Below are 70,960 nucleotides of genomic sequence, written 5' to 3'. Positions count from 1 at the left end.
GTTGTGTGTGTCTTTATGCGGCGTGGTGGTAGGCCGTTGTACATGTGTGTGTTTGTGTGTGTGTGTGTTTTTACATTGCAACCCCTCTATGGTTGGTGCACCTTTCTGAGGGGTGACGGGCAGGGGTGAGTCACCCTTATTTAATAGCTGAGGGGGAGGAAACAGTGCGAGGCATTCTGCTTTCATTCTTATTGGCAGGAAGGAAAAGGCTGGGAACACCAGCGGGCCCAGGTCCTTTCACCACGCTCATTGTTTTAACGTGGGAGAGGGTGTCACTGCGGGGCAGTGGTAACACAACATGTTGATATCAGTGCGTGTACACTCATATGTTTGTATTAGGTGTCTGGACAAGGATTCGAAAGGCTCCAGTCTAGAAAGACAAACAGGTTGGGAAAGGTTTGACGGTGTTTTACGTCTTACAGTTAATCACAGGATCGACATTGATGGATGATGGAGGGTAATGAGGGGGGTTAATAGAAGAAATAAGGTCATACTGACAAAATAGAAGATCACAATCACAGTTATACTAATAATTGGTCATTATTAGCTTCACTGAAATGTTGAAATTGAAAAAGGAGAAAGAAATATTGATGTCAGGGGTGTAGACTACATGTCGGCTGATGAATAACAAGAAATTGCAGTGATGAAATGTCAAAAGTATAAGTAAAGAAGTGCTGAAACAGTGTCACAACTTAGTACTTAGTTTGTCCACCAGGGAGCACCGACAAGTTTATTTTTCAATGGCAAGATGTTCCACTCTGTGCATGTCAGATGTCTTGTGGAGCCGTACCAAAGTATTTTGTATATATCGGATTAATCAGAGCAGTTTCCAATACAAAAATGATTTGTGCTTTGTTACAAAATGATGTTGTTGCTTATTATTAGGAATATGTTCAGCCTTCAAATGATGACAATATCAAGATATGAACTGTAATGTCATGTATCACACAAAGAGTTATTGTACATGTAACAGTCCTGTGAAGCAGGAACCCATTTACTTCTTGGCTACTATACAAAAGGGACAATTGGCTATCAATTAGTCATAATTAACTGATGAAGGAGGGGGTAATAGATGTATTGTGTCCATGATGGCCCTGCATCTGTCTTGTGGTTTTTGTCTCTCTGCACTAGTCCAGGTGGTCATGACTGTCCTGCAGTCATCAGTGTCAGCTGTCCAGTGTGACATGATGAGATACGTTTCACAGGAAATATCAAGAGTGTATAAAAAGATTGATGAGCAGCTGAACTCTTTTTTTTTTGCACCACTATTAGAACATGTTTTTTATTTATTTTTGGCACCAATTGTAGTACCACACATTTGTTCCATCCGCCATTTTTGCATTGTATTGTGTAGTGAATACCGTGGTCTTCAGAGGCCTGACCAGTCGCGACCTGTTATTACCTATTATTTTCTGTGTTACTTCCTTATTTGATCCCTGAGGCTCTGAATTAGGGGCTATGATTCAGATTTACAGCGCTGTGTCCTCTAAACTAGATAACAACACTGGTGTGTGTGCATGCCTACATGTGTGAGTCTGAAGGGAAACTAGCACATCAGGTGAAGATGGTGATGATGAGCTAAATTTAGCATCGTGTGGTGGTTTGTTTCCACCGGGTGAGTGAGTGTTGTGGTTGTCAGACTCATCTGTCAGTAGTTGCTTCCTGGAAGACACACATTCTTCTTTCTTTCTCTCTTGCATCATCTGTTTTTTTTCCTCTGTTGTTATTTTTTTCCCCTGAAGCCTCTCTCTCTCTTTCTCTCTTTCTCTCGTTTGATCATCCTTCCTCCTGGCATGCCTGAACCCTGACAACATGCTGCGTACCCATACACATCCAAGTAAAGATGCAGCTACCTCTATGTTACTAAGGTGCCTCAAACAGCAGCAGTTGAGGAACAAGTGCTCTTTACCACAGCCTTTTTTTTTCATTTTTTTTTTCATTTCTTACAAAGCTGACTGATCAAAATTTTCCCCTGACGTCTTAGGTTTTGAGCTGTGATTGTGCAGGAGCATAGTGTGGTTGTATGACGGTGATGGGGTGCTCATTCCAATGAAACCTGCTCACCCAGTACAGTACATACACCCAAAACATTTTTTAAGCTGTCCACATTCTTGATTCACGCCACCTTACAATCCATACGCCGCTCTAAAGTATTTATCTGGTTCTTCCTGACAAACAAGCCTCACTTAGTTTCAACTATTACTAATGCAATGTAATAGAAGAAGAAGAAAAAAAAAAGGTTCCCTGTGGCTTTTAAATTTGACAGTAATCCATTGCTTTGACATAATATTTGAGGAAATGAATGACGTAGGTAACTGAGGTCAACATGGAACCTGTAATCTTGACTGTGTCCACCTGGGGGCTTCATGTCAATAATCCTGTCAGCTGGTTTTTAAGGCAGAAGCCGGTGGCAGTGTCAGGCAGCCAGTCAAAAAATACTAATATTCATTCATCATTTTAGCTTGTCATATAGGGGGAAGAGCACAGAGGTTACTAATGATATTAACAGTGACTCTGTTCTGTTCAAATGTCCCAGTTTGACGTGGATCCAACATAGATAATACCAGGACACTGAGAGAGATTGGAGCAGCTGATTGAAATTCAGCTGTCATAAATGTTGTTATTTACACCTTTTGGGGGTGGGTGGGTAATAATTCAATCAGCGTGTCGATGTAATCTAAGCCTCCCACGTTTGCCTGGCATCAGTCAGAGGCGGGGTATCCAATCTGCTGTGATGTGATTGCCCTGTTAGAGTGTTAAATGATATAAAGGGAAACACAGTCCATCCTGTTAGCCAGGATGTGTGTTTTTTTTTTTGTTTTTTTTTTTCAAACCCTGCAGATGCAGAATAGTAATTCAATCATGCAGAGTAGAGAGGTGGGTACATTCTGCAAGGATTAGAAATCTAAGCACGCGGTATTTTACCTCAACTCTGTCAGAGGTCAGATACACTGAGCGTTTGACCTAGAATCAATAGTAGAGATATCAAATGATCAAAATATTAAAATTATACTGGACTTGAACACTGCATCTTTGCACTGATGCTCCCCTCTCTCGCCCTCATTCACGCACGCGCCACGTACACACATTGTTACTGTTGCTCTCTCAGACATGATCATAATGAAGTACTTATCGCTCTCAGTGATCCCTCTCAACCCTTTGCTGTTAATTCAGGGTGGATTACAGTGGGATTTATAATGTGTGTTTACTGCGAGGAGGAAACCTGAGAAAGATAAGGTGGGCAATGAAAGCATCTAAGCGTCTTCGATGCTGGGATGGTTTTTAAAACACTCCCAGTAAACTAATTGTTTAATCAATTTGGTGTCTAGATAAACGCTATTGTCTGGCCGGCGCATTATCCATCTCACAGAGCTGCTCAGGACTGACACAGTCACATTGATTTTAGCAGGTAGTTGGATTTTTTTTTTGAGGGACCAGATTGACAGCATTTATTGTGTGTGTATCTGTGTGTATACATCTGTGTGTGTGTGTGTGTGTGTGTTTGCCAGGTGGATTTTGGGAATCAATCCAGGATGAGTTGTTGCTGTGTTGCAGGGGCAGATCTCCTCATGACAGATGTGCACTGCTGTGGTTGGAACTGAAAATTTGCTTCTGTACCTTGTTTGTTGAGTCGTGCTGTGTAGCTTTTGTTCTCGTGCGCGTGTGTGTGTGTGCGTATAAACGTGTGTCTGCAGACAATACCCATCATTCATCATTGACCTTCATGATGTGCTAATGCACCGGCTGGAGGAGGGAGTCAATGAAAACAGCAAGGGCTCAAATGCTGTGTATGCCTGCTATGTCTGTGTGTGTGAGTTCTGGCAAACATGCCCGTGTGCATGCATTTTAAGTGATGTGGGTGTAATTAATGATGTGTGTGTCTGTGTGTGTGTGTGTGTGTGTGAGGCCCACAGTTCTAAGGTTATAGAGATGTGGTGGGTAATGGCCTGGAGCCATGCTGCTCTCTCTCCTCCCCTCTGCTCCGCTCCCTGGCCCAAAGAAAGAAGAAAGAGATGGATGGTAGAGAAGAGAGATGGATGACAGTAACAGAGTGGTATAGGTGGATGATATAAAGACAGGGCAGCAGAGATGAGGAGAGAAACACCAGCTGCAGCAGCAATGAGGTAGAAACACAAGTGTGAGGTGGGCATTGTGTGTCTGTCTGTGGTGTGTGGGAGGAAGGAAGTGAGGCATAAGGACAGAAGAAAATATATGCACATATATTATTTTTGTTGCACGCTTCAGAATGGAGTCCAGGAAATAAAAGAGTGTAACATCATCATCACATCTGAGACTGAAAGTAGAGTCTGGATAGTTTTAATCAGATTAAATACATTTCAATTAATGCAGATTCTTTGCATTGAAGGCAGGAATAAGTCCATCCAGGATGACAACCACCACCGTCCTCCTCTTTTGTCTCCACCTTGTTATATTGTCTGTACATAAAAAAATGTTATCCAAAGGAACAGTAGGGTTAAGGAGGTCTCAAACTAGAGGCCATTCTTTGGCTTTTGAGCCATAAAGCTGCTTTTATAACCATTTTTATGTTAACAATGGATCAAATTAATAAACAAGGATGCCTCCTCGGCTTTATGCAGCATTTAAACTAAATATTAAAATTTCATTGCACTCCCTGTGCGACACTAAACACAGGCAAACATCGGGTAGGTGGGGAAAAGGCCACAGCTTCAGAAAGAGTGGGTAGAGTATTTACAATCACATTGTCTTTAGAAGGTAAGAAAAAAGGACAGTGTTTCATTATGGCTTGTTCAATGGGTCCTAAATACAGTACTAGAGCAATAGGTTGAGTCCATGGAAAATAAAGTGGTAATTATACCACACGCTTAGAGAGGAGAAAAGAGACCGGTCTCCTAAATTGAATAATTGCTTTGCATTGAATGTTTTCCCTCAAGCTCAATCCTACAGTGAGACAGAGAGAGAGAGAGAGAGAGAGAGAGAGAGAGAGAGAGAGAGAGAGAGAGAGAGAGAGAGAGAGAGAGAGAGAGAGGCCCTTCACACTGTGTTGAACTGTTCTGTTCTGTTTCATTTAAAGTCCTTCTAATAATTTGCTGAAGGGTGATTTTAAAAATTTGAATTGTTTCAGTAATTCGATAAGGATTACAATGGAAATGCTTATAATAGGATTAGCCCATATCCGGGAAATACCCGCCGCCACTACCCAAAACATTTCTAATTAAAGACCGTAAATTGTCTGAGGATAGATTCTATGCGGATCTGCAAATCTCCTGACATTGTGGATTAAGGATGTGAAACGTGTGTGTGCGTGTGTGCGGGGCAGAATTTCCAACAGTTACCTGATTGTTGAAGAGTTGATTACAAAAGTGGTTCCCCCGTGATTCGTGTTTAGATGTGATAAACATGAAGTTAAATTAGAGACTTAAATGTAATTTCAGTTGCACTGTACTTTCAACAGCTCTGAGCTTCCTTTCTTCTTTGTGAGCAATGTTTTTCCTTGGAGTCAGACTGGCTCAAAGCCTGCTGGGAAAACGATCCTCTCTGCAGCCAGTGCCTCCCCTCCACACTCTCAGAGGTGTGAGATTGTCAGTGCGTTGGGGCATGTTAGTGCTTTAAGGTCACCCAAGTGTGAAAGGGAGAGTTTGATCCTGGCAGAAACAAGGTCTTACATGATGTGTTTCATTACTTTTGAATTTTAAATGGACTCAAAACGCAGAGGTTTTTGTGGCTGTGTGTGTATGTTTGTGTGCGTTTTTGTGTGTTGAGAGACTCAGAGGGGATTCTTGAAGCTACCATCCCCAGTGTGCAACAGCAGACTGATCAGTGGTTGCAGAACAGTGAGGAAGGGCTTATCTACCAGCAGGCAGTGCGTGTATCAAGTGTTTTGTAGTTTTTCTTATTCTGTTGTAGCCCGTGTGTGTGTGTGTATGTGTGTGTGTGCACATTCGCTTCATGCATGAACGCAGCCTAAATGGATTTGCAGGTTGTAATCATGCTCATGTACAGTTATGCCTGCATATATATGCCTGCGTGCTCACCTCATAAAGTGCGTATTGTACAATGAATACCTGAACAGGCCCATTACTCACTGTCTGAAAACCAATACTTCTGTCACAAAGTGTTGCCATGGAAACAATAGGCCAGTCTTCTGATAATAATCGATGCACGTATTGGTTCAGAAGAGGCTTGATGTCCTATCATACCAATTTTTTTTTTAGACGTTCACAACAAACAAGATGCCTGTCGTTCCTCTCTGAGCCATTTCCTGGTGCACGTTTCCTGGAGCTTAGATCTCCACTGGCAATCAGTGGTGAAAATGCCAGATATGATTCTGTAATTTATTTCCTCAGTGGTGACATTTTTGTCATAGCAGCAGCAGCAGCAGCAGCAAATTATTTTCCTAAAGCCAAATGAACATAACCGAGTCGTGTGTCATTGACTCCTTCAGTGCAACAGTTTCACTAATGTTACAAGGTTCCTACAAAATTAGCACCAATTAGGTTCAAAGCTGACGGGGACAGTAGATTAGAGCCGATGTAACACTGAGCTTGTTCCTCTCACATCACTGTTAGGACAGTAACTGCAGAGCTTCATTAGATCCTGAGTCACTGCAGCTTTATTACGGAACTGCATGTGTAGTATAACAGGACTGCAGCAATATAGATCATTTGTTAGTTGATGTTTTGGGCCCATGTGTTAACCACATTAAAGGGATAGTTAAACATTTTTGGCAAATTGGCCCTTTGCCATAATCCCTATAGTCTTAGCAGTAGGTTTGTTACCTTTATTTGTCGGTGCAAGCTAGAACGGCGGAGCAGAGCCGCGAGCTGCTCAGAGCTACGCTACGGAGGCTCATGGGATTTCTTGGTTTCCATCATCAAACTCATCAAATACACAATCCAACAACTCCAAAACACTCTCGTGGACAAGTTGCGACCTGCACATTCACCACGCTATGAGATAATAACAGAACCTTACGAGACGGAGTTGTTTTCGAGGTAAATTCATGCAAAACCGCTGACGCGCGTTCCTGTCAGGGGCGATTTTTCGGCAAGCGGTCTCTGCATTTGTCTCGAAAACAACTCTGTCTCCTGACAAATACAGACACAAACCTACTGCTATGACTATAGGGATTATGGCAATGGGCCAATTTGCCAAAATGTTGAATTATCCCTTTAAGGACATGCACCATAGTATTTTTGATGTCCACTATGACTGAAATGCAATAACACTGTTGGAAATGTGAGTATGTGAGATGTTTCTAGTTGCAGAGGCGCTTTTTGATGCAGAGTGTTTATGCCCTGCTCCCCCAGATACCAAGAGAAAAGCTACAGTGCCACATGTGTTTTTTGTGGTCTATTATACGCTTGGCCTAAATCTGGCTCATATACAGCATGGCCACCACATCTGGACCAATACTGATGCACAAGCAAAAAAAAAACCTAGTTGTACTAGAGCCAGAATCTGCCCAGATGTGGAGGTATGTGGACCAGATTCGGGTATGTGTAACATTACCAGTGATGGACAGTAACATAATACACAAACACTAAGGGATTCATAATCCCCAATTTAGTTCTTTTAGGCAATTTACAGGTCTGTTTGCTGACTTCCCAGCAGTTTAAAACAAGGTTAATATCTATTTAGCTTGAATGCAGAGTGGCTGCTGTTGGGCATGTTATCTCTAATTGCAGCAAATAAGAAATTAGCCCCATAAGTCAAAGTCGTCACTAGACTTTGTGTCGTCTTAGTCACTGCCGAGACTATAAATTCAGTTGGTACGAGATGAGTAATTAGTGAAATGATGAATGTATGAATATGTAATGAGACGTGATTGCATTTTTCAAGTAACTTGCTCAACACTAGTTAATTAAAACACAACAGCAGACGTGCAGCATGCTCACCATGGAGGCAAACTGATTAATTTAGCTTGTAGCACTGTAATACTTTATGTCTCACTCAATCCAGGAAGACATTTGTTTACATTCCTTTACTCTCCTGTTGCTTATTAGTTACAGTTTTTTAACGGTTGAGTACTAAACCTTCGACTTGGAGCACAGACCTCTCACCTCTGTGTGTCTGTCGCTGTATACGGCTGCAGGCCGTGTGACCCGAGAGCAGCAACGCTGACCTGTTGGTGGTAATGACTCTGCAGTGCATGACCAGGAAGAAACAGAGCATGCAGTTATTTCTGTAGCACCCTGATTTCCTGTGGTTTACACGCAACACATAGTGCACATGCATGCAGCACGGCACACATAATGGTGTGGTCTGGATGTAGTTATTGCTCTCTCTGCCTTCCGGTCACTAATTACTGTTTAGGCCTGCACAGACTCAGAGAGTGCATCAAGGCATGTGTGAGATTAAGAGAGTGGCTGTGTGTACAGGAAGGATCTCATTTTAATGAGCATCCATGTGTGGTATACTGGGTCTAAAGAGTTAACAATAATTAGATTACCATATGCATAATTACTGGCCCCACGCTGTATTTCCAGCTGCTGTCAAATATTGAAATGAAATGATGAAGGAGGGAGAAGGAGGTCAGAGAGGACGAGGAGGTTGCAAAAGGAAGGATTAAAGTGTGAGATAAAGAAAGGGGTGGAAGGATGGCTGCAGTGGCAGAGCAGAGAATAGAGGGGAAGTTCGAACTGCGATGGCTGTCAGTCTGAATTAGAAAAGAGAGGAAGCCTGTTGACATGAAGACAGTTTCTTTTCATCCGAGTGCCTGAGGTGTTGGTGCGCGCGTCGCGTTCAACCAACCACAAGCGTGTTCTACACACAAGTTGTGAGAGCAGCGCGTCTCTGTGCCACTTTAACATTTATCGGTGCCTGTAGGTCATTTCCTCAGAGAGGTTTTACACCTTGAGAACAACTGGGCGCTCTTTCTCACCGTGTCAACGCCTCGGCCGGTCCAGCCAACCACAACAGAGATCTCTGCTCTCTGCAGTCAGCTGTACTCTGCTGATGAACTCGGTTGTGACAGTGGACTGTGAGGAAGAAAACGCAAATAGCAGCGCACCTACTGCATTTATTTGTACATCACACACAGTGTATTTTTTGACATAAGACCCTCCTACAAAATGTATTCACATGCATTTCAATTTTGGTATATTTTTAAGAGGTTCACCATTGGACAAAAATCAAGATAGGCTATATATATATTTGTCAGTTCCTGATATGAGGACACTTTAGAGGCTTTCACAAGAGCTGTGCATTCAAGTTTGACCAGGTGAAGTTCATCCAGGCCAACAGATAAGAACGAGGCTGTGTGCATGTGCATCACACTAGTCAGACAAGTTTTCATCCATCCTAAGTGGGTCAGCCAACTGGACGGTCAAACCTGTACCTCAAAGAGATGGAAGATCTAATGCAGGAACCATCAGATCTGCAACACACGGATGTAAGTGTCAGTAAAAAAAGAAATTACGCATGTTTTATTTTGAAACACCAGCGGCTGCAGCTCTTGCTTTAACTGCTACAGATTTCATCATTGGATTTGATAGTTTTGGTTTTAAGACCTGAGATCCGACTTTGACTTGTTTTGATTAATATTGAAATACATCAAAACCTTAAAACATCTCTCTGGACATCTCTGGCTTTCATAGACAGATGTGTTTCACATTTTCTGTTTCAAACAAATCCATTTTTTAGTTCTTTTCTTAATTATTTTTTACAATATCCATGCACCTCCTCTTACTGTAGGGATGTGTATTGGCTGATTTGGTTGTCATGGGAAAAGAGTGGGTGGCCCTTTATTTATTTATTTTCTTTTTTAACCCACTACCTCCAACCCACACTCTGCTACTCAGTGTGAACCCTGGAAGGAGGAAGTTCGGGTCACATCATCACACACCGGCCACCGAGAGACACAGAAGATGACAAATGATAACAACAGATAACCTATAAAGCTCCACTTTCAGGCCTCTGCTCGTGAATAGACAGATCAATTCTTCATCAGTCCTCTGTCCAGATGCCATGCCATGCATTCGGACCACCACCCCCACATCTTTCTCCTCCTGAAGGGGGGTTGGGGTGGGTTCATGTCACACTCAGCAGTCAGCAGCACCTATATCTGCTGTAGCCACCAGCAGCAGCAGCAGCAGCAGCAGCAGCAGGGACAGCAGCAGATGAGTGCGGCCATTGGCTTCTTCCCCTCTCACCGGCCCTCCCCTCATCCAACACAATGGGACTGATTGTCCATGCGACACACATAAGCACACACAGACGCACACTCACTCACACTCACACACACTCACACAGAGGGGGCTTTACTCCGCGGGGCTGAGTGTCGCTCCCCCCCAACACCACCACCACCACCACACCAACCATATGCCCCATCTCCGCTGGAATGTGATTATCTTCACTTGCCGTAAAAAGGGGAAGACAGAGCAATGAGGAAAGGCTCAGAAGAAAAAAAGAAGAAGAGGAAGAGAAAATCATCAGAGAGGGCAAAACGGGAGGTTGAATGAAAGGGCGAGTCGGTCTGTCACTGAGCGTCCCAGTGTGTGTGTGTGTGTGTGTGTGAGAGAGAGCAAGAGCAAGAGAGCGAGAGAGAGGGAAGGAAGGGAGGATGCAACCAATGCAGCGAGGCAGCAGTTTAACACGAGCCTGAACCTGCCAGTGCGAGCGACAGAGCGCAGAGAGAGAGAGAGAGAGAGAGGAGGAGGAGAGGTCTTTTCACTTCAGTCTAGCAGCGTGGATTTTAATTCTTCACTGGACTCACTTCACCGAACTCAGGTTGGTGCCTCTGTCTTTTTTTTTTTTTTCTTTTTTCTTTTTGTAGACTAGACCGGTTTACCAATCAGCACCGGCTTGTTTTCTCCTCTGTGTGCACAATGCAGCCGTGGGGCGTTGGGTTGACAGAGCTGACAGACGAAATGTGGGTGGTTCATGACCACATAGACACTAAAATACTGTTTGCTATTCTACGCGTACACAGAGCAGACGCACACGCAGACACACACACACACACACACACACACACACACACACACACACACACACACACACACACACACACACACACACACACACACACACACAGAGAGACACGTCGCATGCTGAGAGTGATGGTTAACAAAGGGAGGAGTACACATCACAAAAGGCAAACCCTAGATCTCACCACAGGATGTGCTTCTGATGGGTTCTGTAAGTAAGTGTGGTTGTGTTCATGTGTATATGTGTGCGTGTGTGAGAGCTCAGTGGGCTCACCAGGCAGTGGGAGCTGTATTGGCTGGAGGGGACTATTAATTTTCTTTAAGGCGTTGTTGACTGAGCCTCTCAGCTGCAGGCTGTCATAGGATATCACTACATATCGGCAACTCACACACAGACACACACACACAAATGGACACATACTTGTGCACATAGAGGCTGCTGCTGTTGATTTCAGTTAACTCTGTTTGCCATGATTTGCCGTAATCGGCCTCAGCTGTCCACAGTGAGCTGTGGGAAAATATGCAAGTCTGAGTGTGTGTGTGTGTGTGTGTCTGTGTGTGTGGTTGCCTGCATGTGTGTACATACTGTGGTCTGCTATTGGTGAACCTTTGTACAAACAAAACTATAATTTCAAGTCACCTTGTCATTATAGCTGTAATTCAATCTCTTGATGATAGATGTAATTCCCTCTGTGTGTATTTTTGCTGCGCTCCATCCTGATTACTAACATCAACAATGAAAAATGAGTTTGTAAATATTATTTATGACAAATTGTTGCAATAATGACTTTTTTATGACTGGGCACATAAAAGACAAAATGTGTGGTGTGGGGGGGGGGTCAATCTCCCCACTCCATCTCTCTCTGCTCTGCGCACTCTTTCTAATTTATTTGGCCAGGCTATAGCTATCTCTGCAGTTTATCTGCAGCGATATATATTTTCTGTATGGATGCCTACACTCTTAAAGGGCTTCCTATACAGTAGCACTGCATGGTGTTATCTGATCCCCCTGTTTGTGTTGCAATAAATTCAACCATTCACCATGTGCGATCCCGCTGATGGAGTCCCTGCAGGCTCAAGCGGGTCCCTGCAACAAATCCAAGGGCTCAGATGGAAACAACAGGAGGTTATAGGGAGTAATGATTCAGTAGCAGGGTTTAAGATGAGACTGTGGTCGGTGTAGGAGTTGTCATGGAGCACTGATTTGGTGTTGCATTGTTGAGATTGAAGTGTGTGATTGCTCACTAGACTTGAGTAAATGTTACATTAACAGCTTTTCATCAGCTTTCAGGGAATTAATGAACGAGGTGCAAAAATGTTCAGCTCCGACTCCGACGTGCCTGAATCACAGTTTTAATCCGATGGATATTCAAATAAGCAGCCGACACTGGTGGTGGATGTTGTGATGAATCAGTGAGCAAAGGCACATGTAGGTTTGTTAGGTGTCCTCCCTTCCTCATCATCTTTCTCTTTCCTCCCATCTCGCCTGTCATCCCTGTGCACCTTTTGTGTGTGTGATAAATAACTAGAAAACAATAATTAGTCTGAGCATGTGATCTCACCCCTCAACCTGGGATAAAGGCAGCAGGGGCCCAGGTATGTGATGTGACCAAAAAGAGGAGTGAAAATGTGGGAGAGCATGCTGTTTCTAAAGGGAAGCTGAAAGGAGGAAGGAGTGCTAGGAGCCTCATCACAGTGAATACTAATGTGTGTTCAAGGATAGCAGCAACAATGACGCTACTTCTCAGAAGCCCTATTTATTCACATCAAGGCTTGTTCTTGCATTTTGTAACAACTGTGGTTGGTGCCTTTTGTACATGTATCTCTTCTTCTCTTTTTTTCCTTCTAAATGCTATAAGTAAAAAATGCTGTGTCATGGCTCTGCTCTGCACAGTCAGGCACCACTGGCTGACTCTGTGTGTTGTGGCAGCCAATCATCCTGTCATTTTGTCCTCGGCGTGTGTTGTGGTTAATGCTGTTTGACACTATTCCACGAGGACGAGGATTCGGATTAAGAGCTGCTGTGTAGGTTTAGGTTCATGTCTGCGGGCTGTGAATGCAAATTTACAGGAAAGCAAAACTGTGAGTTTGAGAATGTTGCACGCAAATCGGTTTCTGGAGTTTTTTTTTTTTTTGATAAACAGAAACGAGGAACAGAGGAAATAATTTTAGTCAAAGTATGAAGAGTGAAACAGGAAGTTTTGTATCTGGGTAATTCTTTTCCTCTTTCTGCCTCATTAGTGCCCCGGACTCGGCTGCATGGCTCGCTTTTGGATTGCAGGGTTTCTTGTGCATTCCAGCTCCGTTGCTGAGAACATGGTCTCCAGTGCCTTTCAGTCAGAAAGGCTCATTCATACTGAGCACAATGATGCTGTTTGAGACATAAGTCTTTACCCACGCTGTTTGATTGGCATTATATTCAGCTTCTATTTACTTCATCCATAATGCATCGAGGCAAATCTGTTCAGCATTAATGAATCTCCGCTGCTTAGTGTTTCCGAAATGTGCAGGGATCAATAGGAGATCAAGAATGAGGCATGTGAGAGTGAATTGAAGAGACTTCATCAGATGTATTTTAAATCAAACTATGAGCCGCTGAATTAATTGACTGTCCGCTATAAGCTCTTCCCTCTTATTAGTCACTGTTGTCTGTATGTTTTCATTCTTGTACAGAGCACATTTACAAAACCGGCAGTTACCACTTCACATTTCTTCAACAGCCACCATTCGCAACTGTCTCCTGCAGCAAAGCGAAACATGTCCCATATGGAACAGAAAATACCTGCATCCTCCCTATGATCCATGAAGAAGATGAGGAACTAAAGAAACAGCATTGTTTTTTGCAATGTACTGTAGCACTAGGGATAGTTCAACATTTTGGCAAATTGGCCCATTGCCATAATCCCTATAGTTATAGGAGTAGGTTCGTTACCTTCAATTGTCGGTGCAAGCTATTTTTAGAACGGCGGAGCAGAGCTGCTCAGAGCTACGCTACGGAGGCTCATGGGGTTTCTTGGTTTCCCTCATCAAACTCATCAGATACACAATCCAACAACTCCAAAACGCTCTGGTGGACAAGTTGTGACCTGCACATTCACCACGCTATGAGATAATAACGGAACGTTACCAGACAGAGTTGTTTTAGAGGAAAATTCATGCAAAACCGCTGATGCGCGTTCCCGTCAGGGGCAGTTTTTCTGCCAGCAGTATCTGAATTTACCTCTTAAACAACTCCGCCTGGTAACGTTCTGTTATTATCTCATAGCGTGGTGAATGTGCAGGTCACAACTTGTCCACCAGAGCATTTTGGAGTTGTTGGATTGTGTATTTGATGAGTTTGATGAGGGAAAGAAATTCCATGAGCCTCTGTAGCGTAGCTCGCGGCAATGGTCCAATTTGCCAAAATGTCAAACTATCCCTTTAAGTATAGTTAGTTAGTTAGTTAGTTAGTAGTATGACAAGGAATTATGTAGTGTATGAAATATGAGATCTGTAATGTAACCCTGTTTGGATGCATTTGAATAAGCAGCAAAAAGCTTGGATCCTTATTGTGTGAACTTTTAACAGTAACCTCCACTTTTAATGTTGCACAAGGATTTTAAAGTGAGGACTATCAAATCTATGTGTGTGGTGATCGCAGGCTTGGCTTGGGGAATTTTGCATTTCCCTAATCTAATAATAACATAAAAAGATTTAAAATGTTCACATAGAAGGGACATTTCTACATAATGTGATTTTGTCAAGGCATTTTTTTTTTTCCGTAACTGCACAAAGTGTGGTCTGCTCTTTGGTTTGCCCCTAGACCTTAGTAAGTTCATTAGAAAGAGATGCTGATGTTTTTAGATTAGATTACATATATATAGGCTACAAGAGAGTGTTGTTTATGTTATTTCCATCACCCCATGTGTATCTCTTGAGCATGTGCGGGAAGTTTAAACTTTATTTTCAGGGTAAACAGCACAACAGTCACGTCCCTGTTGAACTATTCATAGGCTTTTCATCGCATAACAACCTCTGAAATGTTGTCTATCCAACATGTAGCTATTTCACAAATGTCATGTGCTGCCTGTCACTCCTCCTGTTGACAAGGTCCGTTGTGGCTTTTTTTGCCTAATGTTGCAAGCGCATATTAGCGAGCTCATTCCCTCTGTTTCCATGTGTCAGACAGCGTGCGTTGCAGCCGACATGTAATGAGTAACAACAACTTCCCTGCATCAGTTTGTAAGAGTTTCTCATGGGGGTTATTTTTGGAGCCGGGGATATATTTTTACTCCGTAAAGTCATCAACTTTAGCCAAGATGATGGAAATTTAAAAGGTTATTTTTGTAAACATTTAGTTCACAAATGGGCTGTGAATGGAAACATAGCTACATTGTGGGGGGAAATACCCTCAGGGGGGCATGTGGCCCTGCAGGGTTCAACTTCACTGATTTAACACAGATATGAGAGCGCAGCTGGTTTACTGTAGTTTATTGCTTTTCATAGACGCGTTCTGATTGCTTTTCTGTTTTCCGGAGTAATGGTCTTTTGTGCTGCATGCATATAGGTCACTTTCACATGTCTGCGCTTCATTTGCGAGACATTTCAAATCCATTTGGTTCAGTCTTATCATAAAAGAGCACGCTGTGAATAAGCGCCGTTGTTCATTTATGAACAGACGGCTCTGCTGAGGCCCAGTCAGACGTGCTGATTGAACGGACAGGGTATTGATTGACACATTTGGGAGCTCCTGCCCAGCAGCTGTGATCTGTTTTCCAAGGTATAGCCGGGTCAGGACATGGGGGTCTTTGGGGCTGGGGTGGGGGTTGTAGGAGGAGGAGGAGGAGGAGATGAAGGGAGCCCATGAGAAAGGAGGTGATGGGGAAGCAAAGGAAAACCGCATGGTCAAAAAAGAAAAGGGAAGAGGGTGGGGGCTGAGAGAGATAGGAAGAGGAAGAGAGAGTCTGTTGATGTTATCACATACTCTAACTCTAACAATCGATGCCTTTCTCAGTGACCGCTGATGGTGGAGTCCACTATCGCAGCACTGCTGTTTGGATCTCAATTATGGGGTTCTCACCACTCTTACACCATGCTAGTGGCCTCTTCTAAAAAAGAAATAAACAACCCTTTAGGTTTCATGCCTGCTTAGATAAGATATGAAACTAAACATATGTCTAGACTAGTGGTTTTCAAAGTGGGGGCTGCCAGGGGATAAGGGGTCCTCAGCAAATGTGCGGGAAGATGGGAACAAATGCAAATAACAAAATGAAATACAATTATTGTATTTTTTGCATCATTATAATATCTTATTTATGATAATATAGCATATTGAAACCTTATTTGCCATGCTCATCTTTCTAATTGCCTGGCAGACAAATTATCATTCATGACATCATGACCATTAACTGCTAACTGTTTCAAAACTCTAAGCTAATAACTAAAAGCTAATGCTATTGGAGGGGTCTTGCCATGGAAAAGTTTGGGAACCTCTGGTCTAGACAACAATATTTCATTAGATCATTGTTCTTTGGGGGGATCATTATCCCTGCAGTGATTTCTTTTTTTCTTCGGTTCCCCCTCGGTCTTTCTCTCTCTGTTTCTTCTTTGAAGTAGTAACAGGAAGTGTTTAAGGAGGAGGGGTGGGGGGGGGGGGTCGGGGTGTTCAGGTTCATGTTCGTAGTGAGCCCCACTCAGGGTGCCCTCATTAGACATGGGCCACAGAGCATGTTCAGATCATGCTAAAAGCTTATCTTCACATGCTGGGGCTCTGTAGGGAGGACGCTGGGGGAACCAATGAGGAGATGGACAGCGTCGGCACAAGATGTACACATTTTATGAGGCACATGTTTATGTTAACTGACAAGTGAGCGTGCAAAAGGTAGAGGGAGAAAAGCTTAAGATGAAAAGAAAGGTTTTCTGGAGAAGCTTGGCTGCTTTTACAAAGGAGGGCCCAGAGTCCACCACTGAAAATAAAACAGCACATGATATTTCACAAGAGAACTCTGAAAGGTAAAGCTGCACTAATCAATTATCACCCGACTCTGCACTTTCTCAACTCTTTAGAGCGTTTTTGCATCTTTCAGCTCATTGTTTTGATTTGCGCAGCCTAAACTCCACTGTTTTAGTTCATGCAGCTGCAGAAAAGGCCCATGTTTAGAGCTAAATGTTCTTCCCAGGACCAAATGGCAGATAAGCAAAGTTAGCAACTAGCTGGGAAACATAGTGGAGATCAAAACAAAGCCAAAAAGGAGTGAATATTGGACCAAACACTGCACTGGCTCACTATGAATGTGCTCTGAGTGGCCTTGTACAAGAATTCATCCCGGAATTGAGTTATTAGACGGAGAGTCAATAACATGATGCGTCCATGTTTGCTGCATGAGACGGAGACAAGGGTCTCATCTGGTTTCCTTGACCACACAAAGGGCTTTACAGGGCCTTTTAATTTTCACTCTATTATGTTTGAGGCAGAAAACCATAACTCTCTGGTAATTGTCCATTATGGAAGGACATGGAGAGAGAGAGAGAGGGAGCGGGGACAGACGCAGCTGGTCTCATTCAGTAGCCAATCTCTTCTGTGTCAAGCATGAAAACCTCAGACATGTGCTCACACACACACACACACACACTCTCAGACAGACACACACATTATCACCAGCGTGAACCCCACTATGATTAAAGGGGTGTGACTTGGCATATTAATACATTCTCCTCCTCTCCATTATTTATGAGTAACATTTGAATGGTAGTTATCTCAATCTAGGGCAGCCATGCAAATGAGGTTACTTTGCATTCTTGTGTCCTTATGGGCAGAAACCATCCCCTTTTTAAAAAAAATATATTTAATGGCATCTATTTCTCATCATTATGGGATGATAAGGGCAGATTCCCGTCTGTGATTTGGGCTTTTTAAATTTCAGATTCTCTGTGTAATATTCGTTTCCTGTCGCAGTATATCAGGATCCAGATTGGTTTTAAAATTGGGCTTTTGGGGGGGGGGGGGGGTTGTGCAGTCAGATCTGCATAACACAGTTACCATGTGAGGAAATACAGTTAGGGTGCAAAAGCCCTGGTAGGAAATGTGTTTAATAATGGGGCTGTAGATTATATGGCGGATCTGCAGGTGGTTAAATATTAACTGTTACAGCTGGTTAATTTCCATCTTTCTCACTTCTCCTTTTCACTCTCCTCTCCTCTCTAACTCTGTCCTTCACCTTTCCTCAGCAGCAATATACAGTGTTTTCCCGCCCCCTCCTTCAGTTTCAGTTCTCTCCTTTACTACTCTTTTTCGTCTTCTTCTTCTCTCTCCTCTCGCCCTGGGGTGGCTTTGTCCTTGAGTGCTACTAGGTATTATTATGGAAATGTTTAAAAGTGACCGTGAAACAACATCCTGAAGGACAACTGCTCCCTCCTCCCTCCCTGCTATTCCCGCCCTCACCTGGTTTCCAAGGAACCGGTTTGTGCAGTGACAGACAGAGCAGGTACACTCCTGAGAGTTTTATTGCCTAATCCAGACATGAAGTGTACACACAACAGGGAAGGTTGGTCCTGAGGAGAGCAGCTCAGCTTATGCTCTTATATATATACTCTTATATGCTGTTAATTAAATCTGAGTTGAAGAGCAGATCTGAGATGGATACGTATCGTGTGATCAACAGAATGGGAAGAAACCAGCAGCACTGGAGAGGAGGGCTCAAAGGTACTGTAGAAATGACTTTATTTTTTGGTTAAACATCCTGGCAGCTGAAGAACAGCCAGAAAATTCACTTTGTTTTGGTTTCACTGAAGATTTTTTAGAGGTGAGCAGCACCGTCGGTGAACCACGGGAGGAAGCCCTGGTTTTATCACAGAAACCCACACACACACAAACATACATACACACAGGTGCTGCTAGCCAAGCGTGTCCATCAGTGTGGGTGCAGTCACCTTAAAAACATTCAAAACATGCAGTAAGTCTGTTGCAGGGTAACCATGTAGATAATTACTCATGACACAATAAAAGGTAAGGCGTTTTTTTTTTCGCCTTGTGGAATCCAGAAAATGAAAATAACACTATTGGTTACGTCTTTGGCCTCTCTGACATGATTATGTACCTACAGTATGTGGTTGTAAAGAGGACTGCAACTTGAAGAAAATCAACTTTTAGGTGAAATCGACAAGGATTTGTTCTCTCTGATTAAAAAAATATATAGAAATATTTTAATACTTTGAGTCAAGCTTAACTAAAGTTTCTGTCTAGGCATTGTAGTTGTTGTATCTCTGCATTTTGTATGGCATTTTAATTTGATACATGTTATCATACTTGATCTTTAGTTAATTTAACAGGCATTGCCCACTGGTTCCTCTTACAGATGTAAATGTTGACCTATATGTCTGGTAATAATTGCAAATGGCATCATAAATCATTGGTTTTATGTAAGATGTACTGGATAGCCTATGCATGATTTAGATTTTCTTAGTTTGTTTTTGACTGATGTGGTCTTGGTGCATCTGTTATCCTGTATATCACAGTACCACGTTTTAGCAGCAAGCAGCTTGAGGTGTTGACTGATAGATAAAACCTGAGCGGTAACAGTGGAGAGTCTACTCTGTTCACTTCAGGTGTTGACTCAGGGTCAGACTCAGGTCATAACTCATTCGGAGTCTCTGACTCTACCACTGCCATCTGCTGTGTGAGTGAGTGTCAGACTCCTCCCGCAGAGTTAAAAGAGCAGGTAAAAGTGAACAGTAACAGCTTGGAGATTGAGCTGCGTGATAAATGGTTTGTTTGCAACGGTGATTGCAAACACTTTCACACACACATGCAGTTGATAGGATCTGATAAATGTCACAGCTAAGCTAACTGACTGTTCAGCATAAGCAGATCGCCACCAGCTTTATATACTGTAAATAAAACGGTGGAGGTGCCTCTTTGTCCTACATGAAAGGTTTTATTCTGCGACTGATTGCAATGTAACTGCTAAAGTAGATTTTTATTTTCCTTGACTGCCATCATTTGAGCGTTTGCTGCAGTTTGCCACCTGCGTTAACGAGTGTGTAATGCAATTCGAGATGCACTGAAAGGAGAACAGGAGGTGGATTCAGTTTTTGGTTGTTTTTTGCAGGCAGTAGGTTGTGTTCAATACAAATCTGACATAACACGACATGACATGAGATGTATCCATCAATACTCTGCAGTTTGTCTTTACTGTAATTGACAGTAAACTGCAAGCAACACAGACAGAAATCGACTCAGCTCTCTCAGTTCCTCAATTTCTCTCACATTATCTGTCTTCTCACTTGTTGTGCGTGTTTAGATCCACTGCATTTGTCGTCTCATCACCTGTTCCCACACAGACTCTGACAGGTGGGGATGTGGCTCTGTTGGGTTTCACTTTCATGATTCTAATCTTTTTTCTTCTTACTTCTTCTTACTTCCCAAAAAAACTGGACCAATGACCAGCGTCCAGGACAGTGCACGTGATTTCTCTGCAATCTCTCTGTTGGCTGTGGTCAGAGAGTCTTCTCTTCTTCTTATGCCTCGAGTTGAGAGACCGGCAGATTAATCCGTATGAATATGAAAAACAGGAAGTTCCCCAACAGGAAGAGGAAGTTGGAGAGGGGGGGGGTCAGTAGACTTTACCCATCATACATCACTGTAGCAGGTTTCCCCATCTGAGAAACCCACTTAGCTTTACATGTTCTTTCTCTTGAGTGGCTGTATCTGCGTGTGTGCTCAGTTGCTGACACAGAAACACATCCCCCACTTCAGGAAACAATAGTTGTATGATGACTGAGAGTCTGCTGGAGTGGGCGGCGGGGGTTGGGGTTGGGGTGGGGGAGTCCCTCTAAAGAGAAGTGACTGATATGCAGATAATACTTCTGATAAGCTGCTTATAATTTATACTCTGAAAAGGCAACTTATATAACAGACTCTGTGTCTAACTTACACTGTAAAGTAAGTTTATGTGTGTGTGCGTTTGTGTGTGTGAACAGCAGGCAGGCCTGTCATGAGAGGTCCAGATGGTGGGTGGAGAAAGCCCTCCTTTAATCCCTGAGCCAGGATATTAGACCCCCCCCCCCCTACCCCTCCTCTTCACACACACATGCACACACACACACACACCTCCCCAGGACTGTTTGCTCAACCCCACGCTGAGTCCGTCCACTTTTCTTTTACGTGGCATTATCCACACTCCATTATGTCGCTCTCTGTTCGGCGCTCCTCTCTTTACTGACGATGCTGAATACTCACTAGTTTGGTGTGTTATGAGTGATAATGTGAAGTGTTGACAGTCTAATTAAAGGTTAACTCAATGAATAAACATGTATTGACTTGTATTATTGATGCCCTGACATCCTCTCCCATCCTGACTATGTGGATCATTTCCTCATATTGTTCAGCACGACTGATTCATGAGTATTGTGAAAAATCCACACAAATAAACACATTCTGTCATAAAAGGCAAATACATTGTACAGTTGAAAGATAAACAGGATGTTTACCATCTTACTGTGTTACTGTAGCTAACATTTGCTTATCCCAACACCAAACACAAGGCAACGCTGAGGCTGATGGGGAACGGCATTAGTTTTGCAGCTATCTGGTCAAAAACACTGTAAAATACTGAATACATTAGATATTTGGTGCTAGATTAATTGGAGTTCCTCCAACAGTTGCTTTATTGTTTGACTCTGAAGTGCAAATGTCCATAAACCTCATTGTTGTATTACATTTCATGTCAGACTTCCTAATTAATTTGAAATTTCACTGTGAACCAATAGCAGCACATTTTCAACAGTAATTGTAATTGACATCTAAATATGTATTACTCTAATGTGCAGCTGTGATTATCCAATGATAATTAGCTGGTTAGACTATGCCTCATAAATCGTTTTGAAATCTCATCAATCTGAATATTTCCTCCCCAAAACTATGAAATAAGCTGCTGTGATTGGCCCGTGTTGTTGTCACTTCATTGTCACATATTGTCAGAGAGAAAAGATTGTTGAATTCAGTTGGGTCAACTCTAATTTGCTCAACTTCCTTTTGTGCTGCTGCACAGCTGTGATACTGCAGCGTGTAGCCGCCGCGTGGGCTTTGATGCTTCAAATTAGACCAGACTGAGAGAGCACACGTTTGCATGTATGTGTGCACACCAGTCGTTTTAACTGTGTCTGAGGTATATAAATATATATAGTGTGTGTGTGTGTGTGTGTGTGTGTGTGTGTGTGTGCGCGCATGAAAGCCCGTCTGTGCTGTTAATGACCGTTGATATTTTCCCTTTAATCTTTTATGTGCATATTAAACGTCCGTGTTGAAAGAGTGTGAGCTCTCCCTACAGACCGTGCCCTACAAATTACAGACAGTCTAATTAGGGGGATCTATCTCCAGGGGAGGGTATATTCCTTTTCATTCCTCAAAACAAACACAACCATTCCCCTGATCTTGATAAATGCAGCCGCCGCCGCCGCCACCACCACCACAGCTCCGGCAGCTTTTGCATATCATCAGCTTCATGTGCGTCCGTCACATTGTGCAGCTCTTATTGGGATTGGGAAATGCAGATTCTTGCTCCTGCCTCCATCTCTCTCCGTCTATCCGTCCGTCTTAGTTTCTACGTACAGTACGAGTCTTTGCCCCTCTTAAATTAAACATGAGGTTGGTTGACTGCAACTGCTTGAAGTTGCTGCCTCACATGTGGGTCGGGTATTAAAATATCTCTCTGCTCTCTACTCTACTCTACTCTACAACAAGTTGTGTCGGCTTCTCCTCACAGTGAATGTTGTGTTTTGTTGTTGCTGTTGCAGAGAGGAAAACCAAAGCCGACTGTTTCCAGTCCAAGAACGGCGATGAAGAGGCCTGCGTGGCCGTGAAGATCGAACACTCCACAGGTAACAACACTTTTCACCCCCACCACTCACCTTTAGCAGCCATCTGCCCCCCCTCTTTCATCACCCACCCCCACCCTTTCTCTCACATGCAGCTTTTTTTAAAACCGTCTATATCTACATCAAAAAAGCTCACCTGCTTCTCAATAAAGAGACGCGTGGCTTCATACAGATCACATAGTGTATGTAGATGTGCAGACTTTGTTTAAGGGGTCTGTGGTGTGGTTTCCTGCATGTGTGCACGTGCTGCTGTTTGACGCAGTTCGTCTTGTCCACTCTTCATCTTGTGATGTGTGATGTGAGAAGAAGTGAACACAGGCCTCTGTGAAGATGGCAGAAGATCTGTCACTCGTCGTCTGTCTGTCACCACCTCTGATTCACAGCGGCTCGTCGTCTGTGCATATTTGCATTTCGAATCTATATCACAACAAAGAGTTTGAATCTTTGGTAAACTTTCCTAAAATCTATAGCGCAAGTCAGTCAGTCTGCTTCCTCTCTCTAAGGTCCGTATGATGAACACGCCTCCCTGCAGCTCACCGCTATGCAGGGGTGTGAAGAAGAAGAAGAAGAAGAAGAAGAGGAAGGCTGCTGCTCTCTGCTCTATTTTTATATCAAACTTGTGTGTGCAGCATAAGGTGATGAATGGGTACTTTCCTCCGGCCCCCGTTGTCGGGCTATTTTTCACTTTTTCTAATTTTCTCTCCTCTTTGCTTCCGCCATCGCACACACTCTCTTTTTCGTTTTGTTTTGTCTCTTTTCATCGAGGCTTCAAGTTTTCTTCCTTTCTCGCTCTTTTATCCTTGCTTTTTTTGCACTTTTTGCCTTTTATCTTATTATGTCTGTCCTTTGAAATAAATTGTGCCCAGTTTTCTCTTCCTTTCCCCTCTCTCTTCCGCCTCCCATCTCTTCACCTCCGACCCTCTTGCCCCCCTCCCACCCCTCCCATTATCCTCGTGCCTCCTGGTGGAGAGCAGACTGGGGTTCTAATCTCACTCTGGCCCTTGGATTAGGGAATGAGGCAGGGTTAATCTGAAGAAAGTCTGGGTCGTTGAACACAAGCAGCTAATCCTCCATGCGTGGCGATGATGGTTATCTGTCACCCTGTCTGTTACACACACACACAGACACACACGCTTTCAGTGTGTGTGTGTGCCAACATGACGGACACAATGAAGGCCTCGTGTAGCGGTCTAAAACCAGACATGCACTGTAACTACTCTCTCTAATCTCACTGAGTGATGTAGGGCACCAGAAACAGTCAGTTGTGTGACAGTCGTATGTGTTACTCATGTGTAATATGTGAGGGAGCCATCAGCATCTAAACGTATTTTCTCTCACTCTGACTGTGCCAACAGGGCAATTGAGTCTCTTACAGAAAATGTATTTTCTTAGAAATGATTAGACTCCACCGTGGAAGCATAAAGTAGATGTAAATAGAAAGAGGGAACATTCAGTGTGTTTGCATGCACTTCAATAACCCGAGGTCAGTCCTGTCATCAAACAGAGAACGGTTTTAAATGAAGCGTTCATGCAGCTAAAAAGATAAGGAGAGAAATTTGAATTTAACCGCATGGATGGTTTTCAAAACTCACCGTCAAAAAAAAAAAAGAAAAAAACTGAGAGCAGAAACCTAAAAATCAGATTATTGGCCGAGATGTCTGCAAACACACTTCCTGCATGAAACACCGAGTGTAAAGAGGTTTTCCACTTTACTGAGGTCAAATGTCCCCGGCTGCATTCTGGAGGGTCGATCCAGTCTGAATCCAAACAGACGCTGCTCGTGTGAAAGCTGCAGGCATGTGGAGACATCAGTCTAGTCACAGCAACATGGTTTTATCACCGACACTGGAGCATGAGAGTGCAGCTTTTTGTTGTCGTTGTTGTTGTTTTTGCACGATTGCACAATCATGTAGTAGACTAGAGTTTGTTTTTTTCACTAAGGTAAGATTAATGTTTCACCCTGATAAAAAAAAAGATGATTGTCTTAATTATCTGGAAAGATATGAAGCAAATTATTAGTCCGACCTGTCAAGAAGGGAAAGTGAGAGGCGATGGGATTTCTATTGGTCAAAGAAGTTTATTAAAAGAGCTAAAAATGACTGCTCTTGCAAGTGAGGATGTAGGTGTTTGTGTGGCTGCACCGTGTGCACACACACCCTTGACATATTCACAGATAGCAGGTTAAGAGAGCCTTTTGTCTTAAATAACAGCAGTTAGCTATTGCCTAAATTAAGGCTTCCTGCTGTGGTGGCGGCTTTTGTTTTTTTTTGTAACCACGTGGTTCAAAGTTGTTATAAAGCACTTGGAGGTCGGCAAATACACATAAGAGCAAACACCTCTGAGCTCTGCAGACACCATGGATGAGAACACAGAAAGTGTCGAGTCGCAGTCCACTGAGCCGACTTCTGCAAAAGGTACATCCATGTTCCTGAGATCTTTGTTTCATTTTCATGTACTGTATGTCATTTCAGCAGCACAGATCTAAACTCACCAGATGCAGGTTATTTTTAACTCGTCCGCTGGTTTTTCTCAGTCGTCTTATTTGTAGGACTTGAATAATTTGCACAAGCAAAGAGTCTGAGGAGGAGATGTTGGTTTAAAATAATAGATCATAGGCTGCTCTGGGCTTCATTTGAGATTCTATCAGGGAGATGAGAGAACTGGTGTGTGGTGCTGTGGGCCGCTTTAGTGTGGTTTGTGTTAATCATTGATCAAACCAACTGATGCCAGCGGCAGACAGACGGAGAAGTGCAGTGGCTGTCAGACACTCTGCCCTCCATTCGCTCCCATTCTCCTGTTTTCACTCCAACCAACGCTCTGCCGCGTGTGTTTCAATCTTGTGTGTGATCCCATTACAGCAAATGAGTTAGAGGAAGCTGAAGAGGTCGTAACTCATGTTGTAAGATACCTGCGAGGGCTGTGCATGTAATTAACGTGCCAAATGTAATGTTGCCTGATTGATTTACTGCTGTTCATTCTGCCAAGAGAGAAATGGTCAAATATTAGTTGTGGAGGAATGAGGAGCTGGGTTCTCACCAGTTATGGGCTGTTGTTGTGTGTGTAGCTTGTAAATTCTCCATCTGCAGACCCTGTCAGTTCAAAGCTGCAGAGTTGTGTGTGAAACTGTGTGTGTGCGGATGTATGTGTGTGTGTGTGTGTGTGTGTGTGTGTGTGTGCCAGTTTGGATCTGTACTATTTAAAAGCCACTTAAATCAGAGGGGTGTGTGAGCGAAAGTGAGGGAGGAGCCTTGTGCCTCACGGAGCTGAGTCACTCAGTGGTGGTTCTGCCTGGGAAGATCGCAGGGAGCCTAAACTCAGAGCTCTTCTGGGACACACACACACACACACTCCCTCTCTCTCTCACACACACACACACACACACACTCACATATACTGTGGTCGCTCACTGAGGATACGATACGCTGCACAGCTGCTTTCCTGTCTGTCTCCAGCTCTGGGTGAGTTCATCCACTGGGATTTTTTAAAACTTCACAGAAGACTTTCTTTATCTCTTCCCTACTTTCTCATCTCTCTGTGTGACGCTTCACTTTAATAGATTCATTAACACGATTGTCAATGATATTCTTGTTTTAATCTTTAGAGATCAAGCAGCAATAGAAGAGCGCATGGTCATGGTTTGGTTCTGGATAAAACAAGCGTGCACGCTCTGATGTTGACCCACTCTTTTATCTGTTGATTTATGACAATGTGTCAACGTCGCAATGTTTACACTCTCACACTGGCTGAGCCTTTAATATAATAAATAGCCAGTATATGTAAACGGGCTCAGGCAGGTCACTGCGCTCCATAATTTCTGCCCTTTTGTACTTCAGACATGGTGTAACAGTTGCAAGCTGATTTATGGCCTGTTAAAGAGGGAAGCATGAAGGGCTCTTTGATAAGAAATTCATCGCCTTTTTCTCATGCCCCCCCCCCAACGTTTTGCTGTGCAGCTGTGCAAAAGCCACCGAGATGATCATTAATATGCCGGCCCGGTTATTATGAAGAAGCAGAATTGGTTAAAGGAAAGTTCTCTCAGACATTCCTTGTGATCCGTGTGTCGTGCCTGTGGGAGCCCGAGAGGCGAGAGGACAAAGCCTGTGTATTGAATCTGTGTGAGAGACACTCCTCTCTCTCTGCCATGGTGGCTCCATAGCTGGTAGGGCGGGGATACACTGCACCGGCGCACACAGACAGGTGTGTCTTTTGTGTGTTTTTGTTTTTTCGGCTCCCACGCTGAAGTATCGACTCACTCTCTGCCAGAGGGAGTTTGTGCCGAAAGACGGGACGAGCGTGTGACGTGAGACGCTGTCAAGATACAGGTTAGACGGTCTTATACAGTCAGCTGACGACGCTTCAGGGAGACTGGGATGTCACAAGACTGAGGTAGAGAAATGTCCTGCTGAACGTGTACTTTGTTTGGCTGAGTGGAGATTAATAGAAGTGTGCACCTGCCCACCTGCAAAGCCACAAGGACTGCTTTCTGCTTGCTTTTGAATATTTATTGTTAAATAGCTCACATTAAAGCCTGGTTTTGGCTGCACGGCTCAAGGGTGGTGATTTCAGTGTTGGCAACCTGTCCGCCACTTTGGACAGGATTGAGATGATTGCCATGCAATTTTTTTGCCACTGATACTTCAAGTGGGCTCCCAGAAGATGATGGATGGTTTAGAGATGAGCTTTATTATCATACACTGAGCTGAAGTGGGCTTGATTGTACCAAATTTCAATGGCTGTTTTGGTGTTTTTGCTTGGGTTCAGAGTTCAACCAACAGACCTTGCTTTTCCCCGAAGCAAAGGAAACTATTTTCGGCACTAGTTGTTGGAATGATTAACTATTTTCAGACACAGTTTGTTTTTTTGTTGCAAGGAGAGTTATTTGTGCCAGAGTGGTACATTCCTTCAGTCCAGTCCTTTGCCGGGTTGAGCTGCATGGGGGGAGGGTATCTGGGGTGGCGTGAGTGTGATGTGTTTAATGCTGTAGTGCCACAAACACTTACTGTATGCAATGTAACCTGATGAGCCCAGGTGAACAACAGGAGGTGGATCCTGCTTTGTGATTGTCTTTGAGAAGGAGAATACGCTTTTAGGGACACAACTCTGTGTTACTGACACTCACACACTCAGGGGAGATGGTGTTCATGGTGATAGATATGAACAGGGGGTAATAATGAAAGCAGAAGTGGCTGGGTGTCTCAGCAAACCAGAATCCTGCAGCGGTCCGTCTTATCTACAGTGTGAATGACGCCTGACCTTTTACCAGAGCATTTTCTTCTCATTTGCTGCCATGCAGTGTTTTTTTTGGGATTTATCGAGATGGAGGCATGATGCCTTTAGGCGCAGTTCGCTCACTGGAGGAATAAATTTAGCATCTTCCGAAGGTAACAACGGGGGTAGCGGTTGCCATGACAGCACGTCTCGTCATCCCTCGCAACAAGGACAGAGGCAAAAAGGTCGAGTCTCGGTTAGACTCATCACCAGCTCCTCGTTTCCTGGATCGGCGTAGCGAGCAGCGTTTCGGTTTCTGTGCAGTAGCCGACAAACCTGTGTGTGTGTGTGTACAGTAAACAGACTTGTCATAACGTCACTCAGGATGTACAACTAATGGTATGACATCGTATTTGACACGAGTCACGCTCATCATCCGTGCTAATCCTCGACCATCAGAAGCTCCCGTTGTGTTTACATCAACAAGTTTGAGCTCCTTTTCCTCCCCGTCACGGATGGAGGAGGAGAGTCAAAGTGTTTCAGCAGGGTGGTGGCTGATGGCTGCTTTTAATTTACTGTACACGGCGGTCTGTCACTTGTGCCAAGCCAGTTTTTAATGACAAGATGCCAGGAGGAATGTGTTACCAGGAGCTTTAAGTTCCTGCCAGAGGGGAGGAAGTGGAGCTCATGCTGTTTTTACTGTAACAGAACAGTTTGCTGCTTTAAAGAGCACCAACTCAAAATCTTTTTTTCTGCACAATTGACTGGTGGATGGACGGGTACATGCAGGTCCAAGCCAAATATACTTCCACATATCTATACTTGTATCTCTGCTAGCATATCTTATCTAACACTAACACTTAAAATACCTGCAGAACTCGCTCTGGTTTGAGTGAAAGTGCAGCACAAAATCTTTCCAAGAATATTTGTCTTATGTATAATTTCTAGTCAAAATTAATCTCTTTCCACTTAAAATAAGACTCATCAACTAAAAATTAACTTGTTTTTAGACCATTTTCACTTTTTTCAAACAAATTTTCACTTGAAATAAGTAGAAAAACCTGCCAGTGAAAGCATGTGCTTGTAATAAGAAAGAAAAATTTGCTCCACTATCAGATTTTTCTACTTATTTCAAGTGAAAATATGCTTGAAAGAAGTAAAAAGTGTCTAAAAACAAGCTACTTTTTAATGTGACGAGTATAATTTAATTTGTTTTGACTAGAAGTGACATTTTGACTTGAAATAAGACAAATATTCTTGGTAAGATTTTGAGTTTTTGCAGTGCAGAGATGAGAGGTTTACAGCTGAGGGACTGGTGGTGTTTGACACAGTTAATAACAACCCACGGTGGAGACAGAGCCAGGCTGCGGAGGGTTGGCCGCCCCCCTGCAATCTTCCAGGAAAAGTGCCATACATGGAGTGCAGACCATATGCAGGGAACCTCACTCTGAGCCATATATGTACTGTACGATATGGTCTCTTAACTCCTCGGTGGATGTTTCCTCGTAATCTCTTAATGTGGCTGTGAGGGAAAAAGCCAAGTAGGTAATCAAGTGAAATTCCTGAGGTGCCGTCGTACAGAATTGATCGGTAATTTCGGGGTGCGTGTTTTAGAAAAAGTCTTGCCCTCCCAAGCAACAGCGTGTGACCGTTTCCAGTCAGACAGTTGCTCATGCTGATGCCTTTAATTACGGTCAGATAGTCAAAAAATAGAAACAGCAAGTACATGATTCTGTGGTAAGTTTTTTTTCTCTTTCTGTTTCGGGATTGGTAAGATAAAGATCATTCTAGAGAAAAACAGGGGTCCAGTTATTGTAAAGTGGCATTCCTACGTGATGGGAAAGATGATGCTTTTAGTGAGAATAATATAGTACTGTTGGGAAAGGGCTAATTGCTGAAGAGTCACTTGTTGAACAGGATAAAGAAAAGCTAAAAAGTTAGTGAATAACTATCTTACACTTCCACAATTTAGCCCACTCAATGATGGTGCTTTCAAGTGCTGATGCTCTCAGCTATTTTTGGATAAAAAGTGACAGGCTATCAAGAAATGAAGAAGACCTCTTCTCAATGATTCATGCTGGACAAGATGGAAAGTTTCTCCTTCCCTATTAGCATCAGCGAGGGCCAGAAAGAGGACAGGACTCTTCTGTCTGTAAAAAAAAAAAAAAAGTGACATCGCTGCTGCATGTCCTTTATGATTGGAGAGACAGAACAGACTCTGTATGTTAAGTCTGTATGTTTCACAACTTCAGGAATAGGTTGGGTCGCACTACACACAGTGTTTGTCCATACAAGTTAGTCAAGCGCAAAGCTACATTGATTTCTGCATCCCCACCTATACATCAGTGCCACTTGTTAAATCACACACACCACCCTAAATGGAAACTAATGGACTAATGGCTTGTAAACTAATGAGAGTCCAGGTCCATATATGGGTATTTGCCTAACTGGGCTTGCATATGTGTGGAGTGAGGTCAGATAAAAGGTAGATTTCTAAAGGCTATTCTGTAAACACTGCCATTTTGTGTCTGTCGCTCCATTGGATCTTGGATCAGTCTGTCTGCTCTATCTAAACACTGATGCTGTACCATCTGTGGCCAGCTGGTTGGGAGAGGAGAGAGCCTCCCTGGTGTTGATCATCAACCGGATCGTTGGCTGGATAATCAACTCAACTGTCTGACAGTCTCTAACAGTTAAACCGCAGCTGTTAAGCATAAGCAAATCTCCAGCAATTAATACACTATAGTATAAATATCCTGTGGTTTTCAGTGAGAGCAGTTACTTAAAGAACCGTGTCTCTCCCTGCATGTGATGTGACACTTTTTGCAAAGAGGGCCAGATTTGGTGAGGTGAAAATGTGTGGGGGTTGACCATTCAGCCTGACATCCTTTGAGCCATTAACATTAAATGCAGATTAACTATTTAATACTTTTTTTTTTATTGCAAATGGCATTCTTTTCATTTCTTCACATAGAATTTAAATAAATCTTAACAAGTTTTTACCAAAATTACTCTGCTTTTCATATTTGAAGACCACATAAAATGAAGAAAAAGTCTGTCTGGAAACATTTGAAACATTGCATATAATATTTTATATTATATTATATTATATTTTAGAAATGGGCTGGAAAGGGTCAAGGGTCTCGCAGCTAGAGTGCGTCCACAGGTCTGCTGCCGTCTTCTGGTGAAATATACAATAACTTTTTATTGTACGTGTTTTGTTTTGTTTTTGTACGTGCTGGTGGGCTGCATATTATTGATTGACTGCGAGCCGGTGGGAATTTGAACACAGGCCGCAATTGGCCCCCAGGCCGGACTTTGGACATGCCTGCTCTTGGGGGGTTGGAAATGTCTGGTTTGTTGTGAATTTGAGTAATGCAAAACAAAGTTGTAAAGATTTTTATTTTAAATTCACATGTAACCTTAAGTAGTAAGTAGTAAAAGTAAGATTAATAATTAATTGGGAATATGAATAAATAAATACCGGGCAGCATGGCCATATGCCTGCCATATGCTGAATTTAGCAGACATTTACAACTGAAAATGCTAAATAACTCTTAACAATGAAACAAATATCAAACCTTTTCTAAGCAGATACAGGGATACCATCGGCTCGTGCGTTATCATTTAAATACCAGTCATAAAAAAAAAAACACAGAGGCAGTATCAATGAGATCCCAATATGAACTGTTGTGGTACTTTGTATGGGAAGTTGTAACAATGGACCTGCCAGAGAGTTTTTGTTAATTGTTGAATGAATGGATTGGTTGCCTGTCAGTCATTTTCTGTCATTTCTATACTGCTGTATTATTGACTGTGAAATTGATCTCTGTTGTAACGGGGATATTTATTCTTTTCCTGTGTCCCTCAGCTCTCGGCAGCAGCCCGGTGAGCAAGCCCCGCGACCCTCCCAGCGTGCAGGCGTGTCTGAATCGGGCCAACCGTGCGACGACCGACAGGAGCAAGGGAGGAGGCGTCAATGGAAGAAGCCCTGGCTGTAGGCCTTGGCTGCAGTCTAAACCACAAGGTACATTACAGCATGGAGAGTCATCATCAACCAAACACTGTGTAGTGGGAGTGGTCAGAAAACACACAGTGTGATTGATAGTGTATCGGTCTGAGTCACACAGGAAAGCAGTGACATGTAGGGACTTAGTGTTCAGTCACCTTACTCTGTTGCTCTGTTGTTGTGTTACATTATATAATCAATAATCTAAGTCGTGCCTGTGGACATACAGTTTACTATACGGCTGTGCACATGCTCAGGAAGCAGTGAAAACAGGAGAGGAGTTATTATTATGTAAGTGAGGCCGGGATGAGTGAACCCTGAGCCCGGTTCCTCTTTTATTTGAGCTGAGTTAATCATTCTTCACAGATTGGACACCACAGACTAAGACAAGAAGGAATGTGATTATTATTACATACACATGATTTGAGAGAAAAGTGAAACTGGTTTCACTCTGCCTGCCAAAGCTGGACAGCTTGTTAATTTTCAAGTTGCGGTCGTTTTAATGGAAAACTCTGTTATTCTGTTAATTAATGATCTGTTGGAATGGCTTATACTGCCCCCTTTAGGTTTTACTTTGAATTACAGTTCAATATCCCTGTCTTCTCTCCTCTCTCCAGTGCCTCCAAAGCCACTGCATCTTCACAGCCCGGTGACGGAGTCCTTATCCCCGTTGGGTCGCGGCCAGAGAATACCCTTTAGACCAGCCATGGAAGAAGAGGGAGGAGGAGGAGGAGGAGGAGGAAGAGGAGCTATGAACCGGGAGAGAGCCAGGGACAAACACTCTAAAGTCTCAGACCTCATCAGCCGCTTTGAGGAGAACAGGTAGATAGCACTTTGCTCTTTAAAAGTGCAAAAGCTCAAAATCTTTCCAAGATATTTGTCGTATTTCTTGTCAAAATGTCTAATTTCTAGTCAAAATGAATCTCTCCACTTAAAATAAGACTCATCACCTAAAAATGTACTTGTTTTTAGATCATTTTCACTTGTTTCCAACTAATTTTCACTTGAAATAAGTAGAAAAATCTGCAATAAGACAGAAAAACTTGCTCCACTATCAGATTTTTCTACTTATTTTAAGTGAAAATATGCTTGAAAGAAGTAAAAGGTGTCTAAAAACAAGCTACTTTTTATGTGATGAGTCTTATTTTAAGTATAATGAGATTTGTTTTGACTAGAAATGACATTTTGACTAGAAATAACACAAATATTCTTGGTAAAGTATCTTAGTTTTTGCAGTGTGGCTTATGCTTTTTATGCTGACTCTTTGCATTATCACTCCCTCTCCCTATATGACTGCCTTTGCAGTTTTTCTTGCAGCAGTGTATTTGGTTCTGGTTGAACAACTCCTCACCTACGTCACTTAATAGCTTTTGTAATGAAGTGACCCCACTCTAGCTGTTGTAATCACAGCCACGGAAAAACTGTTCTCTTTCCTCATGTTTCCTACACCGGGGCTATTTCAAGGAGGGGGGGAAAAAAGCAGAAGTCCCTCGATTAAACTCTTCAGCCTTGACTCATTGATAGTAGCTCAGACAAGAGCTGTAGACGGGACGAGCAGAGATTAGCCCCGTGCTTCACAAGCCAAGCGTTAGTGAAGGGAGGGAGAGGAGGAGGAGGAGGAGGGGAGGAGGGGGATGAAAGGAGATTTGTACCGGCGAGGGGGAACACAGCCACTCATTCAGTTGTGGGACGCGACTCAGTGTTGCGAGATGAAGCCCAGGAGAGCAAGGTAGGATCTCTAGCTAACTGAAATGTCCACACTTTGATGTTGTTGTTGCCTCGTGGTTAAGATGGAGATTTAAATCCTCTGTAGGCCTTTACTTTTACACACACTCTTTAATGTTGAGTCGTCTAATTCCAACATAAGGGAGATTTCTGCAGGACTCACTGATGTATTCCCCTCTTGTTTTTGTTTTTTTTAAGCTGTTTTATTGCAAGTTATGTAAGTTTTGATTGTAGCTGCAGCCTCAGATATGTGAGAAGAGGCCTGTTGATGGTGGCTAGAGGCACAACAATGGTGCCCTTGTCCCCGACTGCTCATACAGTAAAGAGCCCAAAAATATTCAGCACTGCAGCACTGCCACTACAGCTTCACGTACTCTAAATACCAAATCTCTGGTTTGGATCTCTGAAAAGAGAGAATTACAAAATCCCCGGGCTTTTACTCCACACCTTTCATCACATTTTTTTTCTCTAAATGGGGTAAATCAGAGTGATGTGGTGTAACTTTGCCATTCAAGACTGTTGGGGATTAGCCCTCTAGTGGCCCTGCAGCAGAAAGGAGGAGAAAGGAAAGGCCCTGTGCAGCTTCTGAGAACAGAATTAGCCTACTAATATACTAATCTGGTTCACATGGCACTTGGCTGCCTTAAAGGTGCCGAGACTCACTGCCACATGGCACAAGACGAGGCTGTTCTTAAACCTTATAGTCTAGTTCCGCCTGTTTTGAAACAGTCATGTACTGGAACACTTTACATGCAAAGAGGAACTGCCGGATGCACCTTCACACCACAAAGTGAAGTTGTGTGTGTGTGTGCGTGGGGTGTATGTTAGTGTACGTGTGTGTGTGTGTTTTTTTTATCCTATGAGAAAAATCCCCCACTCAGTTTAATCGTGGTGTCATTCAGTCTTTCTGTGAGAGGTGATGAGACCATCTTTTGTTCAGAGTTAAGCCCCTCAGGTGGCCGACAGCCCAGAAGTGATTCATCTGTGGAGTGTTTCACCAGCCTGTTGTTGTTCCTCTATTTATACCTACTTCCTGTTTCAACCGGACAGTGACATTCAATGCAACAGCGACTGTTGCCGAAGCTAAAAAATCACCCGCTCGTTTACAGGTTTTTTTTGTTTTATCTTTTTGTGCAAGGATAGAATCGGATTACAGACAAATTGGATTTCTTTTTTTTTTTCTTTCTTTCTTTTTTGTTGTTGCTAGAACTGATGCATGATGATTCTCAGTGCAGGAAGTTTTGCTTAGATACCGATACAGAAGATACAGGAGCTGTTGCTGCAGCACTGGAAGTCTGGAGGGTCGTTTACAGGGAAACAGCTGGACTGACTGCTGGTAGAGGATGTAGAGCAGCTGAATGGTGACATTGTACGTGCATGTGTGTGTGTTGCAATGTACAGTATGTGTGTGTTTGTTTTAATGTGTGTGTGTGTGTGTGTGTGTGTGTGTGTGTGTGTGTGTGTGTGTGTGTGTGTGTGTGTGTGTGTGTGTGTGTGTGTGTGTGTGTGTGTGTGTGTGTGTGTGTGTGTGTGTGTGTGTGTGTGTGTGTGTGTGTGTGTGTGTGTGTGAGTTAATTTGGTTTCCATCCCTCTGCCGTATTTCAAAACGTCTTGTGCAGAGCGACTGCTTTTACCATTTCAATTTCAATCATGTTCAAGCAGAGAATGAAAGTGATGTTACAGCACGATTTATAAAACAGGCTCTGCGTGTGTGTGTGTGTGTGTTTGAGTGTGTGTGTGTGTGTGTTTGAGGTTGTGTGTGTGTGTGCTGTAGGAAGTAGGACAGCGTGGATCTCCTGGGAGTGGAGTTGTACCTCTCCTCCTCCTCCTCCTCCTGTCCTCCTCATTACTTTACCTCCATTCCTCCTCTGCATTACAGCAGCTCTCTGCAAGACAGAGGGAAGTTTGTGCAGTTTGTGCATCTCCACAGCTTTATTTTTAACTCTCACACTCGCATGCAAAAGCTCTCACCACTGCCCCACACTCCACTGATCAACGCCTCAGCTAGAGAAGCAGCGACTAAACCAGCCTCCTCTCTCTTTTTTTGTTGTTCTTACTCTCCTTTCCTCTCCTCTGGGGAAGGTTTGCCATCCACTTACCTCTTTCTGTGCTGACCGACTTCCCTTTTTTTCCCCTCCTCTGTTCCTGCAGCAGCACAGAGAACAAGAGAGACAGCTCACCGCTCAAACCTCAAATCAGCAAGTCGAACAACTGCAGCCCGGCCCACCGCCCCTACCAGAGGCAGACGGAGAGCGGCAGGAATCAGGAGAACCACCACGCTTCTTCCACGCCACCGGCCACCTCGCCGCACAGGGATGATGAGCACAAACCGGAGGCGAATGGGGTGCTAACGCAGATGGAGCAGGACAAGGAGAAGGAGAAGGAGAAGGAGGAGGACAAAGAGGAGTCGGAGAGTGAGAGTGCGAGGATAGAGGAGACCGCGGCGGGGCTGCTGGTAAATGGAGATATGGGGGACGGGAGCGCAGAACAGGATGAGGATCATTCGTCTTCTCCACAGACGGACAGGACTGATACAGAAAGCCACAATGAGAACGAGGACAGCGAGACTACAACAGAGACTAGCGAGCACAGGAACGAAGAAGGCAGCGCAGACCAGAAGGTACAGTATACGGACTGCGGGTGGATTATTATTATTTTTTCACACGTTCTGTTTTTGTTAGTGATGTATTGACAGAGGCGTCAGGTTGCTCTGCCTCTGCAGTCTCTGATAAACAAAGCGTCAGCACTTATTTAAGCCCTGAGGTGTCAGCACAATTAAATCATGTGAACCGCCTCAGCTCTGGGTCAATCTAATATTGTGAGGATTGAGTTACAAGGGAAGAAGCGTGTTGCTGTTCCTCAGTGCTGGTGTTATTTCCAGTGAGGGACGAACATATGTCAAACGTTTGAGCAGCTGAGTTCATGTTTTAAACCCCCTCCCCCTCCTCCTCCTCCCCTCCCGTCTCCTGTTGGAAGCCCATGGGCCCTGCTGTTGTCTGCAGATTATAAATATCCCAGGTTCTGATCAATCTCTGTCTTCTCAGTGCTGAAAGCAGCCACGCAGTCACAGTGGTGGTATGAGAGAGAGGAAGAGCCACAGTCAGTCACCTGTAAAATGTTTAGTCAAAACAACATATGTTTTTTTAATTAGTGTCGTTGACCTTACCTTAACTTTGGTGATGAAATTTTTTTCTTTTTTGTTTTGGACTCTGAGTCACTGCCTGTTCTCAACATGACGAACCCAGCTGTCAACCAGGAGGACACATGATCAATTAGTCTGGATTAGGTTTGAGTGGCTCTGTCCTCAAATCTCATTTGAACGGCGTCTGTTTGTGTTACTTACTTACCAAACAACATCTTTAACCTTTCAACTCGGCCAGGTCAGAGGGTTTTATACATGTGTGGGAGTGTAGAAGAAAATGAAAGCACGTATACAGTAGGCTAACACCACATGGAAATGCTCCTGGATGCAAATCATGAGGAAAGTGATGATTTCTATCACAATATGTCAAAGTGTATAAAACAGAGTTAAAGGTTTCGCTCATAGTAATGAAACTACAGAGGATATGTCTCTTGAGTCTGCAGCTTCTCTCAGCTGTGCAGTACATTGTGGGATGTTTCAGGTCCCTTTTTCTTATTGAGGTCAAGAAGTTCCTTTACTAATAAATTACTTGTAATATCAACATCAAAACTGAAAATATCTAAGCATTGTATTCACAACTTGTCTCTGCGCAGAAAATATCAAATGGACAATAATATTATTATATTAGAATCTCTCAGTGCATCAGTGCATGGCTTAAGCAGATTTTTTTGGTTTCAGCTTTTCAAGGTTGAGCTTGTTTGAACAAGTTTTTCTATTCAGTTGGGTGGAGTATCCAGGTTCCTGACCTAAGGGTGGTGCTCCTTTAGTGGGTGGCTCGATAAATGTCAGGGATCATGCTGAAAGAATTACAAAAAGAAGGTTAAAACAAAAATGTGCTGCACAAACGTATATTTGAGGTCACCTGGGCATATTTCCATCTGGACTGAAGTGGGGTAGTGAAAGTGAAGTGGCACTTCACAGTAAATGTACTTGACTGATGTTGTACTTGCCACCACGCCGCTGCCCTGTGGTTCTACTTATATAAAAACCATGGGATGTAATTCTCCGCTGACCTGTGTCCATCTGAAAAATACGATGAAGTGCATTTTTCTTCATCTCAAACATGTCACGCCTCATCACTCAGACACACACCAGAGAGCCCTGGATGTATTGAGGAATGGATTATGTGGAGATTTGTGAGGCCAGTTGCTCTCAGGCCGCTCACGCCAACATTTGATGCTGCTTTTTTTTTATTCTCGGCTGCTTTCGTGGTTTTGAATTGTATAAAAAATGTTTCCATTGTTACGGTAAAAGCCTTCTGACACGCAACAAACATGCCACTTTGTCATGTCTGTGTGCTTGTGGGAGGATTATGAGACTTTACTGATTGTCTGTCACACTACTTGACCCCCACACAGAGTTCTGTTAGACGCAGTGTCTTTGTTTAATTTGGTGTCATTTCCCTTCTTCCATGTTTTCATTTCCTGTTCTGAGGGCCCCTTGCTTCACCACAGGCCGGCCCACTATCAGCCTTGTGTTAGTGACACACGCATGCAGACGCACACACACCAGTGTTACATGCTGCGTTATCACTCTGCTGCCCTCACACAGTGGACAAGTCGCTGAGGTGCTGAACCTGAGTCAAAACAAAACTTGCACGATTTGCAACATGCAACGTGTCTAATAATGACTTAAAATGACACCTGAACCAATCAGGAACTTGCAAGGGGAGAGGGACGGGAAGCCACGATCTGCAACGACAGTGATACAGGAATAAAAACTGAGTTGAATCGAAATCATGAGCTTGTTCCACACTTCTGCATTACTTTCAGCTCCATTTTCTGGTTAGAAAAAAAACAAAAAAACATGTGGGCCCCATTCTTCTTCAAGCTTTAGCTGACAATAGTAATTCCTCATCATTAGAGAAGTATTAGACTGAAACGGTCATTATGCTGCCTGCTAACTGTATGACCGCGCTGCTGTAAGAATGAGATCACATTCACACCTCACTAATCCATTAATGATCACAAGTTATTTGAGATTCCTCTGTGCTCCCGTATAAAAAAAAATCCACTAATGTGAGCTCTTTTTCTTTTCTCCCCAGGAGACCAATGAACAGAAGCTGTTTAAGATCGCCAGCGAGCTCTTGCAGACGGAGAAGGCCTATGTAGCAAGACTCAACCTGCTGGACCAGGTGAGGAACTCAGTGCTTCACTTCTCTGTTCGGACCATGTAACATAAGTAAAGGGATTATATCCCACAGTATTGAAACAATGATGTGAAACCCTCAAGCCACGTTATGTGTATGAATGTATTTTTTATTGCAAAATGCTACTTTCCACACTCCCATTCGTCTCCTTACCTTACCGGTGCCATGTTGTGTTGTGCCTCGTCAGGTGTTCTGTGCAAAGCTAATGGAGGAGGCCAACAAGGGAACGTTCCCTGTGGATGTGGTGAAGAACATCTTCTCCAACATCTGCTCCATCCACGCCTTTCACAGCCAGTTTCTGCTTCCAGATCTGGAGAAACGCATGGGAGAATGGTGAGCCTCAGCCCAGAGATGGGTGATAATTGTAGGGTAATGTGTCTAAAAAAAACTGCTGTTGCTGATGATGATAGCATCAATTATGTTCATTCTGAGTTTTTTTCAGACCTACACTGCAAAAACTCAAAATCTTTCCAAGAATATTTGTCTCATTTCTTGTCAAAATTAATCTCTCTCCACTTAAAATCAGACCCATCACCTAAAAATTAACTTGTTTTTAGATCATTTTCACTTAAATAAGTAGAAAAATCTGCCAGTGAAAGCAGGTTTTTTGTCCTTGCAATAACAAAGAAAAACTTGCTCTATTATCAGATTTTTCTACTTATATCAAGTGAAAATATGCTTGAAAGAAGTAAAAAGTGTCTAAAAACAAGCTATTTTTTATGTGATGAGTCTTATTTTAAGTATAATGAGATTTGTTTTGACTAGAAATGACATTTTGACTAGAAAGAAGACAAATATTCTTGGTAAGATATTTGAGTTTTTGCAGTGTATAAACAAACTTGCCTCCTCTCTCCCTCCTTGCAGGTCGTCCACCCCTCGCATCGGAGACATCCTGCAGAAACTCACACCCTTCCTCAAGATGTACGCAGAGTATGTGAAGAATTTCGACAAAGCCATGGAGCTGCTCAAACAGTGGACTGACCGTTCGCCCCAGTTCAAGGCCATCATCCAGGAGATACAGGTACTGTACTGTACTCTATGTACCAGAATCCATTTCCAGAAAAAACAGCTTACAGTAGGTGTTGTACTTAAGTTAAAAAGCACCGTTCTACTCAGTATTGGAAAGTTTTGTGGTTGAGTTTAAAAATATGTTGCAAAACCTTTAAAAAAAAGAAAGATTTTAATTATTTTTGGTTGTTTTGCGACAGAGTCAAGAGGCCTGTGGCTTCCTGACGCTTCAGCATCACATGTTGGAGCCTGTGCAGAGAGTCCCTCGATATGAGATGTTGCTGAAAGACTATCTGAAGAAGCTGCCTCAGGACGACCCCGATCGACGAGATGCAGAAAGTACGTCAGTCCCTGAACGTCTCCCTGAAAACCGTCAGTTTAATTTCACTCAGGCTATACTTAGGTAACTCATCTTTCTTTTTTTCAGAATCATTAGAAATCATTGGCACAGCGGCGACTCACTCCAACAGCGCCATTCGGAAATCCGTGAGTAGATGTTTTACACTATTTTCCTTAGACTTTACCATCTCCACCAACACATCGACACTTGACTTGACTAAAATAAATGTCCCCCGTCCTCGTTTAGGAGAATCTGAAGAAACTGCTGGAGATCTACGAGATGCTGGGAGAGGAGGAGGACATCGTTCACCCCTCTAACGAGTTCATCAAAGAGGGACACATCCTGAAGCTGGCAGCCAGGAACACCTCGGCCATGGAGAGATACCTCTTCCTGGTGAGAGAAACAGCAAATCATAAAAAAAAAATACATTTCCTCCTCTGACAAAGGGCACTGCAGGGAAATATACCGAGAGCACAAAGCTCCACCTGCATCAGTCAATTGAAACAAGTGAATCATTTCATACCAGGACCACCTCTGTGTAAGCGTACACCGAGGGCACATGAGCACATCTCTCAATTACTGGGATTACCAGATGATGTGATTATATTTTGGCTGTTTCTTATTAGCTTCAGGCTGAATCTCTCCCACCGGTGTGATTCAGGTCACCTGCAGAGCTCAGGACTGCCCACGGTGGAGGAAAGTAGCGCTAAACTAAACTACAGCAGCAGCAGCCGATCCGTGCTCTAACATGCACTCTCTATCTATGTTCTTCTTTTGTCCTACCAGTTCAACAACATGCTGCTGTACTGCGTGCCCAAATTTAGCCTGGGAGGGACCAAGTACACGGTGAGGACGCGGATCGGCCTCGACGGCATGAAGGTCCTGGAGACGTCCAACGAGGACTACCCTCATACCTTCCAGGTGTCGGGGAAGGAGAGGACACTAGAGCTACAGGCCAGGTAGATACAGTACACACAGAGGAATTTAAAATTTTAAAATATAAAAACAACCTACAGTTTTATTGCAAAACCCTGTAAAAAGGTGCAAAAAGACGCCGCCCCCTCCCACACTGAGGAATGTAATTGTATGTAATTTGGACCCTGCACAGTATAATTTCACTTATATTTGGAAGACCACCTAACTTAGCACACCCAAGGTTCATTTTTCAATCTTGTAAACCTCTACATAAACTCTGACCAGTTAATTGCCACGTTGGTGTAACTCTGGGTTATAAGAGGAACAGGAAAACAATTTTTAATGTTTATTCCGACTGTGTTTTGTTTTTTTTCCCTCTCAGCTCAGAGCAAGACAAAGCCGACTGGATTAAGGTACGTACACTACAATCACAATGATTTTCAGATCATCTTACTGTGCAATTATACGAGACTGAATGTCACTTAGGATGAGTTCCACATGAGTCTGATGTCGTTTTTTGTGTGTTTTATTTCCCTGCAGGCTTTCCAGAATACCATTGAGATCTTCCAGCAAAAGAACGAGTCATTCAAGAACGCGCTGAAAGACGCGGAGGAAGTATCGGTCAGTGTCAAAACCATCAGCGTCGTGCAACATGACACATAAACCTGTCACCACTCCTTTCCTGTGCTGTCATACTGAGCATGTTTTTATTTTTAACATAGAAAGCAGAGCTGGGGAAGCGTGCGCCACGTTGGATACGCGACAATGAAGTGACAATGTGCATGAAGTGTAAAGAGCCTTTCAATGCTCTGACACGGCGGAGACACCACTGCAGAGCCTGCGGCTATGTAAGTAATCTTGACGTTGTCGTGCCATGCATAATGCATATAGAGTAGGTGGATGAGAGAGGGAGAGCGGCGCAGTGGGGGAAAAACCTCACGAGCGTAACTGGAAACAAACCAAGTGTTTTTTTGTTTTTTTTGTTACACATTCACAAAGTCTGAGTGTGTCTGTCTTCGTCACACATGTTGCGATGATACCTGTAGCGCTGACGGAGATTTCCTCTTCCCGTTTCTCCTCTCAGGTGGTGTGCTGGAAATGTTCAGACAACAAGGTGGCGCTAGAATACGACAGCAACAAGACCAACAAAGTCTGCAAAGACTGCTACTCCATCCTGACCGGAGAGGCGGTGACCGAGGGCAAGAAGAAGGGCATCCTGGAGGTAAAAAGACTTTGATGCACAGACGATGTTAGGATTCTTTAAATGAGGGGGTAAATGAGGATATACAGTGTTGGGCACGTTACTTTTAAAATGCAATTAGTTATACTTACTAGTTTAAAAAAGCAGAAGACTAGGAGTGCTGCCTGGAACTATGGGATTCTTCTGTTAAGATGGTCCTCTTTGGTGAAGACCTGGGTCAGTAGAAAAAGAGAGAAAATACCAAGGCACTCATCCTGAATAAAAATATTAAAATGCCTTTTATTGCATTAAGGGCCAAACATAGTAAAAAAGACGCTTTGATGCGTTCCTGACGAATGCGTCGAAGCATCTTTTTTTTTACTATGCTTGGCCCTTAATGCAATAAAGGCATTTTAATATTTTTATTCAAGATGAGTGCCTTGGTATTTTCTCTTTTTTTCATAGTTACTTTCCACAAAAAACTAACCAAGTTACTACATTATAAAAGTAACTAATGACCAGGAAAAGTAAGTATTGCGTTTCTTTTTAAATAAAATGCTCAAATATGTTAATTTACTTGGACTCCCTTAACGCCCTAACAGACAGGCAGACTGAGTGAGTTGGTTAGTTGCATGATATAATCCAGATAAGCTGCCTTTTTCCAACTAGTTGATGAACTGAAAAAAAGTGTATATACTGTACACTTTAACGGGTGTATTACTTAGTGATGGGACCTCTTGAATCAAGTAACGGCAAGTAACGGTAACAGCATTATAACAGGGGAAACAGTAATTTATTTGATTACTCGTTACTGAAAAAAGAAGCAGCGTTATTTTATGACGCTGTTATTCCCATCACTGCTGATACATAAGTATTGGTTTGTATTAACTTGTGGTCTCTCTCCTGGTGCAGATCGAGGCAGCTCAGTTCTCAGGCAGCAGCATCATGTGTGGCTTCCTGCAGTACTGTGAGAAGAACAAACCCTGGCAGAAGGTGTGGTGCGTCATCCCAGAGAAGGAGTGTCTGGTGCTCTACCTCTACGGAGCTCCGCAGGTAAAATGGCAACAAAAAAAAAATACAAACCAAAGATTTGATCATGCATACAAACTATCCACATCCATATAATGTAATAATAACTCTTCATCCCACTCCCTCCCTCCCTCCCTCCCCAGGATGTGAAGGCCCAGTGTACGATCCCCCTGCTGGGTTACACTGTGGACGACAGCACCCGGCCCACGGACGCTCCGGCCAGCTTCCGTCTCTCCCAGTCCAAGTCTGTCCACAACTTTGCTGCTGAGACCGAGGAGCTGAAGCAGCGCTGGCTCAAAGTCATCCGAGTGGCGGTGACAGGAGAGGTGCCAAAATGCCCGCAGACCAACGGCAACAACACAAACATGATGGACAACAACAACACACAAGAGGCGGGGGCTGATAGCTCATAAGGCCCTGCGCCATGTCTCTGTGTGTGTGTGTGTGTGTGTGTTTTTTTTAAAACAAGCAAACAGCGGACAGACTTTTTTACAAGCAAAAAATGCTGTTGGGTTGTTCAAGAAGGACAGGACGTGCAGGTGTGTTGGACTGCACAAACAGAATACAAATGCACACTCACTCATTGACGTCTGAATCAAGCTAAAGTGGAAAAAAATCAGTGCTGGATAAGCTGCCCTTTTCTTCATCGCTCTCCTGGTTTCTCTCATAAACGCAGCTTTGGATTCACTGCTACAGTAGAGCTGTGCTGGATTACTAAAGGACATCTCTGGTACAATCAACACTAGAGCAGAGGGGCCTCAGGACTAATCAATCCCTCACACAGGCACTATTAATAAGGACAGCTCCAACTCAGCCTCCCTGGACCTCCGTCAACTGCTCTCGAGCCGGTGGACTACAGTACCTACCACAGACTTTGCACCGGGCTCTGCACAGGATGTGAATCAAAAGTTTGCTGGTGCTGTTATCTCAGCTCTGTGAACATGTACAATAGCCTACAAATGTTTTTTTTTCTTTCTTTTTCTTTTAAAAAAAGGAACTGTTGTGTTTTTAATGTACAGAATATCAGTCCCAAACTTTGTTTCTATAACAGAAAATCATCTAAGAATGATATAAAGTATTTACAGTATTTTCCCCGCCCTCTTGTTGTTTGCTTGAGAAGATGATCTAGTGGTTGTGGTTGGACTAATAATGAAGGTCTCATCTCGCTCTCTCATCCCTCGGTGAAAATAAAACTACTTGTCTAATCAAACTTTGAATCCTATAGCGTTGGGCAATAAGGATTAAGTCATTCTCTTAGTCATATAGTGCTGAGGCATAATGTTTTGTACAGACGTTGTGATGTGATCAAATTTGCAGAACTGCAACTGAGAAAACCACTTATAGATAGTTAAAATAACTAGATACGAATGTCTGTTTTAGGCTCAAGTAGTTCATTAAAAACCTGACCAATCAGCTCACTTCACCACATTGATGCAGCATTGATTCTATGTAAATCCAGTACTGCAATAAGAGAGTCCTACTTATTGACAGGGGATTGGGTGATAAAGATGGGGAACCTGTAGGAGGTTGAACTGCATCAGAAGTTGAACCCTTTAACAGTTAAGCTTGGAAAAGGATATATCCTACAATTCCCATAATGCAACTCATTAGCATCTTGCATTAAACTGTTAAATCCCATCGTTTTTGACATTACTGTCAAAAGATATTAGAGAAATCTGTAGAAGTACAGATGCTTTTGTAGGAAGTGAAGCTGACAATTGCCTCTGGTTTTATTGTATTATTTTGTCGCCCAACCCTATGGCCTTCACAGTGCAATGTCACATAACAATCATCTATTCTAATCCGCTTTAGTAAGTGATGGATGAAAGTCCTTCATGTGAAAAACTGAGGATGAACTATACCCAGCAGTCTTGGGATGTAGAGAGAGAGAGAGATGAGCAGGGACCCTCATTATCTTTGTGTGGCGGACGGTTTTTACTACTTAAGACGCAAATGCAGCACAATCACAGATAATAGCAAGCTGGCTCCAGACATGTAAATGTGTTTTTAAATGCTGTAATTATTATTTAAAAGTAATTTATAGAAGATGACGAGCATGATCTGTTAAAAGTAGCACAAATTCGTTCCCCCGACTGTCCACTAAGAATAAGTGCAGTAGGTAGATCGTATTTTTCTGAGAGATGTTTTTTTTTTCGTTTCGTTTTCTTTCCACTAACCTATCAAACACCTCGGTTCTTCAGTGCGACAGTGTGTGTCACGGCGCTGGATGGACTGTGATGGAGCGTGGAGGGAGGGAGGGAAACGTGCCTATGTTCTCCACAGTGAGCGTCTGCGTCTTTTCACATGGTCCCAGCATTTGCAGAGCTCCCACCTTCTCTACTCCATCGCTGGTGCTCACCACTCTGAACCCCCTCCTCCTCCTCCTCCTCCTCCTCCTCCTCAGTATTCAAGTAAAATAACTCAGAGCACAAACCTTCCCTGTCTGTAAGATCTGAATGTATATCCAGATTTTTAATGTGTCCTTGCATCCCCTCCCCCAAAGGTTTGAGAATCTACGCACTTTACAGTCCTATAAAGTGTACATTCAAAGAAATAAAACAATATTACATTATGATGATTTATGTGCGTCTAGTTTGTTTGGAACATGAATTTTTAAAGCTTGACTACTGTCATTGTGATGTTACTTTCACAAAGAAACATCTTGTTTTGGTTCCTTGTTTTGCTTCTCCTGATGAGTAGATAATTCAGCATGAGTCACTGCAGACAGACGAGACTAAAAATAGGTCAGTAGTCGCAGTTTGTCAGAAGCGGCTGACGCTCCGAAGACGACGTAAGTGACGAAGTGAGACCCTAAAGAGTTTTCTAATCATGCAATCTGCAGACTCATCCAACTGCGTCATCAGACAATGTCCCCTCTTAATCATTACCGACGTGACTTTCTGTGATCTTTATGAACTAGACAAGTGTTTAACAGATATAGAAAATGTTTATTTTCACAAAAGGAAAAAAAAAATTAGACAAAAAAAGAAAAGAATATCAAATTCTTCAACAAGTAAAATTTTCATAAGTGTCTCCTCGCACGTCATTTGTCAAACTTAATTAGGATTGGTCACACACACTCACACACATTGTATCACATGTTGTGATGGCGCTAACATCGTACGATGCTAAAGAGGAAACCGATCAGTAAAAATGGGTAATGTCGCCTGAAATACGCAAATTGACAGAAAGTCTTGAGTTCATGGTAGGTTCCTGGTTGTTGCTCATCTTTAGTGGTAGGCAGAGGGTTTCAATTGAGCAAGAAAAGGGAAATTTGTGTCTTGGCCAGTGTCTGTGTTAGTGTGTCTCCCTCTCCCTCTCAGCTTTTGGGCTGTCGGAGCAGACCGCGGATCCTCCGGACCAGGGCCTGGATGAAGGTGTATCGGGAGCGGACTTGGCTGTACAAGCCCTCGACATCCAGCAGCTTCCTCTGCAGAGCTTCTCCAAAGCCTGCAGCCATGTCGCTCTTCAGCTGCACGCACACAACCAGGACACAAACACAGAGGGAATTATTAATAATAATGAAGGTGAAGCGATACTGTATACATAAGTCAAGAGTTACAACAGTTACTGACACAATATATTTGAGAGAGCACGCCTACAAATATTAATGAGTGTGTAACATGTACACAGTCTTACCAGGTCTAGGTCTTGCTGGGTGACGCGGGACAAACTGAGTCCACGGCCGATACTTGCCTGCAACCCTCCAAATGAGTCTGTGGAAGATTAATAAGAGATTTTAAAAAAAAATTTAAAGAAAGAGAGGAAGCAAAATATCCTCTATTTTACAGCCATGGATGGAAACAATAGATTATCAGGTGCAATTCGCAGTAGATCTGAACACTGCTGTCTTTGTTAAATCTAGCATGTAATAACATTTTTCATTATATTCTCATTATTTTAGTTTTTCAAATGCTTCCTGCAACTGTGTTTAAGTGAAATGAACCGTCCACAGCTCATATGAGCGTGTTCAGTCTCTGTGAAATATTTTTCTTACCATCTGCGAGGCGTGATCTAAACAGCCCGGCCCCCGGCATCAGGGAGTCCTTGGGGTCAGTGGGTGTACAGTGCAACAGGTAGTACTCCAGATGGCGCCACAACACAAACAAACATGTCTCGATAACATCTGAGAGAGACGCAGGTCAAGGCATTTTAACAGTAGGAGGGAAACATACAATAACTTATTCATGACCCATGTTAGTGGATTTTTAATTCTAGTGGTGGCTTGACACTAAGAGTAGGAGCATTTATTCAGCCAGACTGTGTTGGTCCTGTCACTGCAACTGTGCCTGCGAGGGGCCAAAGGATACAGGAGCAGAGGGCCAGCAGCTTGGCTCGGTTGTTGATGAGCTGGACCAGTCGTCTCTTTGCCAACAAGCTCCTCTGGACCGATGAGATTTTCTCCACCATTCCCGGGCCGGACACCAGCCCCTGGCACAACTACAGAGGAGGAAGTCTGTGCTTAGAACTCGGGACGGACAAAGCGCGTTGAAGCCGATAACATGCATAAACTGTCTAAACTGCCTGTGAGACAGATTGAATTTGTGTAGAAGAGCCGTCATTACCTCCTTGAGCTCCTCGGGAGGCAGCTGATCCAGACTCTGCAGCTTGCCGAGGCTCTGTCTGTGACTCTGGTGGAACCTGAAGAAATCTGCAGCGCTGTTTTTCAACAGGTACAGGACCAGACCCAGGCTGGGCGCTCGGGAGTAAGACACCGATGGCACAGTGGATGAAAGATCTGTAAAAAGAAAATATATAGAGAGTCACAGTTTAGTCTTTTACTTAATGAACTAAAAAGCAAACACTGATTTATCAGATGCACAGCGACCATCAGGCTAATCAACAAATAAGACGACCTTAACTGATGACTGATTTTATTTGTTGTGTCTCCTATGATATTTAATGAGAAGGTACTATCAGCACTATTGATGATTGAAGATGTTAACTTTGAAGTTGGGCTGTCAATCTTTCCCACAAATCAGATTCAAATTTCTAATGCTTCTTATATTAAATATACAAAATTATATTAAAATTTTTTGTGTGTGTTTTTTGTTTTTTTTCTTAGCTCATTATATACACCTATACCAGCTTATTATTACGTCCCGCGTCCACTAAAGGGCATTCCATATACCAAAACTATAAAATGTGCAACACATTTAAGTTTTACCAACTCAATATAAAACTTCAAGAAGGGAAATCGAAATATTATAAGTAGTGGTCCGTGGATCGATCGATAAAAAGAAAAAAAGAAAAAAAGAATGTGTGCACATCGCCCCAGCCGAATAAACAGGCAATTTTAAAAAAAATCTAATCGTAAATTTGAAGCTGCAGCTCTACATCGTGTACAACTAAATTTTTTGTTTTATCAACATGTTAATTACCCCGAACGTCGCGATACACTGCGATAATTTGCGTTGTTGTGGAAGGCACACATTCGAACATCAGTTTTCATCTTCGTGTGTGTTCTGTTCTCATTTTGAAAATAATTCAAATTCTGTTCGAATAGCAAAGTTTGATCTGACAGCCCTACTTTGAAGCCATTTAAAAAAATCTGGAAACCACGAAAGCACAAACCACCACCACAATCAGCAACACCTTTGAGAAAGGGAAACAAACATTTCCCCACCACAGTGTTAAAGAGAAAGTGATGGAGTTCATCGCATTAGACGACCAACCTTTCTCTGTCGGGGAGGACAGAGGGTGTTAATGTGGGCAGACCATCACTGACCTGCTCGTGCTCCGTCCCTGCCAGCTGGCTCGCTGCCCGACGGGCTGAAGAGGCAGATGCTGAACTGAGCCTGGGCCGAGCTCTGCAGCAGCAGCGTCTGGCAGTACTCCATGATGTTAGCACACACCTGGGCACAGAGGACAAAACCCTCTCAGGTTACTGACAGGCCAGAACCGATGAATAATCATGACTATGGATATGACTCTGCACACACACACACACACACACACACACATTCACTTCGGTGCCAGATTATACTGTTTGACAAGCTGGAATATATAATGCGCAACTGACCTCCTTGTATAAGCAAGTCAGTTCTTTGAGAAAACACCTCACACACTCGATGTATAAAGCACTTTTTTGTCAAACCTGTTGCATGGCCACCTCCATCTCCTCTCGTCGCTCTGCTGAGTCTCCGGGAGCAGCGATCTCAGCCTGCTTTAGCAACCTCTCCCGCTCGCTCCCCACCAGACAGCCCAGCAGGGACAGACACTGACGCTACAAAAAGATCAAAAAAATATTTAAACTGTGCAATAAATACACAAAAAATCTGGTGCATAAGCATTATAGGATACATAAGGTTGCAGTGGCATGAACAAGATAAAAGTATTAAAGTCACACTATCTAACCTGGAATCTGTTGATGTGACCCTGGAACTCCATCAGAGCAGCGCTGTGCACCTCCCCACCCATCTCAAGGGCACCTGGGAGACCAGGAAATACATGAACATCACCACTTGCTGTGTGCATATGTGGTTTACAGAGTATAAAAGCAGAAAGGATGGAAGTTGTTGTGCAAGTGCTTATCTTCATACCTGGCAGAGCCGTCTTACTGATGATGCCAGTGAGCAAAGACAGCTCCTGCAAAGCTCCCATGCTGAGCTCCTGACAGCGCAGCAGGGACTGAATGGTGTCAGCGTGGACTATTAGCCACTGGAGAACCTACACAAACACATACACACATTTTTTCATTTTTTGGAAGGGCAAATTAAAAAAAAAAAAAAAAAACAGCGAGAGAGAGAGAAAACAAGTCTTCAAGAAGCAGCAGCCTCGTGTGCTGTGCTGACCTGCGCTGCTCCCTGCTGGTGGTTCATGGTGGTAGAGGTCAGGATCACTTGGAAGAGCCTCAAGGTCGGTAAGAGGATCTGCCTGTACCGGTCCATAGGACTGGGGATGAAGCCAGACGGGTCCCTCATCACCCTGTAGAGCACAAGAGAACAAAGACAAATCTTTTAGTTTTTAGTATGTTTTTATTTGAACTAGTATAAGTATTTTAAACTATTTATTGCATTCTCTGCACTTTCTTTCTTTCTCTTTTCTTGGATATGTTTGCCTTCGTTACTGTTGTAGTGTATGTATTTATTGCATGTACAAAGCAGCTGTTATGACGCCACTTGCCCAAGACAAATTTCCCTTGCGGGACAAATAAAGTTCATTTGATTTGATTTGATCTGAGCTACTCAAAAAAAAAAAAGGGTTGAAATCTTTGAGGGAAGGCTGCAGAGCCACTACATCAAAACTGCACGACTTTTCTGTCAGCTGGTGATAATTTGTGGCGCTTCCAACACTGTCTGGACACCTACCTGTGTGCATCGCTGTCAGGCACCATGTCAAACACCTGACACTCCATCAGCTGTGCCACCAGTCCGCAGCGCAGCAGCTCCACAGCTCCCTGGCCCGTCTTAGCGACACGGGTCAGCAGAGCCTGAAAACACACAGACAAGTTAAGTTCCATCATGTTGCACATACAGAGGGTTTTTCTAGACACACACATGGCTCATCTCTCTTTTATATTTCCTCACCATCTTGCTCTCATAGATGTAGAGCGGTTTGAGGAGCGGCGGCTGAGGCGTGAGCAGACTCTGCAGGGCGGCGTCGTCCTGCCTCAGGCTCTCCACCAGCGAGCGCAGGTAGCCGCTGTTGCAGATATAAACCAGCCACTGATTCTGACGGTCTATTGACAGGATTCGGTCCAGCACGGCCAGGGCCAGCATCTGACAATACCAAGAGATAATAATTAAACATTTATAATAAAAATAGACATTTAAGGTGTTTGTTTTCAGTGTGATTGATAGATCTGCATAAACAGTGTCACAGCTCTTGTCAATCAGATTTATTCGTCTTTTTAATATTGGTTTTAAAATTATTTGTACTTTTTATAGTATTATTTCTAGTAATCTGTGTCTTTTTGTTTTGTATTGTACTTTCCTTCTAATGGACCATGAGTCTGCAATAAATATATGAATGAATAAAGAGAAATTAGTCATAAATCACATAAAACACATCTTTTCTCTATTGTTTATAATTCTTAAAATTGTCTTAATTGTTTTTATTTCATTGTATTTTTTTTATTGTAACGGTCTTTATATTTTTGTGATTGCTTGTGCTTTTTTGCTGTTCTCAACCTCTGTAAAGCACTTTGATGGAAAGTTATTATTATTATTATTATTATTATTATTATATAAAAGTGTATGGTTTGGCTCTTACCCTGCTAATTTCATGGCCGTCACAGGCGTCTCTACACACAACCTCCATCAGAGATTTGCCATAACTCTCAATAATAGCGAGGTTCTCTCTCTGTAGTTTGGAGAAACCATCTTCAGGGGCTGTGAGTCGCTCCCACATTGCCTTCCCAGCTGGAGGAGAAATGGAGAGAGAGAGAGATAGAGAGAGAGAGAGACATCTTAGATAAATGGTACAGAGAGGCTTACCTGTGAAACTCTACTCCTTTAATATTCATACACAACATAGGATTGTGATTTAAAAGCGTACCCGTCTGCAGAGTGTCTGGTTCTTCAGGTTTCTGGGCGATTTGCAGGTAGTACAGCAGAGAGCCGTACAGGTGAGCACGCAGACGCTGGTATCCACCACCTGAGAGTGGAAAAAGACAACATTATAAAATCTATTCTAACCAAGATTTATCTTATCGACATTGAGAGTTTATGAGCGACAGATTTCATCACTAACCAGTGCAAAGAATGAAATCCAGCAGCTTGCGGAGGATCAGATGCAGGGCGGAGTTGGCGATGGAGGCGAAGCCGGAGGATGCTTCTAATCCCAACCCCTGCTGCTGCTCAGACAGCACGGATTGGCTGAGGTGGGCTGTCAGAGTGAAGACTGCTCCAGCAACGATGGGCATCAGTTCTCCTGCAGCATCCTCAGATAAAACCTGGACAACAAAGAACGACATTTTAGTTCAGCTGATATAACAATCCTTGGATATGAGGTATGCGAGTCAAACACTTTTTGATTTATTCACTATAAAATCTAATAAGCCACAACACCCTTGAACAACTGTTACTATCAAGGGATTTCCACTGTGCCTTGTCAACTCTTTTAATGAACTGCTACCAAACAGTTTCGGTGTCTGACCTTATCGTGCAGATCTAGCAGCAGGTCTCTGATGATGAGCTGTCTGTCATCGGCTGGTATGAGATCAGCGGGACAGGCGGTCAGCAGCGTCTCCACCAGGCTCCTCCAGGACTGCAGCGCGTGTCGCTTGGCGCTCAGACTTCGACGGACACGGTTACGCTCCACCACCTGCTGCAGGATGGAGTTCACCTCCTGGAAGAAAACAGCCAGAGATGACAATCAAACATTTCTGCCCCCAAAATGTTTAACTCTTAAAGAATTCACAGCATTACAGATGGGCATGGTGGCTCCCATGATGTTGTTAAAGGGATAGTTCAACATTTTGGCAAATTGGACCATTGCCATAATCCCTATAGTCATAGCAGTAGGTTTGTTACCCTTATTTGTCGGTGCAAGCTATTTTTAGAACGGCGGAGCAGAGCCGCGAGCTGCTCAGAGCTACGCTACGGAGGCTAATTGGATTTATTGGTTTCCCTCATCAAACTCATCAATACACAATCCAACAACTCCAAAACGCTCTCAAGGGACAAGTTGTGACCTGCACATTCACCACGCTATGAGATAATAACAGAACGTTACCAGACAGAGTTGTTTTAGAGGCAAATACAGAGACTGCGTGCCGAAAAACTGCCCCCGACGGAAACGCGCATCAGCGGTTTTGCATGAATTTACCTCCAAAACAACTCTGTCTTGTGACCTGTCATTATCTCATAGCGTGGTGAATGTGCAGGTCACAACTTGTCCACAAGAACATTTTGGACAAAATGTTGAACTATCCCTTTAATGTTAAAACACATTAAGTCCTGGCAGTTCAAATGAACTCACCTCCATTAACAGGGGCCTCTGTCCAATGGCTGCCATTCCTTGCAGTGCATTCACCTCAGCAACCAGCACTCTGTGAAGCAACTGTAAAGAAAATGTACAATATGTGGATATTATGTCTATTTATTAAATAAAAAATGTTAGAAAACAACACGAATTAGAAAGAGAAGAAAAGACGCTCAGCCTAGAAACCCACCTTCACATTGCACACAGTGTGTCCTTGCTCGTTGACGTGCTCACAGTTGGAGATGACCTGCTCTATTTGGGTGCGCTCGAAGAAGTCCAGCTGCAGCAGCTCAGGCATGTCCTGACTGAAATCGATGGCGTCCAGCACACTCAGCAACTTCCTCCGCACTGATGGCAACAAACAAGGTCACAGTAAAAAAAAAAAACTACCTGGAATCATCCTTAGGTAGAAGAGCTTTAAATTAAAGCTGATAGAAACAACTTATTAATATTTGATTTATACACTAAAGCGCCACTAACCTTTAGAAACTGTGTCAAAATGCAGAAAACCACTGACAGATCTGGTTTCTTCCTCCATGCCCGACTCCCCATCAGCTGAAAGTAGTAGTTTTAAGTTTTACAGTTCATTCATTGAAGTTTAGAGAGATACTCAATCAAATAGTGTATGGAAATTATTTCTGTACATGCATGAGTATGCATACAAGTATCCAAAGGCCTACTCTTATCCCATACCTGTATGCTGAGTGTGTGGCTGGTCGTCCAGCAGGAGGCTGACGAGGCGCTGTGTGTGTGAACGCTGGCGGTTCAGTGAGGTCACTCTGAGCTCGATAGCAGCTGTTTTCATGAGCCAAGACATCTGGGAGAGGGCGGCGATCTGGTTTGCTGAGGGGTGGGTGAAGAAGAGTTAAAGCAATTAAAACAGGCCGCAATTACTGTCAGTGCATTTTAATGTATGTTAATATGGGGCTATCGTTGCTGCTGTTGTTTCCTTCCTTTGTTTTTGTTTCTATATTTGTATCTCTGGGATGCAATTTTTCCATTCATGGTTTCCTCTCTGCAGGAACACAATGCAACCTATAATTTCATTTAATTGTTTCTACATTTCCTCTTCTCCTACTTCCTGTGTCCTCTCCTGTGTTTCACGTTTTTCCTTCATCACGTTTTGGATGCTTTTGTCATTAAATATTTTATCACCAAGGTCCTGTACTCACTGGACAGGATGAAAGGCAGGTGCTGCAGGTGAGAGAAAAGGAAGTCCTGGCTGGTCCTCAGATAGCGCATGGTGGGTCCAGATGTGTCTGGGCAGGCGCACAGCTGGTAGATCACCTGTGAGAGGGAGACGATGATAGAAACACAGGGAAAAATCGAATTATCAAACAAAAAAAGATTGAAACTACACATATATTCAACCTCTGAACTGTTTATTTTCATGTCACGGTGAGTTTTGTGAGGCGTACCTGGTAGCAGAGTTCGGCCAGGTGAGGCGCCTGTTGTGTGAGTACAGGTCCTGATCTCTTCTCAGTGCCTCTCTGCAGCAGACTCAGGATGGCGTGCAGGCAGCTCCGAGGACATCCCAACACACCTGCAGCACAGAAAGTCCAAAAAGAACAAACAGGAAACACGTAAGTCATCCGTCCCACACCCAAACATACACTACTCAGTTTAGTTAGGGATATTTGGCAAGAATATCCCTATAAAAAGTTCATGCTACAGAAATATTCTATCATGAAAGCCTTTTAAGTGGAAGGATGCAATGGTAATTTCTTTATCTCAAACAAAAGCTAACAACAGTGGTGGCTATAGCACAACAAAAATCTCAATGTCTCAATAACTTGATCAATTTGATCAAATTGTTGTCTTGGTCTCATGACGTCAACATTTGAACATCATGGAGAGGAGAGGGACAGAGAAGAGGACTGTATACAAATTGTCATTGAACCAGAACATGTAGTGGTGATGTTTGTGGTTAATCACCTTGTTAGAGAACAGCATGTTACTCAATAAGTACTGAAACATTGAACAATTGGACATGTGCATTCAAAAGTTTAGAGAAGGTCCCCTGTAAAGGTTATAGTGCATTTTAGGTGCATTCTGAAATTTAATCCAAAAGCCAAACATCCCTAACTTTTTGTGAGTAGTGTATATTGCAAAATCACCACAGCGATGAAAATCAAACCCCTCAGTGGCAGAGGGTGAGGTCTGACCTGGGTCCTGGAGGTTGGTGGACGACACTGGCTTCTTCACTTCGTAGCCCAGGAGGTACAGAGCCAGATTTGGCGTCTTCAGATCCAAGGAGGTGATGAGCAGGTTCAGAATATGGATCTGGGTTTCATGTCGGATTCTCGCCACCTTCTTTTGTTGCTCCGAGTCTACAAACAGATTCAAGGCAAATGGGGAGGCTGAGTTTGAGTGACATCATTTTCACAGCTTAAGCTTTTAGAATATCAAAAAGGGGAGAAATTAAATGAAATCCAGAGAACGGTACAATTTTAAGGCTCATCAAAAGGTTTTCACACAACAATGAACAGATAAGGAATGTCTCTCTCACCATCTTCTTTCTCTGTCCCTTCCTCTGCCTCTTCATTGTCTAGACACTCCACAAAGCCTGCCATCAGTTTGTCACTCACTGCCTGAGGGACAAAGACAGAGATTGTGCTTGAGTTCACACCACAGCACAGCACATCACATCACTGCACTGCTGTGAATGTGGCTATATTTATAACATACCTGGTCGTGTGTGAAGTCTCCCACCAGCCTCATCTGGATGTTGGGGTAGTTGGCGATACGACGCAGTATCTTGGCACTTTGGAAAGCGGCCTCTGGGTTGGAGCTGCTGTGGTACAGATACCTGCAGGGGACAAACATGTTCCTCACTTGAGTTACACACATTCTCAGACTGACTATTCATTAGGGCTGTAAAATCTTCCCTCCAAACCAGATTTTAATTTCTAATGCTTCTTATGTTAAATGTAGGAATGCACATTTTGAATTTTTTTTCTGACCGATAACCGACGCTCGTTAACCGATTATTAACCGTTAACCGATAAGATTAGGACAGCTGATCAGTGCGCTCTGTCTTAGCTGATCGCGCTCTGGAGGTCCAATGTAGAACTGTTTTTATACAAAGTGCAGCCAAACACCAGGCTGAAGGAACAGCAGAGCTCCTCTGACAGCTCCTCTGTGGAGCTGCAGGAGAGCTGCAGGTGAACAGGCTGGAGAGCAGCGACGTCCTCGTCCTCCTTTTTTTTTTTTTTTCCAGCGCCGTTGTTACAGGTGATTCACATCTATGTCCGTGTAGGCTACATTTATTGTCTGACCTTCCTTCATGGGGACTGCTGCACACTGTCAGTCCTCCTGTGTAACTTTTTGCTGCGAAATATGACTGAAGGCACGTGAATTCTGCACGTGTCGACACGCCCCCATGAGTTGACGACATAATAAAATAAATAAATAACCGATAGTATTAATCGGTCAAAGTTCTTGTTATCGGTTAAACGGTTAATTATGTGCATCCCTAGTTAAATGTTCAATTTTTTTTTAGCTCATTATCCTACCAGCCATCCCACATTCTAACCAAATCTGTTATGTACCATTTGCAACACACTTAAGTTTTACCAACTCCATATAAAACTTCAAGAAGGGAAATCAAATATTATAAGTAATGGTGCGACGGATAGATTAATTAAAAAAAAGAAAAAAAGAAGGTGTGCGTGTAGTGGAAACATGTAGGCGCACCGCCCCAGCCGAATAAACGGGCAATTAAAAAAACTCAGATCGTAAATTTGAAGCTGCAGCTCTACGTCGCACACAACAATAACAAAATTGTTTGTTTTATCAACATGTTTGTAACCCCGAAATCGCGACACACAACATTAATTTGCGTCATTGCGGTCGGCACACGTCCGAACGTCAGTTTCCACCCTCGAATGTTCTCATTTTTAAAATAATTTGAATTCTGTTCAATAGCGAAGTTCGTTCTGACAGCCCTACTATCCATCCCTCTAGGAGTAGAACAACCAACGCCAAAGCAATAAACTAGGAGAGTCGACAGATGTGGGGAAGACAGACATAATGAACAAGAACTGACTCGACCATAATAACAACCACAGTTTGCACTCGTCATCAGGATTTGTTTACCTCGCAATGCTGACTATGTGATCGGCCCTTCTGGTTTGTGGACTGACACCTTGGAGGAGCTGCTCCAGGGGGGAAACCAGCAGGGAGGCCTGACTCTCCCGGAGGAGATCCATGAACACCACCTCCTTCTGCAGGGCCAGGTCCAGCAGGCACAGGCAGTGCAGTACTGCTGACTCCAAGTGCTTCTTACCTGTAGGGCGGTAGTAATAGAGCATGTCAACAGAAACAAACACACACATACACACACACACAGGCTATCTCTGTTTCCTCTAACAACAGCAGCGTATGTCCTCTCACCAGGGAAGGGTGCATAAGTGTCCAGCTGGCGAACGCCCTCCTCCAGCAGGCTGAGGCAGAGCGCCAGCATGGGCGAGTCGTTGAGCAGATGGAACATGATGCTGTGGCCGGGAGGTTTGTGGGCCGGGAGCTGCTCGCCCTGCAACTCCACCATCTCCTGGACAAAGTCTGAGGGCAGGGGCTCGTAGTCCCGCAGCAGCTTGTGGAACACCTCCAGGACCGAGTCGGCCACCTCCCACTGAAGAGACGGCAAAGGGGGAAACGAGGCTTAACGCAAATGAATATATTATGCATGTGCGGCGAAAAGAAAACACAGTTATATGCCTGCAGCTTGTAAAGAGACGGGAGAAGCACTTTACCTTCTCAGCTGGGTGCCGATATGCTCTGGTGGGGAAGGGGAGGAACACCGAGTCGCGCAAGAAGTTCAGGTAGGGCTGGAAGCCCGGCACACGGAGGCCGGCCCCCAGATTAATGGGCATGCTGCTCTCGACCAGCGTGCTGATTAGATGGCAGAAGCCGCGCGTCAGAGGGTACTCCTCACAGCTCGACTCGATCTCGTTCAGCTCCACCTGCCAGGCCAGAAAGCAAATCAGAAACCTTGTCGCCATGAATGTAAATCTCTTTACAGGTTTTTCCACAGATTTTCCCTCAGAGAAAACACACACTGATTATTTTTTGCCGCAACATAAAACCCTTGAGACAAGTAAGTTCTGCATTATTTTGTTTCACAACAGGATGCAAGTCTCTCCCTCTGGCCATAAGTTAATTGTTGTCTTGTTGCACACAAATTAAAAACAATCTTGGCACCCCTGGGTGGTCTAATTTGTCTCTTTTACCAACTAATGATGAAGCTTCTTCTTTTCCTGTCTTGCAACTGATAGGAAGAGACTGACAGTTACAAACTGGGTTGTGTAAGGAAGAATCCAGTTTCACATGCTCACACACACGCACCTCGATTCCAGCTGCCTGCCTCTGTCCTGGGGCTCGAACAGTCTGGAGGATCTGTGGCAGAAAAACAAGTTACAAAGCTTTACAAAAACAAAACAGCAACAGAAGCTGCAAAACTCAAAACCATGTAAAAACAGTGATTTAGACAAGAGCAAGAAAAGGGATCACACACTTCTAACATTTATAGAAGTTGAAAAGTACTCAACAAGACTGTCACAAGAACAATATGAATCTGTTTTTAAAGGCTAACCTGTGTGTACTCCAGCGACTGCCAGAGCGAAGCAGCGATCTCTGGCGACTTCCCGAAGGCAGCCAGGCAGAGCAGGACCTCGGCCTTGAGGACTGGAGGAACGCTGCACTGTAGCAAACCCAGCATCACCACGACTGGGGTCCACTGGGGATGCTCGCACAACGCCAACCGAGCATTTTCACTCTAGGGACAAAGACAACAAAAAATCATCACACACAAAAAATACAGGTAAGATACACAATTTACTGAATTTTCCTAAACACAAAGTGGTCACATATTAATCTCAATCTTAAAAGGGATTGTTCAACATTTTGGCAAATTGGCATATTCCCACAATCCCTATAGTTTTAGGAGTAGGTTTGTTACCTTTAATTGTCAGTGGCTATTGGGATTTCTTGGTTTCAAATACACAATCCAACAACTCCAAAACGCTCTCGTGGACAAGTTGTGACCTGCACATTCACCACGCTATTGAAATAATAACGGAACATTACGAGGCGGAGTTGTTTTCAAGGTAAATGCAGAGACTGCTTGCTGAAGAACTGCCACTGACGGGAACGCGCATCAGTGGTTTTGCATGAATTCACCTCTAAAACAACTCCGTCTCGTAACGTTCTGTTATTATCTCATAGCGTGGTGAATGTGCAGGTCACAACTTGTCCACCAGAGCGTTTTGGAGTCGTTGGATCGTGTATTTGATGAGTTTGATGAGGGAAACCAAGAAATCCCATTCAAAATGTTGAACTATCCCTTTAATATTGTTTAATTATCCTACGGTATATAATAAGAGCACATAAAGTATGTCCATCCTTGAGGGGATAGTTGTTCCATACCCATGTGATGATGGTGGTAAGTAGCTGCAGGAATGAGGTGAGTCCTTCCAGCTCCCTCTGGGTGATGCCCCTCAGTGGCGGGTGGCGGTAGTGTGCGGCGTCTGGATTTGGGAGGTCTCGTCTCAGGTTCTCATGGTAGAGCATGAGGGAGTGGAAGAAATGTTCCCAAGACACCGGGCTGCCAGAGACTCCCTGAATGTTGTCACCTGCAACATGTGCATCACGTTAGCTGGTGTTCATCTGAATATTAACAAACTAAAACTACAGGCTTTTCCTAAATGTGAAGATAAAGTAATTAGCATTTTTAAGTTCCTGCCATCATTAGTACTTCCCCAAGGCACTTCAAATGATTAGTGTTTTTAATTTCTGTCATCAGTCTGGACAAAAACATATTCATAATTTCTCGTGGTGTAGCAACAATCTGCGCTTACTGTGTGTGGCTCCGTTGGTTTTCAGCAGGCTGAAGCAGTAGTGAGCACACTGAGGACCGTTGGCGAGGCCTTTCAGCATACGCAGATAGGACATATAAAGGGTGGAGGGCAGGAGGTCTCCCATCTGACGCACAAACTTGGACAGAACCACCTGCGCAATTTTGAAAAAACAACTTTCAAAATCTTTTTTTTTTTATTCCTTTCACAACAACAAATCCTGGCATTTTGAGAATCAGATGTTTTGTGCAACCACCAATCAGAATATATGGTCCTTGCCTGTTTATGTGGAGGCCTTTGCAGCGCCATCCCCAGGTAGGATCCCTGCAGGGACGTGTGTTGAAGAGACTCTGTGGGACACCAGAACTCCAGACCCAGCTCCAGCCCAAAATGGTCCTTACTGTAAAACTCCCCTATCTGAAAAAAAAAAAACCAAAGTCATATCAGTTAAAACCTTGTAATGGTGACATAAGCTGAAATGTGTCTGCGTGTGTAGAGAAATGAAGACTGACGAGGATCATGAGGTGGTCTAAGTCCTTGCGCAAAGATGATGGAAGCTCACTGTCCATCTGTAAGGACATGTGCACCAGGCGGGCGTCTTCGTCAGCGCGGTTACGAAGCTGTTTCACCTGCAATGACAGCATAATTCATTCATTTAATCAGGATGCAAAATACATTCAAAAAACACATCCTGCCAAAGTCTTTGTCTTGGGGGGGGGTGGATGAGTCTCTGTTTGGATTAAATAAACACAAATAGGCTACAAACACACACATTGGCCTCTAGTATTTGTTAATCGCGGTGTTTTATTTTGAAAAGGGTCTGAAAATTGAGCGGAGGCCTGTACTGCGAAGGAGGCTCGACATGGCCAGGCTTTGTGTTCATGATGCAGCTGAACAAAACCTCAAGTCCCGGCCAAATATGCAAGAGAGGAGGCTGTTAATTTCTGACAGCTTGCGCTACTTTTAAATATGAAGCTTTATTCATTTAAATTAAGTAAACTAGAGCAACAAGTTATTTTAAATTGTATTTTATATTGTTTCATATATTTCACTGATCTAAATTATAGAATACGAGTGTGTGTTTTATTGTGTGCGTATGAAAATAGTGGGTTTTTTATGTGCTGTGGCTACAAGCAAATCTCATATTGTCTCTGTACAAAGACAACAAAGACTTAATCAAGATTTGTGTTTGGGCAACACTGTAATATAACAGGCAAAACATCGAAATTGATATTCATCAAGTGAAATTATTAACTTTACCGATTATCCATCTGTCCTGCTGTGAGTGGACAACTCTTTCAGTGGTGACTGACTGTATAAAAAATAAGATATAGGCTATGATGAGCTCCTGACGCTCAGCTCAACGGGTGAGGAGGCGGAGACAACTCTCGGCGGAGACGCTCAGAGAGAAAGTAAACAGCAGCGGATCAGCTGATCTCTCCCTCCGTACCAACGCTCCGTTCTGATCCAGCTCCACTGGACTTTCAAAGTAAAGCTGACGCCAGCTGAAAATGAGTTAAATAGTGAAACAGCAGTGCTTTTATCGACAGTTTTATGATTAAACTCTGAACATAACCTGGTCGGGACCATAAGTTATGGTGATCTAGCCGAGTTAAAAGAGAGCCATCTTTGCAGTACAGGAGAGCCTGGCTTTTTAGACTCAACATACCTCGCTAACCCACTAAACTGGCTTCGCAGTACACCTCGGATTCTCTCGTGACTTCCTGCCCGGCTTGATGCGGTCGCTCGCGGCTCGGGCACAAAATAGACCAGACGCCAAAACGACTGCTGCAGGGCACGAGCCGGTCACGGAGGTGCACGCCGCGGTGAATCTGATGTGGTTCTCGGCGCTTCTCGGTTATTCGCGGCGCTTCCTCGCCCGGTGTGTACCCGGCGTGAGCGCTGGTATTTAAAAATCAGATGGCAGAGTGCGAATAGCGCCATTTGGTTGCTTGGGCAGTTTGGGTGTTTCAGGTGGAGCGCTCCAACAGTTTGATCAGACCAACAGGTTCGCTTTGACCGCGATTGGCTCCTAGATGTCCCGTTTTTCAAGGGGGACGGGGGCCCGTGCAGGCGGGGCGGGCCGAACAGTAGGGGAAACACAGATAACACGATATCCACACACACACACACACCAGTCTTCTCCAGGAGAGGTTACAGCGGTGGACACCTCTGGGATCTCTTACCTTCATTGGCATGAGCGCCAAGAAGTCTGTGATGAGTGAATGGAGGCGGCGGATGTAGAACTCTTCCTGGCCGAAACTGTCACATCCCAGCATCCCCTCCTTCATGAACAGGAAGACGTCTCCCAACAGAGCCTGGTCAGCCAGAGCCTCATCGGCCTCAGTGAACTCAACCAGAGCTGCACAACACACACACAAACAAACAAATACATCACATTTACTTTGAAGCTCATATTCCTGCATGTAAGCCACATTTAATGCGTGTCTCAGGAACAGGAGGACTTACCAGAGCCCTGTGGTAGCTGGGAAAGGACCCTGAGAGACAGAGCCCAGGCCAGCCGACACACAGCCTGCAGGCCTGGAAGCTTCCACGGCTGGCCGTCCATCAGACGACTGTGCACTGCAGATACATACTGCCTCTCCGTCAGCAGTGGCAGCGCCTGGAGCAGATCTAAAAGAACAAAGACACAATCCCTCAATGGCTGTGAAAGCAAAACATTTCAACTAAGAACAATGTTTTACATAGTTACAAGTAGTAAAGTTATCAGTGGATTTAAAGAGGAACTAAGCAGGGTTTTTTCAGGTGGCTATGCTACATTTTTACCTTAATTTAAAAGCTCTGGAGTAATTGTGATCATTATCTACATGACTTGTGACTTGTTACGAGTGACAACGAAGGCTCTCTGCCTTCCACCTGGCGTCTCATGGCTGAAAACCAAACTGGCAACATCAGTGTAGTACCTGGCCGCCGGCCCGGTGTCCCAGCTCTCGGCTCTGCGCACCGCGACACAAACATGTTCCCTAACCCGTAATCTTTTGTTTATGACAGTTAAGACTACACATATACACGTCGTAACATCGTTTATGTTATATAACATTATTCAATCACTGCTCCATGTATTGCTTTTTCGCCAGCTTCGTTGGGTTAGAAAAAAAGCGGAAAAGCGACCAGATTTGCATAGTCCCTCTTTAAATGATGAAAGTAGAAACTGAAAACGTGTATTTAACGTGTTCTCACCTTCTCTATCTTCAGTCCCTTGTTCTACAAAGCTGACATCGAGACAGTAGAGCAGTGACATGACCAGAGCCAGGTTCACACTGTCCAAGGAGCCATCGGCTTGAGCCGTCACTGTCTCCAGGTGGCCAATGAGAGCCAGCGTGTCATCTTTAGACAGGGGCGACTGGCAGGTCCATGAGAACAGGCTGTCGGCCAGGGCCTGGCGGCATTCTCGGATGAGGTCAGAAACCTGGAAACAAGAGAGGAAGTTAATGATGTCCATATTCATCTCTTCTCAAACGAGGAGATAAATCTGTTCCAAATTAAACACAAAAAGACTTTACTCCTACCTCTTTCCTGTGCTTCTCGTTACCCAGGCCTCGCTCCTTCTGCAGCCGTTCAAACTCGCGTGTGACGCTGATCTCTGACACCAAGGTCAGGAGGCGTTTGGTCAAACCCTGATTCATCAGTTCATCTGTAAAACGTGTCGTCAAAGCCACCAGCTCTCCGCTAAGTGAGAAAACAAATGACAACGCAGGTCAACAATGACAGTTAAAGACAAGAATATGCTCACCACATGGGTTTTTTAGAGTCACTTGTGGAATAAGCTACTTTAGGTAACATTATTACCTCAGATCCAGGGTGAAGGTCTTTCCATGGCGTGACTGGATGAGTGTGCGCAGGGAGTTGGCCACACAAAGTTTGCCATCCCAGTAGAGAAGTACACCTACAAGTCCTCGCGTCAGACCTGGAAAATGCGGCTGCTGCTGCTCACCTACAGGAAGACACATTTGATACTTAACTTGGCATTTACTTTAGCTTTAAATGCCAACACCAGTTTGACAGCAATTCATGCAGAACTCAAGGATTTTATCAGGACAAACATAAAACTAAGTAATAATGATATTGAACTGAAGCCAGTTCTATGTCAATACACTGTAACAGAGGGTCAGCACATTTACTACATTTCCTCAATAAAGTTGTGCTTTTTTCCTAAATTCACTTCACCTGCCAAGAGAAGCTCCAAAGCTGCCAACTCTCCGATATCAAACAAGTCACTGAGGATGAAGGCTTCTGTCAGAAGCTGCTCTGGAAGGAGCCGAGACCCCTGTTGACCCTGGATGGCGATGCCTTCTGTGCTGGCTTTACGCACCTTCTCTCTCTGCTCTGCACTCTTTGGCTAAAAATAATGAAATGACAGAGGTTATTTATATTACAGTGATAAAGACTTTATATCGCCCTTCACAAAAAAACTGAATTATCAACAATGCACCAAGTAAGTTGTAGATCACACTGGAGATGTTATTTATCGTCCACAATTTGAAATCATAATAATTATTGAGGTTGTGACAGAATCTCACCGGGTTTTTAAAGAGCGATAAAAAGTGTGGTTTGTGTTTCTTTAACTGCAGATCCAAGAGGTGGACGCTCTCCGGCTGTCTCCTCAGCACAGCCCCGTCCACCGTCTCCCACAGCTCCTTCAGCGGCCCCCACAGACTGGCGCCTGGGTGGAAATAAAAACAGGTTTCAACTGTTCTGCTATGCATTTTTTTACCTCCAGCAATATACTTTGACTGAATAATTTCTTACACACTCAACAATTAGCACAGATGTGATCTAAATGCAATAACATGTTACTGCTTTTCATAAAGATTGAATGACCATGTGATTAAAAACATTTGACAATACATGATGTTATTTTAATATAATATAACACATTGGACTGATATATGCCTAATTTACTTTATATGTAGTTTCAAGTTCCTTATTCGGTTACATTCTGTCTTAATTATCCTATCTACAATAATGGGATAGTAAAAAAAAACTGATTTCATGAAGTGAACCTCCTTTAGTTTCCAACAATAGCACAGGTGTGGTCTAAACGCATTCACACGTTATTGCTTTTCATAAAGAGTAGACTGAATGAACATGTGATGAAAACATCTGACAATACATGTGACTTAAATACAATTATTTATTGGACTGATCTATGGCGTAACTTTATGTATCGTAGTTTCAACTTCCTTATTCGGTTACATTTTGTAATCATTGGTTGTCATATTATTGTCAACAAAGCCCCAAGAAGGTATAGCAAATACCTATCAGGTCCAAACAAACACGAGCAACTTAACTTGTAATCGACTGACAGGACTATAACAAATCAAAGGCTTAATTGAAGCCGCTTGTCATTAAGTTAGAGGTTAACACAAGCAAAAACAAACCCCAACAAGTGCAGTAACTTGATGCTAAACATGTCTTTGAGTTACAAGTTACACTTCTTTCAAATCAGTTTGTTTCAGTTTTGTTTCCGAGTATAAGCAAACCGGGCTGTCTGCACACTATACGAAGAGTTGGTGCTGTACACCTGGAGGTTGCTGCTTTAGCTTTACTGTGACAAGTTACGGATTAAAAGTATCAACGTGTTCGCCCAACCTGGTGCTTGTTTGAATGCATGTTAGCTTGCCAAACGTTTTACTTGCAAGCTAGGCTATGCTAAGCTAAGCTGCACTGAACTTGACGGATCCATCACCATGTGGTCAAAACAAGACATGGGCGTAAAACTGGCTCTAAAACCCAAACATGTACGTGCTTGTCGTGGAAACAACAACTGTTAACAACGACTAGAAATCACACACAATTCAGTCATTTAATGAAAGAAATATAGTTCATACCCGAATTTACCGCCATCTGTGCCGCCATGATACACTGCTCGGAAAACTGGACAGAAGAGTCTGGGCCGGTGCCAGTGTCAAATTTAAAATAATCAAATCTTAAATCGCAATTTTGTATATTTTTCCGAACAAAAGAAATGTATTACCCAAAACTGAACTCGTATTCAGGTTAATGAAGTCAGTTAGGTATTTTAAACATTGCGGTAATTGTGTACATTTAGACAGGCGGGGTCCTCAAGTCGTAGCAACGTGTAGCCCGATGGGAAATGTAGTTCGCAAGCGCAAATTAACTCAATTAGTCATTTAAACGGGCTTCCCGATTGGTTTTTATCGATAATTACTTATCAATGTATCCATTTAATTACAATTTCCTATGAAATGTTGATAAATAAATCTACATGTTCGCTTAAATCTGTAAATTGGACCATATGTCGCACCAACATTGGTTCCGCCCTGTGTTGCTCCGTACTGTTTTGACGTTACACCAACATGTCCATGCCCCCCGTCTGTCTGATGTGAGCCTGTGACCGCTGTGATGAAAAACTGTCATTTGTGACTTTTAAATGTAGCACCGCGTTAAAAACAGAGGGTTTAGGGGAGTTTTAGATTATAAGCATGGCTCGGGTTGTGAAAGTATTTCGGACGCTGCGGAATCACTGGAAGAAATCCACATTTGCTGTGTGTGTAGTGTCGTATGGGAGCTACTGGCTGTATGGTAAACACTGGTAAGTGTCTTAACTTCAGGTATTAACATGGATTGGATGTATCACATGTCTAATGTTTTGTGTCTTTTACCAAATTAGCGACAGTCTACTGCGGAGAGAGGCTTGTCTAGCGGCCAGGGTAAGGCATTATTGTGTATTCTCATAATCTGTCAGCCATATTAGCAAAGCCTCAAATGCCCATTGTTTTTCATATTCATTCATATTCATTCATAATAATCTCTACTAGGAATATGGGCGTCAACAGATAGCACCACAGGAGCGGTTTAGGAAAGCAACAGTGATCTTGAATCCTGCAGCTTGTAGTGGGTAAGAAGACACCAATTCTCAAAATTTTCATTGACAGCCTTGTTTGTGTTTAAAAAAATAGTTTTTCTGTGATTGCCTATTATACATTTGCTTCTAAATCCCTCCCCCAGCAAAGCCAACAACCTGTTTGAAAAGAATGCTGCTCCTATTTTAAACCTGGCTGGTGTGGAAGTCACAATCGTAAAGGTATTGTTTCCTTTTTACCGCTTGAAATATATATTTTTAGTGGCACTGGCTGCAGTATGTTTTATTTTATTTTATTGTTCATAATTCTGTACTGTCCCCTCCTCTACAGACGGACTATGAAGGCCAGGCTAAAAAGCTGATCGAGCTCATGGAAGAGACAGACATCCTGATCGTAGCTGGAGGGGATGGCACCTTACAGGAGGTCGTCACAGGGTTGCTGCGAAGGCCAGATCAAGTAGGCGTGATGGAGAAAAATAAATGTATATGTTTTGGTTGACATTTAAAAATGCAAAGGAGGAATTCACCCTACTTTCTTATTACATTACAGGACAGATTCAGTAACACACCGATTGGATTCATTCCACTTGGCTCTCACAACTCACTGAGTCCAAGTCTTCATCTGCTCAGTGACAACAAGGTCAAGTAAGTACGGTAACCTCATCAACATCCTACTCAAAGTCTATCAAAACACAACCTGAATGTCTTTCCACTGAGTTAATATATAATATGGATTTCCTTTAATAACTTGCACTCTTTTTTTTACACTTTCTTAGAGACATTACATCTGCAACACTGTCAATTCTGAAGGGGGAAACTGTACCTCTAGATGTGCTGCAGATTAAAGTAAGAAACCTCAAAGTCATAAATTTAGTGTTTGTCTCAAATGCAGTAATTGCATATATTTAAATTTTCATGTCAAAGTAATACATAGTGTGCTTTTTTTTGTTTGTGTGTGTGTATAGGGGGAGAAGGATCAGCCTGTCTTTGCTCTGATGGGACTGCGTTGGGGAGCTTTTAGAGATGTGGCAGCAACAATCAGCAAGTAAGTTAACTTTACCTTGGATAAACAATGACTATAAAATCCTCCATATGTATCGTAGGCCTTATTAACCATGATATTTCCCCACAGATACTGGTACCTGGGGCCACTGAAGACAAATGCAGTTCACTGGTTTAGCACTCTGAAGGTGAGGGTGGCAATATGTTGAGATATGAACCGTCTGATATATAAACTGATGAATGCCACAAACTTTCTTAAGCTGCTCATACATGCTACTTGAGAATGAATCTTTTGGAAATTAAAGTAAGCGAAAATATTGCATATCAAAACTAAATATTTTCCATAAGCAGCTTCAGTATATATCTCATTATAATTAACAACACACAGTAGGTGACACGTAATCAAGATGTGTTCCTCTGTTTTCCTCTGAGCCCCTGACTGATAATAATTCTGTAGCTGCTGCTGATGTATTTTAATCACACATTATATAAAAATGTCTCTCAGGAGTGGCCCCAGGTCCGAGAAGTCTCGGTGTCCAGCTTACCTCCCACACTCCGACCCCCCGACCTCCCACCACAGAAGCCCCCGAGGCCAAATCTGATGAAACGCATCTTCCGCAGACTGGAAAACTACTGGTACCCGCCCATTGAAGGTGTGTGTGTGTGTGTGTGTTTGTGTGAGAGATACCTGCATCCCAATGATACTGTGATAAGATTTTGACAGGGATGTTTATGGGTTGTGTGTCTGTGTTTGCTCATATCAGAGCCTCCTAAAGAGGAGGAGCCGGAGGTGTGGGAGGAGCAGCAGCTGTCGACTTTAGAGCTGTTCATCCAGACGCACAACAAAAACCCTGTGGAGAGGGTCAGTCCAAACATCTTTTGAATCTTTTATTTTTATAAAACCTTGCCCCTGCTGTGTCTCACAAACACTTCCATTCTGCTAAAACCCATACATCTTTGATTTTTTTTATATATATATTCTACCTGCAGCGCATAAATGACTCCCTGATGATCTGTGCTGAGCCCAACGACTTCACTGTGGGCGAGTTTATCACCGTCGGGTCAGTTGTTGTTTTTACTTTTAAGACTATTGGAAACAAAGGACTCTACTGAGACAGTATACATTATGTAAGGTTTATGTTTATGCAAATTTCAGCAACAGAATGTAAATGTTGTTCATTACAGGAATAAAAAAGAAGAGGACTCAACTATATTCACTAAAAACGCCACTAAAGTGGAGGCCAGCGCGTGCCGACTGCAGCTGCCAGAGGTCAGAACCACTTTTATTGATTTAATCTGATTCATTTTATTAGTTTTACTCTATTACTCACTCACTGCTTCATAAAACTGATTGTATTGGTCTTTGTCTTGACTTATTAACCCTGTGTCCTGACTCCGTAGAGCACCGGCGGCTTCTTCAACATCGACAACGAGGAGTACGACGCCATGCCTGTGGAGGTGAGGCTGTTGCCACGGAAACTCCGCTTCTTCATCAACGGAGAGCGCAAGGAGCAGCTCCTCTCCCAGATACAGTGATGGATGAGAAAACGTACAACCAGAAAGTGAAACACAAAAAGAACCAGATGCCATCCATCTGAGTTTATTCTGGGAACAGATTTCTGCTTTCGGCTAACAGCTGTAACTGATCATGAGGCGCTGATGGCTGGAATTGTCCGTTTTACTACATTTCACATGAAATATTCAGTTGGACTTATTTTTAACAATCACACAATGATGATCATATTACAGGCTGTTGTATGTGGAAGGACCAAGACTTTGATTCTCTGAGCTTGTAACTAGTGTACAGGTTGTCTTATAAATGGACTTTGTGTTTACTGAATTGTTTACTGTTGCCATCATCATATCTAAACTTGGTCAATAAAAATAATCTGTCCAATCCGGTGCAAAGTGTTTTTATACCAGCGTGATGTTTAGAAGTCAGGTGTCTGGTTAAGACGGGGGCACAGGCTTTTGCTATGGAGGGCTACAGATGAAGTTTGTGTTAAAGGGATAGTTAAACATTATGGCACATTGGTCCATTACCATAATCCCTATAGTCATAGCAGTAGGTTTGTTACCTTTAATTGTTGGTGCAAGCTATTTTTAGAACGGCAAGCTGCTCAGAGCTACGCTATGGAGGCTAATGGGATTTCTTGATTTCCCTCATCAAACTAATCAGAAACACAATCCAACAACTCCAAAACGCTCTGGTGGACAAGTTGTGACCTGCACATTCACCACGCTATGAGATAATAACAGAACGTTACGAGACCGAGTTGTTTTAGAGGTAAATTCATGCAAAACACCGTCAGGGGCAGTTTTCCAGCAAGCAGTCTCTGCATCTGCCTCGAAAACAACTCTGTCTCGTAACGTTCAGTTATTATCTCATAGCGTGGTGAATGTGCAGGTCACAACTTGTCCACCAGAGCGTTTTGGAGTTGTTGGATTGTGTATTTGATGAGTTTGATGAGGGAAACCAAGAAATCCCATTAGCCTCCGTAGCGTAGCTCTGAGCAGCTCGCGGCTCTGCTCCGCCGTTCTAGAGACAGCTTGCACCGACAATTAAAGGTAACAAACCTACTGCTAAGACTATAGGGATTATAGCCAATCTGCCAAAATGTTGAACTATCCCTTTAAGGCTGCCAAAAGAAAATAAGAGGCTGCTACTTTCACAGAGTTGAGAAACCTCTGCTGAGGTGACCTTAAAGGAGGGGAGAAAAAGGATTTTGATGGGCTGGTTGTTAAAGAGACAGGACAGTTAATCAAAGTTGTAAGATACGACCAGCTGCTGAGACTTGGAGGAGTATGTGGTGTGAATATGAGGGAAGTGGGCTACATGGAGAAACATGAAAGACTATAACA

At 43.3% G+C, this 70,960-nt stretch overlaps 3 protein-coding genes across 5 annotated transcripts; 2 read left to right on the top strand and 1 right to left on the bottom strand.

Annotated features, from left to right (window-relative positions):
* The first annotated feature begins 25,095 nt into the window (after positions 1-25,095).
* fgd4a (FYVE, RhoGEF and PH domain containing 4a) lies at positions 25,096-46,043 on the top strand. 3 transcript variants are annotated; one of them, XM_083973605.1, is made up of 17 exons: positions 25,096-25,177; positions 31,843-31,998; positions 32,598-32,802; positions 35,857-36,325; positions 38,892-38,981; positions 39,184-39,329; positions 39,861-40,017; positions 40,205-40,343; positions 40,432-40,490; positions 40,591-40,737; positions 41,131-41,303; positions 41,642-41,672; positions 41,800-41,880; positions 41,982-42,107; positions 42,344-42,481; positions 43,352-43,492; positions 43,612-46,043. In XM_083973605.1, the coding sequence occupies exons 1-17, from the start codon at positions 25,120-25,122 to the stop codon at positions 43,879-43,881; spliced, it is 2,586 nt and encodes an 861-aa protein (XP_083829731.1). In that variant the 5' UTR covers positions 25,096-25,119; the 3' UTR covers positions 43,882-46,043. The 3 variants fall into 3 exon arrangements, with proteins under 3 accessions (XP_083829731.1, XP_083829733.1, XP_083829732.1); XM_083973607.1 differs by lacking the exon at positions 25,096-25,177 and adding an exon at positions 26,733-26,922; XM_083973606.1 differs by lacking the exon at positions 25,096-25,177 and adding an exon at positions 27,008-27,085.
* A 464-nt stretch (positions 46,044-46,507) lies between these two features.
* nup205 (nucleoporin 205) lies at positions 46,508-66,140 on the bottom strand. The gene is made up of 42 exons (XM_083973602.1): positions 66,102-66,140; positions 64,791-64,933; positions 64,438-64,609; positions 64,060-64,204; positions 63,780-63,939; positions 63,451-63,679; positions 62,719-62,883; positions 62,436-62,611; positions 60,762-60,878; positions 60,529-60,666; positions 60,253-60,403; positions 59,822-60,027; positions 58,989-59,171; positions 58,742-58,792; positions 58,150-58,359; positions 57,791-58,028; positions 57,494-57,683; positions 56,084-56,204; positions 55,905-55,986; positions 55,561-55,725; positions 54,814-54,938; positions 54,568-54,682; positions 54,089-54,238; positions 53,876-53,950; positions 53,586-53,743; positions 53,393-53,473; positions 52,568-52,759; positions 52,163-52,364; positions 51,968-52,066; positions 51,683-51,831; positions 50,998-51,189; positions 50,779-50,900; positions 50,263-50,395; positions 50,011-50,137; positions 49,826-49,899; positions 49,566-49,694; positions 49,197-49,323; positions 48,034-48,206; positions 47,779-47,908; positions 47,466-47,594; positions 47,108-47,184; positions 46,508-46,940 (listed from the first exon to the last, which is right to left on the bottom strand). The coding sequence occupies exons 1-42, from the start codon at positions 66,127-66,129 to the stop codon at positions 46,788-46,790; spliced, it is 5,982 nt and encodes a 1,993-aa protein (XP_083829728.1). The 5' UTR covers positions 66,130-66,140; the 3' UTR covers positions 46,508-46,787.
* A 443-nt stretch (positions 66,141-66,583) lies between these two features.
* On the top strand, positions 66,584-69,987 carry agk (acylglycerol kinase). Its single transcript, XM_083973612.1, has 14 exons — positions 66,584-66,826; positions 66,905-66,944; positions 67,053-67,132; positions 67,243-67,318; positions 67,428-67,553; positions 67,647-67,741; positions 67,873-67,942; positions 68,062-68,141; positions 68,229-68,286; positions 68,604-68,751; positions 68,863-68,960; positions 69,089-69,159; positions 69,284-69,368; positions 69,500-69,987. The coding sequence occupies exons 1-14, from the start codon at positions 66,717-66,719 to the stop codon at positions 69,632-69,634; spliced, it is 1,272 nt and encodes a 423-aa protein (XP_083829738.1). The 5' UTR covers positions 66,584-66,716; the 3' UTR covers positions 69,635-69,987.
* Positions 69,988-70,960: the final 973 nt, after the last annotated feature.

This window comes from Trachurus trachurus, assembly GCF_905171665.1.
Source record: "Trachurus trachurus genome assembly, chromosome: 6".
NCBI lineage: Eukaryota > Metazoa > Chordata > Actinopteri > Carangiformes > Carangidae > Trachurus > Trachurus trachurus.
This window is presented reverse-complemented; position numbering and strand designations above follow the sequence as displayed.

Coding starts and splice junctions, on each gene's coding strand:
- fgd4a (XM_083973605.1), top strand. CDS start 25,120: ATGGATGAGAACACAGAAAGTGTCGAGTCGCAGTCCACTGAGCCGACT. Junction 40,491..40,590: donor ACAGCGCCATTCGGAAATCC/GTGAGTAGATGT, acceptor GTCCTCGTTTAG/GAGAATCTGAAGAAACTGCT. Junction 42,482..43,351: donor AGAAGAAGGGCATCCTGGAG/GTAAAAAGACTT, acceptor CTCCTGGTGCAG/ATCGAGGCAGCTCAGTTCTC.
- nup205 (XM_083973602.1), bottom strand. CDS start 66,129: ATGGCGGCACAGATGGCGGTAAATTCGG. Junction 55,987..56,083: donor GAGACTTCACACACGACCAG/GTATGTTATAAA, acceptor TTTGTCCCTCAG/GCAGTGAGTGACAAACTGAT. Junction 50,138..50,262: donor ACCAGCAGGGAGCAGCGCAG/GTCAGCACAGCA, acceptor GTGTTTGTGTAG/GTTCTCCAGTGGCTAATAGT.
- agk (XM_083973612.1), top strand. CDS start 66,717: ATGGCTCGGGTTGTGAAAGTATTTCGGACGCTGCGGAATCACTGGAAG. Junction 68,142..68,228: donor GTGGCAGCAACAATCAGCAA/GTAAGTTAACTT, acceptor ATTTCCCCACAG/ATACTGGTACCTGGGGCCAC. Junction 69,369..69,499: donor GCCGACTGCAGCTGCCAGAG/GTCAGAACCACT, acceptor CTGACTCCGTAG/AGCACCGGCGGCTTCTTCAA.